The sequence below is a fragment of the Coenobita brevimanus genome, chromosome 69 (assembly GCF_032717465.1).
Source record: "Coenobita brevimanus isolate Jiangsu-jjx chromosome 69, ASM3271746v2, whole genome shotgun sequence".
NCBI classification, from domain to species: domain Eukaryota; kingdom Metazoa; phylum Arthropoda; class Malacostraca; order Decapoda; family Coenobitidae; genus Coenobita; species Coenobita brevimanus.
The window spans coordinates 5,160,646-5,232,734 of NC_137022.1; the positions used below are offsets into that span (position 1 = coordinate 5,160,646).

A 72,089-nucleotide genomic window follows, 5' to 3' on the forward strand; every position below is an offset into this window, starting at 1 on the left:
TGCCCATGTATGGCACACCATCTTGCCCCCTTTGGCATAGGTGCCATAGATGCAGGTATCTGCCACAAAGAAGGAGGGTTAGTCTGACTTTGCACGCCCATGTTGTTAGTCATGCCCCAGGTATTTGGATAAGGGCCCTGGATTTGCATGCCAATATTAGTATTCATGCCCCATTGATTATGATTCTGGGTTTGCATGCCAATACCATCTGTGTTTATACCCCATGCATTTGAATAAGAAACAGAAAATAAATTCTGTCCAAAACCTTGTGGTGTACTGAAAACATCTGAAGTATAAACAGGTATGTGAGTGGTTGTAGTACTATCAGTAATGACTGGATTTTGCATATCCTGAGTGACCAAAGGTACTGCTGTAGTCTCTACTTCCACAGTCTCCTCACTAGGAATACCCTCATTAGCAAGACTAGTGGCCATTTTCAATCTAACTGATTGCCTGGGACTGTTGAATAAGTATGATCAGAACGCAAATGCAAAGCGTTCAAATCCTCATCCAGTCTTTCAGAAATATCCTCATCACCTTGATCCTCAATGTCCTTCACTCGTTTTAAATGTCTGAGCACTTTTATTTGATGTTTCAACCCACTCATAAAATTCCGAGTCTAGTGGGGTTGACTGATCTCTATTTCCCTTAATTCTACGTCCCCACTTTTTCACTGTATCCATCCAACCTTGTCAGTAATATTCCCCCTCCCAGTAACAGGAAGATAAACTGACATAAAAAAAAGGATAGTTACGGTAGGTGACAGAGAACGGGACACATATAAAATACACAGAAAGTATATTTATTTCAAGGGAATTCTAAGAAACCTTTATTTCCACACATTCACTAACTAACGTTTGTTGATTCAAGTGTGTGTGTGTGTGTGTGTGTGGATTACTAATGTATGGACACTATCTAGATATGAAAGTCCAGGATGATGTTCCACATTCCACGTTCCACACTCCACCAGACTCCTCCAACCATACACGGCAGCCCGCTCGCTGTGGGAGTTAGCAGCACGCCAGGCAGTGACGCCACACGACGCACCACACACGATCGTGGCACCACACAGCCCGCGCTCACTCCCCCTCGGCTCGCCTCGGCCGTCCACACCTCTGGAGTTGCTAGAAGTCTCTGGTTGACCCACTCCTCACCGCACTGGCTTGATCCCTCCTTATCTCGCCTCTCACACACGAGATTGAGATTCTTGCCAGTTTCCGTTTGAAGATGGAGATATCTCGCACACCACAGGGCGAGATAACTGCCAGTTTGTGCTTAAAATAGGAATCTCGCACTGGCAGAATAATGGGAGGAATTAATATTCACCACTCCAGTTTATCTGCTCCACTTAACTCACTGGTAATTAGTCCCCTTACAACAGTAGAGTAAAAGTTTCTGTTTCACCTTCAGGAACGAGCGATTGCAAGGGTTACTGGTTCACAGCATAAATCCCTTTTTAGCACTTGTATCGTATCCCAGCACTGAGCACCAAATTTATGTATCGTGCCACTGCTAGACACCAAATTTAAGTGTCAATTTAGCTGCTAATTCCACTGGTTTATGTACCCGTTATATGGAATAGCACAGCTGACTACATATTATGTGTTCTGCTGTTATAGTATAACTAGACCACCGTGTTGGAGATCGACGACACTGTCTGTAGTACACGTCAGCTACTCGCCGTCACTGCCCGACACTTTCCACCAAAGGTCCTCTGCCACTAGAAGGTGGAAGCTGGTCTATTATATTAAGTGGTAGCGTAAGGTGACAGAAATGAGCAGATTAAATCTCTCTTTATTGGGCACAGAATAATACAACTGCAACCCGAGAGATATGTAAGAGCGATACCACCTCCCTTGATAACTATATGACTTCTTCTGACGCTGTACGCTCACCGTGCCGAGGTGGGCGAGGTGCTGAGGTCAGCTAAATGTGAGGTGCCAAGCATTTACATATACTCTGGGCTTATGCAAAAAGTAGAGATAAATGACAACTCTACTAGCACATTATACACCTCTATAGAATGGTATTAAGTACATTCACATATACCAACATATTAAATGGTTCCCCGGGACTTTACACTTACGCACAATTCAGATATCCTTTCACTTCTCCTAACCTTCATTTTATAATTGAAACAAGGTGGCACTTGTGGTCTGCCATCCACCTTCTTCCTATACCACAGCTAACAGCGAAATGATATTTGGTTGTTCATCATTCACACTTCATTACACACTGTTAATTATGACTAAACAGCTTTAAAATTATGTAAAATGTGTGATACTACAACTTCTTATGGAAAAAGATGTTGACACCAGAACATGTGTTCTCTGTCAAATCTGCGGTAATTTTCCATACAATATCTGGTCCCCGAACCTTCATAGACTTTGATATTAATAAATGGGACTAGAGCCACGCCAACCCTGCAAAAATAACACATAGGCATGGGACTTCTGCCGTGTGTGTGTGTGTGCGTGTGTGTGTGTGTGTAAATGTCCTTAAAATATCGAATATTCTAGAAAGACTTTTTTTCTGCCTATCGACCATTGGGCCGAAGCCCCTGGTCATAAAGGCAAATATACATGTGTTTATACATAGACACACACACACACACACACACACACACACACACACACACACATATATATATATATAGAGAGAGAGAGAGAGAGAGAGAGAGAGAGAGAGATCCCATTGGATCCCGGGGGTGCTGGGCGAGGCATTGCACTGGGAGGGCACTTAGCGTACCGCCCTCCACCTATCGCTCATGGTCGCGAAGCTCATAGGTCCCTACCCGGGGTTCCCTACTTTATAAGGACTTGAAAAACCCCAGTTCTGTCCAGTACTCTTGGGCACTGGGCTCCAATAGGTTAAATATATAATTTTTATTGTTTTGAAATTTTCATTCATATCTTAATCGTTCTTGAACATTACATGTTTCTAAAAACCCTGAAACTAATAATCTTAACAGACAAATCCCTAACCTGTACTAAAGCCTAAAGATACAATAGTTAAACCTTTACTAATGGTAAAAAGACATCGATGAAAAGAACACGATCGACTACAGTTTCGTAATGCCTTTGTACAGCTCCGGACAGATGAAACGGCTACACCCCATCCACCAGCGACTTGGTTTGGGTCTCAGTGGTTCTGGTAACAGTTGCAGGTGGAGGGAAGGGGGATGTGGGAGGGTGAGGAGGGGAGAAATGTGGGCGGAGTTATATAGGGGGTAGTGTGGGAGGGTGAAGAAGCAGCACAGTCTGGCTGGTGGGAGGGGGAGACGAATGGTTGGGTAGCGGAGACGAGAGTCTGCTGGAGGGTAAGACAGGTGAGTGTGATTAGATGAAAAGAAATTACAAAAACTGAATTAGTATAATATCTGCTGCATATATTGCATTTTATCTACTAAATAAAAACACTGTCTATTATTCACCACCGTATTTGGGTATCCTACTCATTATTATTATCCTTTGGATATTAGGCAATAAATAAAGATATTGGACGGTCTTTCGGACCCGAACCAATTTTTTCATAACTTTTTTCTTCAGCTATTTCCGTATTCCTATTATCCCTCGTGCTTGAAGTCCCCCTTTTTATCACTTTCTCCTACGCCCTACATTTTTTTTTTTTAGGCATAAGGCAATTTAACTTTCTCTTTAAATAACCATATTTGTCAACAAATATTCCTTTCATTAATCTATTTAATTACCTGTTTTTTTTCAATATGCATTTGTCTAATAATGGGTGTTACACCTTAATTGGCGCCGCTATTTGACGTTTTGAATAAATTTGGTCTAAATTTACGCATATATTGCAGTCTCTCTCAAGTAGGCTGGCAACCTCACACATCCTCCCCCCTGCTTTCTCCTTCTCTCGCTACCCGTTCCCTCCTTTCTTTTTGTAGTACTGTTTATCTATTCTTTCTCATATTTTTAACCTCATTCCTTCTTACAAACTTTTAGTGCCATAGGAATTTCTCACTTATCACCTACAGTCCTACAACATGAAAGTGGAAAAAACTGCCATCGGGAAAAGAATAACTGGAAATTTATGGCGAAGGTTACGATATTAGTTATTTAGAATGAAAGTGTTGGCAGATACGCATTCTTGACGTGATTATCACAGCCACAGCATTTCGCCTTCATAAAACAGAAGGACTATAGGTTTCATGCATTACCTCCTTACGTCCAGCATTACTGTGCAGAACGCCATGTATAACACATTAAGGACCACAAGGACAGTACTGGTAGTCATCGTGATTCTCATGAATGTCTCAATAGGCTATTGAAAACAGTGCTTTATGCTCAACTTCAGAATTATGTTCTCATCATGGCAATGATAGGCAAAGATAATAAAAACAATGTATACAACCAAATTATCATTTATTATACAACAAAGCTCAAACTGCCTCCGTGCTGCAGTCTCAAGGGTGTAACCAGCTCACACAATCACATGTAACCTGAAGAAATGAAATACATGATCCTATATATATATATATATATATATATATATATATATATATATATATATATATATATATATATATATATATATATTAATAACCATGAACAACACTGTTTGATCTAAAATTTATTGTGTTGGGTAAAGCAGAGGACACTAACTAGCATGGCAACCTACCACACGGAAACCACCATGTTGCACTACACGCCACAGAAACCGATGCACAGACCATGATATCAGCGAAAAGACTATGAGAAGCGTTTTGCACGAAGCAGGGTTGCATCACAGGACCCTAGCAAACGTTATGTTGACAAGCCAGAGGATTTTTGGAAGTGTGTCACTGAAGGCGCAACTGCTGGAGAAGGAATAATACTCGGTGAGTATTATTTCTGAGGTTTTCGCTTGTATAAACTAAACTATTCAGTCATACATGACCATAAAAATACTATATTAATAATTACTGCAGGGGGACAACCAGTTTCGTTACAATGTCAGTCCATGCAGAGGAAATTACTTTGGGCATATAGGGTTACTCGATGTTAAATTTCATAAGTGTAGAGCCTGTCTCAGTTGACGGAGAGGATCTACCTGATTCGGTTAGAATCATTCATCTCAGTATATACTGACAAAACATGGAACTGGTGGTCTGCCCTGAGTAACGGTGTTTATTGCAGTCCATAGAAAATACAAGTGAACCACAGTCGTTTCTCGTTGATGTATAAATATCCATGTGTTTGTGGTGTATTAGTCACTATGGCGTTATTCTCACCCCGGTACTCCATGTCTGAGTTTCAGGAAGTGGGTGAAGAGGTGGCCAGTTACGAGGATACTATCTGTTTGATAAATTTGAGCTCTATGCATCCTCCACACTATGCCACGAACCGGATCCCTCATAAGAAACACCAAGGTCACCTGCTTCCTGCATACAGTCTAGAGTATTCATCGAGCTTAAATTTACGAAGAAGAAACACTTCTGATACAGTCTGTGGTATAAATTAGTTCGCTTTACAAATACCCTTCCGTCACAGCAAGATTTACTCTATCAGGACAGATTATCATTACTATATCATACTTATCACATAATATAGACGATAAGGATATCTCTCTACCCATTTATCAATTTATATCAGTTATAATATCATCTATCGAAATGTTCCGAGACGCAATAACGGCGACATGCAGTTCTATAAAAATTATTGTCAATAAACGGGGTCTCGAATTATTACTGTCCATTAGAATTTACTTCAGGTAGAGAAAACTTTCCTTTCATCTCGTTCCGTTGCGACAATTATCACCGTCGTCATCCCTGTTATTCCCTTAAGCGCTACGACATGGCATCATCCATATATATATATATATATATATATATATATATATATATATATATATATATATATATATATATATATATATATATATGATCAGGTATTTAATTTTTTTCAGGTAGCACGGAGGCAGTTTGAGCTTTGTTGTATAATAAATGATAATTTGGTTGTATACATTGTTTTTATTATCTTTGCCTATCATTGCCATGATGAGAACATAATTCTGAAGTTGAGCATAAAGCACTGTTTTCAATAGCCTATTGAGACATTCATGAGAATCACGATGACTACCAGTACTGTCCTTGTGGTCCTTAATGTGTTATACATGGCGTTCTGCACAGTAATGCTGGACGTAAGGAGGTAATGCATGAAACCTATAGTCCTTCTGTTTTATGAAGGCGAAATGCTGTGGCTGTGATAATCACGTCAAGAATGCGTATCTGCCAACACTTTCATTCTAAATAACTAATATCGTAACCTTCGCCATAAATTTCCAGTTATTCTTTTCCCGATGGCAGTTTTTTCCACTTTCATGTAGTAGGACTGTAGGTGATAAGTGAGAAATTCCCATGGCACTAAAAGTTTGTAAGAAGGAATGAGGTTAAAAATATGAGAAAGAATAGATAAACAGTACTACAAAAGGAAAGGAGGGAACGGGTAGCGAGAGAAGGAGAAAGCAGGGGGGAGGATGTGTGAGGTTGCCAGCCTACTTGAGAGAGACTGCAATATATGCGTAAATTTAGACCAAATTTATTCAAAACGTCAAATAGCGGCGCCAATTAAGGTGTAACACCCATTATTAGACAAATGCATATTGAAAAAAAAACAGGTAATTAAATAGATTAAAGAAAGAAATATTTGTTGACAAATATGGTTATTTAAAGAGAAAGTTAAACTGCCTTATGCCTAAAAAAAAAAAATGTAGGGCGTAGGAGAAAGTGATAAAAAGGGGGACTTCAAGCACGAGGGATAATAGGAATACGGAAATAGCTGAAGAAAAAAGTTATGAAAAAATTGGTTCGGGTCCGAAAGACCGTCCAATATCTTTATTTATTGCCTAATATTCAAAGGATAATAATAATGAGTAGGATACCCAAATACGGTGGTGAATAATAGACAGTGTTTTTATGTAGTAGATAAAATGCAATATATGCAGCAGATATTATAATAATTCATTTTTTGTAATTTCTTTTCATCTAATCACACTCACCTGTCTTACCCTCCAGCAGACTCTCGTCTCCGCTACCCAACCATTCGTCTTCCCCTCCCACCAGCCAGACTGTGCTGCTTCTTCACCCTCCCACACTATCCCCTATATAACTCCGCCCACATTTCTCCCCTCCTCACCCTCCCACATCACCCCTCCCTCCACCTGTAACTGTTACCAGAACTATTGAGACCCAAACCAAGTCGCTGGTGGATGGGGTGTAACCGTTTCATCTGTCCGGAGCTGTACATTGCATACCAGCACTCATTACCTGGTGACTGTCAGTCGAGACACAAACTACTGTAATAGGGGACATCAGTATATGAAAGAGAACCAGACGAGTCAGGAACATTTCCATATACGTCAGCTGTCGGCACTAATTAGGACAACTTAAACAAGATGGTATAAAGTGCTTACATAATATGTACAAAATGTGAAGTACCCCGCCCAGCAGACCACCAAGAGCGACTGGAAAAACGAGACGGAGGGGGAAGGAGGGAGGGGGATAGAGGGGGAGGGAGAATTTAAGGATGGGAGGAGAGAATCGGAGAGTGCAGGTAAGGAGAGAAGAAGACGGGGATGGAGGGGTTGGGAGGAGGTATGAAGGGGAGGAGGAAGGATGGGGGATGGAGGGGGAATGAAGGAAGAGTGTTTTTCAAGGAGGAGGAAGAGGTGGAGGGAGACGAGAGGTGGAAGGAGAATGAGGGGAAAAGAAAGAAAGGAAACTAAGGGAAAGGAAAGGAAAAGGAGAGAGGGAGGGGGTGGAGGAAAGGAGGAGTGGAGGAAGAAAGGGTGTGAAGGGAGGGAGGTGATGGAAAAAGGCAAGTTGGTGAAGGGTGGGGGTATAGAGGGTTATTTGGTCCCCCCTCAGATTAGTGTCTCCTGTGGAGGGTGGGGGAGGATGAAGTAGGGGAGGGATGGAGGGAGGGAGGCGGAATTCGCCGTCTCGTGGTCAGTCTGGCTTGAGCTACTTTGACGTGAGGAGGTTGTCCATGATTTAGTAAGATATTTTATTTCCATTTTCTTCCCATTGAGTGCTTTAATGTAGATAATATTGATCATAATTTGTATTAGAAATATTTTCAAGTAGTTTTAAAGCCTACTCAGACAACTGAAATCGTAATAGCTGACAATAGAAGGGCAACTGATCTGTGTGTGGAGTTTGGGGTGGCGTCTGTGTGTGTGAAGATTGAGGTCGGCGTGAGGTTTTGGGTGTGGAATTTGTTTTTGATATATTTATGGATATTTTAGTGTTGATTTTTTTAATGGGTTTTGGGTATGATGGCTTCCCGGCCGTACTGGCATATCGCCCTATACGTGCCTCATTCGTGTTTGCGAGGCGTGAGGAGGATGTAGACGCCATGCTTAGGCCTCAGCATGAATGGTGAGCTTTCCATCTTGATGTCTTCGTGACCTGGCGGTATCCTGAGGTCAGCTGCCAGGATCAGCTTGGCCAGGGCAACCTTGGTCTCCATCAGGGCGAACCGCATGGCTGGAGAAGAAATATGGTGTAATTAACAATTGAAGTGGGTCTGTAAAGGAACTTCAGGGACTTGGATGTTATCTGCTCCATTTTACTGGTCGAAGTCGATACTTCTCCCTCTACAGTGCCTTTTCTTTCCTTGCTCTCTGGACCCTACCTCGTCCCTTCCTTATTTAGGAAAAAAGTTCAGGATGATAATCATAATAATAATAAAAAAATAATAATAATAATAATATGCCGCTTATGTCAATAATGCAGTGCAAAGTAAAAAGGATATAAGTACCATAAAAAACAATGGTAAGCTGTAGTAAGAAAACTAAATCGCCAAGGAAGATGTGCTAGGGAATCTCAGCTTAGGAGAAGACGGAGGTGGAAATCTTGAGCGTATTTACGATTCCCTTTCCTTCTTTCAAAACAGCTCAAGAATATTTTTTTTCTTAAATGGTACATAATTTTTACATCAACGTAAGAGACTCCAGATCATTCTCCATTCTCCCTTGCATCATTATAATTTGTTCTTGGTTTGTGGGTGGGGGTAAAATTTAATGTTAGAAGATTGTTTTGAAGTGTATTGTTCTGGTGTTGTCTATTTGTGTATCTATCTGTCAGTCAGTCAGTCAGTCAGTCAGTCAGTCAATCAGTCAGTCAACCTTGTCCTTCACGTGAAAACAAATTACAGATACGATATATACTTGCTCGTAAGATTCCTATAATCCTTGCACGTAAACTTGGCCCAGATTTTTGTTCTTTTACTGGTTAAGTCTGGTCCTTGGTTCCTTCTTTTTTGCATTAAAAAAAAAGTATTCTTGATATAGCACTTCGGCCGGTATTCCTGTCTGGTGAGGAGGCTCCCTAACCCCTCTTCCTTAGCGATTTGCTTTCCAAACTCCTCATCAATATTCGATGGGCTGCTTCTTATGTCTTTTCTGTATCGACATAGAGTGCATGAATAACAGAGAATAATATAGTACTGGAGCAGAATCAGAAATAAATCGGTAAGGAAAAGATGTTAGTAAGCTTCCTGAAAAACACACAAGAATATAGTAAAGGATTTGAATCAGAAATAAATCGGTAATGAAGAGGTGTTAGTAAGCTCCCTAACCTTACTAGAACACCGCCCTTCCTCGTGATTAATATAAGACTCTAGGTGTGAGCTGGGGGGAGGGCAGCGAAATGGCGAGTGACAGGGCGACATGGAGGCGATATGTTTGTGGCCACCCCTTACGTGATTAAGACGTCTGGCAATAGATGGATATATAAATTAAATATCTTGCCAAAATTCAATATTCAAGATAAAGAGATGGCAATTTTAAGTCAAGTTGGAGTGAAAGGAGTATAGTGTTGAAGCTAAGTTAGAGTAAAAAAGGACACAGGGAAGCCATATCCGTAGCAATTGTCTCATTCTGACCCCATGTCCTATTGACCCCATGTCCTATTCTGACCCCATGTCCTGTTCTGTCCCCATGTCCTATTCTGACCCCACATGTCCTATTCTGACCCCACATGTCCTAATCTGACCCCATGTCCTATTCTGACCCCACATGATCTCACCTAAACAGTTCCGTGGCCCCATTCCAAAGGGCATGTAGGTGAAACTCTTGATGTTGACCTTGTTCTCGGGCAGGAAGCGGTCAGGCCGGAACTGCTCAGGGTCTGGCCAGTAGCAGGGGTCGTGGTGAAGACTCCACACAGGGAACTGCACCAGGTCCCCCTCCTTCAGGTGCAGATTAGTTCCGGGGATGCTGGAGGAAAGGTGAGTGTAAATGTCTTGAATACACCTGTGATTGTCTTGGAGATTTAATTAGTTATCTATAAGTCTGCCTATCAGTCTATCTTTCCGTCTCTCTAGTCATCTACATGTATATCAACCATCTATGTATGTCTGTTAACTACTACTACTACTGCTACTACTACTACTATACTACTTCTACTACGACTAACACTACAACTACCACTACAACTGCACACCATGATCTTACATATATATGGTTCTTACATGTTCATCATTAAGTGTTCCTCAGGTGTTCATCAAGTGTTCATCTTCATAGGTTCATCTCTAAGCGGTCTTACGTGTTCACCTTTAATTGTTCACTGTTCCGTGTACTTTGTGTGCTCCTATTTACGTGTTTATATTATTTATTTCTTGCACATCTTGTTTTAAAATGGTCTCCTTTTCTCATCCCACACACTTCAATATCTACACCTCTTGTTCACCATTTACATCTCTTGTTCACCATACACATCTCTTGTTCACCATACACACCTCTTGTTAACCATCTACACCTCTTGTTCATCATGTACACCTGTCTTCACCTGTAATCCTTGGTACACATCCGGTCCATAAACAGCGCTGGCGGGTATATTCTCAGGGACTCTGTAAAGGGAAGAGAAAAAACATTGTAAAATGCCATGACTGCCTTGGTATTCTCTCTATTTATTTGTCTACCTATCTTAGCAGTCAACAGCTCAGCACAAGTAATATCTATACTCCCTGAGGTTTTGGTTTAGATAAAACTGAATATTCCTTTCGCCAATCAAATCAGACATTGCCCTTTTCACTCGAGACAGGCGTAAATTTCAAACAAACTCGGTTTCACTCTTCATTCAACTACTCCCATTGGAAAGACTCCCTGAATTATAAGGAATCAATTTGGACACACACATGACCTCTCCTGGGTCTAGGAGTTACGTCAAAGGCATCTTGTAAACTCGATATCTTGAAGGCACCAACAGACACACACTTCTTTCAGCTGATTTGCAAGAGGGAGAGGTGCTGTAACTCGACCCAACCCTGCCTGAGATAGGGTTAAGCAAGATAATGATTCACATGTTGATGATAGAGAGGAAGATGAAATAATATGACAATCTGTGAGTCAGGGGTCGAAAAAATGCAGCAAAAATTTAATACACGAGAAAATGCATCACAAATTTAGTACAGGAGAAAATACAGCACAAACATAATACATAAGAAAATACATCACATTTAATACACACCCGTAATGCAGGCATCCAGGAACTTGGCCTCCATGACTCCCTGGTAGGTCAGCTCCCCCTCCTCCTTCACCAGTTCCTCAAGTTCCTGACGAAGGCGCTGCTGGGGCTCTGGGTTCTTGGCAAGGAGGTGTGAGGAGAAGGCCACAGCGGAGGCACTTGTGTCGTAGCCAGCCACCAGGAACAGAATGCACTGCGCCACCATCACTTTGTCGGTGAGGACTGGCAGTGGACGAGATCAAAATATAAACCAATTTTGAATGAATTACTTTATATAATATTAGAATCAATCTTGAAGGATGAAATTTAGCAAGAAATTATTCGGAATCTTGCTCATATTTATCCCGAAACTGACTTCAAGATTATCCTAAGATCAAAATAGTTTAGCTGGTATTTTTTCTGGTATATCTGTAAACCCAAAGGTATTATTTCAGAGTTATGAACGTCCTTCAGCATAAGATGGCAGGTGTCTGAGGTAAGGTATACATGCTTTGTTATGCTGCTGTTCCTCCTCACAATAACGTAATTTTTCCCATTCTTCTCCTGCTTTCACGTTCCTGCCTCGGTCCCATCTCCCGCTGCGTCCACTCAACCAAACTTAAAACAGTTCACTTCTTCATCATCCCCATCAGTGCTTACTCAGGATCGTTTTGCTCTCTCTCTCTCTCTCTCTCTCTCGATTTTCTCACATTCACTCTTCATTTTCGTCTGTCACAAACTCTTCCTTACTCACACACTGTCTGCTAACTGTTACCTTATTCAAACAACACCTGGTTAAATTTCAGTCTTCCCCTTTCTTTGCTTTTCTAAGCTTTCCCACCTACCAATACACTTACACCCTTCCCTCACACTTACACCCTCCCCTCACACTTACATCCTCCTCTCACACTTACACCCTCCTCTCACACTTACACCCGTCTCTCACACACCCTCTCACACTTACACCCTCCACTCTTACCCCCCTATGCATGAACAGAGTGAATTCCTGTGGAGATATTTAAGTGAACCTAATCTGCCCTGGATGGATTTAGGTGGATATGAATGACCAAACTGACCCCAGACTACCTTAAATGAACCTAAAATTGCTGAAGTGAACGTGTCAGAACCTATATGAACTTAAAATTGCTGAAGTGAACGTGATTAGAACCTTTTACATCCAGTGTGGCTCAGATAGTCCCAAACCAACCTGCATGGGCGTAAATAGATATAACAGTACCTGACCTCACATGACCACACACACACACACGACCTGACATTGACCTGGCGCAGTATGAATTGATGTCAAGTGAATATGAAGGTAAACTGGCTTGCAGGGATCATCTGGGCTAATTTTCTGCTAATTAGGTACTTATCACACACAAGAGTAACTGATTATGTTGACTGCTGTATTTCTGGTGGTGGTGCTAGCTGATGGTGACTGAGGCTGTCCTGACTAACTGAGAGTTTTTTGTTGACAAATGTGACTTAAATCAGCACTTGTTAACACCTCTAAGAACTTTCTAAAATTTACCATTGCTCTAAGCACTTAAGAAGACAGAGATGAAGGAAATGCAGTTGTCTTCCATAAGGTGACAGACAAGATGGACAATATTGCCACTGGAAAGCAATTAAGGACCTAATCAGAAGCTTCTTATTAACACCTGATGTATTTTGTTCCCCAGGGTGGAAAATTAACCTTTAAAAATCCCTTTCCACAGTCATTTTGTGCTGGAATATTTGATATGGTAAAAGGCCATGTGGGGAGGATGGAGAGCTAGGGACTAATGAGGAGAGTGTGTGTGAGTGAGGTGGAGGGGGGGAGAGGGAGGGGACTGCCGAGGACGGCGCCATAGAGTAGGAAAAATGTGGCCAACTCCGGTTCAGACTACACCTCGCGCGGTCTCCTGTAATTGACCGAGAACCGGTCACGTGACATATGGGCGCCATATTGCATCCTCACCTCACCTCCTCTCTTCCCTGACTGCCATAAGAAAGCACAGAGATCAAGGGGGACTCACACTTTCTATGGCCATATCACCTGCTGTATACCTATATTTGACCACGAGATGGTATACTGTGCAGCCTGGCGATGTTCCAAACGCACAGGTATGGGTAAAATACTACACAGGTTTCCTAGAGATCCCACAAGTAGAAAAAAATGGAAAATTAAGGTCCGTCGGAAACACTGGACACCACACAACAATTCCTATTTGTGTTCTTTGAGTATATCTGTTCTCATTCGTTCTAATCTTTTTGTTCATCAGCCTATGTATCTGTCTCTTAAGATTCCTATCTGTTCTAACTAATGCTGTAGATTGAGACGTACTTAACTTATTAGACAGTTTGGCTGATAAAGTTACTTATTTTTTCATTTCAGTTAGATGTAAACTAAGGAATATATATATATATATATATATATATATATATATATATATATATATATATATAAATATAATATATATATATATATATATATATATATATATATATATATATATATGACATTAGGAAAAAACTGCAGAGGAGATTCCTCACTGAAGGGCTTCATATCTACGCCAAAAAACAAAATATTCGCAAGTATGAGGCTGTAGGTCACAGTATTTCCTAAATGTAAATATTTTTACTCTGTACATAGATAAATGTATTCATGAAGTTGAATAAATGAAAACATTCAAGGACCTAGCAGCTTTTGTACAGGATTTTCAAGCTAAAACAATGTTATTCATACTAGCTGCTAAACGGTTTAGGGAACGCCTTTGTTGGGTTTTCATTTTTTTTCCTCCTGTTACTATACATTAAAAACGTACTTTCATAATCATCAGCTATATATGTATGTGTATATGCATATCCATCCATCCATCATCCCATGAGGCTAGGTAACTGACAAGAGATCGAGCTGGCTGGATGAATGTTCTGAGGAAAAGTGCATGATCAGGGATCTTGGCACCCCTTGTTAGCATGGCAGCGTCAGGAATGACTCAATCGGATACGTTTGTGTGAAGCTGCAGAATGTGGTGAATGTTTTTGGCGTATCCGGTAGAGCCATGATTCCGTGAGCTTGAATGATGAGTGAATGGAAGAGTGGCCTTTTTGGATCGGGGAAGTTTGTGTTGTCTGGACATTGCTACTCCTCACCCTGCCCTTGGGTGGGAAAGGAGGTCCGGATGATGATGATGATTATATATATATATATATATATATATAAGACCTGTAACAAATTAAAAGGCTAGGGCGTTGAAATCTGTACTTTTAGTATTGTTTTCATACGCCCGGTCGGTGACATTTAGATGCAAGATGGCGCCCAGCACAGCAGTTGGCCAAACTCTTCCTACTCCATGGCGCTGGCCGAGAATGAGATGGAGGGATAGAGAGGAGAGGTATATGAGAGTTGAGGGTGTGAGCTGGGGGGAGGGCATCGAAATGTCGGGGGAAAGGGCGACCTGGAGGCGATTTGTTAGTGGCTACCCCTTACGGGATTAAGGAGTCTGGCAATAGATAGATAGAAAATAGAGAGGTGTGCAAAATGGACATGACAGAGAGAAAGAGAGATAGAGAGAGAACCATCAACGATTTTGGGAAAGATAAAGATGTGCAAAAACTTAGGAATTCAGAGTTTGTCTTGGGCGAGTTACTGTGAATAGGAAGGATTAATGACTAATAGCAACTGAAGGGCCAATAAGACAGTCATTCAGGTTCATCAAGTCCCAGTTTTCCCCAGGCTATGAAACACAATCGTCAAATTTACCACCCAGGTCCCTATGTGGTCCCTATTTCAGCTCTTAAGTAGAAATAGGACAAGATAAAATAGACATTGCCCAAAGATCACAAAATTGGCCTGGGAATCGAACCTGGGCCTCACTTTCACGGTCCTACTGTACTCCCGATTACATCTCTTGCACCGCGGATGAAACTTTTACAGATATGGAACACCAAAAAGACCTATGAAGAGATAGTGTAGTAATAAAAGGCAAAGGACAATCACCATGCTTAGCGGAGGAAGTGGTGGTGTCAAAGTCTTCAGCCTGTGCCTCCAGTAAAAGGTCAAGGAAGTCCCCCTTCTTTTCACCGGCTTGGCGGGCCCTGATGGTCTCCTCTGCTACACTTCGGAAGAACCCCACCTCCTCTGAGTCCTCCTTCAGGCCCAAAGCGTTGAACAGTTGTGGCCAGTTCCTCATCACAAGAATCCTCAGTACCATTATTGGTGCTGCAGCAAAAAAGGAATCTGCTTTTTGGGCAAAGAGAGGGGTTTCCTGCGTGAGAGAGTTACACTCGATGCCAAAAGCACAAGATGCGATAGTGTCTATGACGAACTGTCCAGCTTTGTCCTTCATGTTAACAGACGGATTCTTTTCTGCATCTTTAAGGCAGGAAGATACAAATGTGTCAGCAATATCGCACATAAGCGGGAACATCCTTCGCATCTTCCCGGTGGTGAATATTGGGGAGACGATAGCACGCAAGTCCTTCCACTCCTGATCCCTTTTACTTCCCAGCATGTTACTCCTGTAGCTGTCAGGTTGGTTTGCACGAAAGGGCCGCCTGTTCACGAAATGATCAAAGTCCTTTACGAGTATGTTCTTGAGTAGTTCCGGATTACACACCATCAGCACTGGACTGAAGCCATCATACAGGCCAAAGTAGGGACTGTTCTTGTAGGCGTGGTACATCTGAAACGAAGGAAAATAAAATAGTTTCAGCCCCAGTAAAGTATGATTGTTACTTAAGCTCACAAAAGTATTTATATAACATACGATGCACCAGACCCTGGTATGAGAAAAAATCTTGATCAATCTCTCTGGAAATAAGCAACTGTGATTAATAACTTCCTTTTTAGCTAAGAAAATCCCCTGTAACTTATCACTTTTAAATACATTTTCTTAATATAGGCACCATAAAACATGCATTCTGAAACAGGATGATGGAGATACTACAAGGACCTGACAGGACAGAGGTGGTGTCACTGAAAGCAGGCAGGATATAGAAGAGATATTAAGGAATGTGGTAACCATAAATCAGAGCTGGGGACCTCCACAATCACTTCCACAATCCACGATTTCCACAATAGCGGACCGCATGACTTCAGTTGTGGAATTGCAATTGCAGAAAACTCGTTCAAAACTTGCGGTATTGCATTGAGGAAGAACTTCCGCAATCGTAATCCAGTCCACAATCTCCCACATGACGGTCAGTGTTGGTTAGTACAGGCTACAGCATGACTTATGAATATCAAGTTGAACAGGATTCCCGTCCACCAGCGGTGGCAGGTGAGGTATCGCTGCGTTTGTTGCAGTAGTGATGGGCAATACCAGGAGAAATTATTTGATACGATACGATACGATATATACAATAAGCCAGTGTGGCAGTAAATTTTATGGCACGCATAGCTAACCGTGCACAGTAGTTCCACAATTTGACAGATGACGATTTTAAGGGCTAATGTAATGGTGATCACTAACTATAATTTTTTAAATGTATTGCCGAGTTATTATCTGGAAGAGTAAGCACATTTCTATGAATTATCTATTTGAGTTCTATGGACTGCATTCTGCTGCTGGTCAGATTGATTTTCCCGAGTGGCTGAACGGCTATTTCTCTTCCTTATAACATTATTTTTGTAATAAAGGATATGATTATATTATTATAATACTAGTAGTGTAAGATTTTCATGGTATGTCCTAACTCTGATAGAAAACAAAAAGTGATAGATATACACCCGAAGATATATCAGTACCTTACAAAATTGCGGTTCTGAGGAAGATAATTGTAATGGGTAAGTTTTCAGTAAATACGATAAAGTATCTGCGACAATTTTAAAATATATTAATGTCATAAATAGATTATAAATACAATAATTCACTACATTACCAATCGATTTACCCCCTGTTTGTCTACTTTGTATTGAAAATTGTGAAACTGGATTGCAGTTGCGGTATTGAGGTAGTGGAACAGCACATTCCAAGTTTATTGCGAAACTGTGGTAGCAATAGGTAAGGGTCAGAGGTTGCGGAATTGCAATTGTCCCGGTAGTTGAATTTTACATTGCGGTGCCCAGCTCTGCCATAAATACATTTTGTAAACCCTGTCTTACACACTTTTCTCAACTCTGAAGAGGTAGTCAGCTGGTAAATTTAAGAAGTTTGGTGATTCAGGTAGTTCTGTGAAAGACCAGTAAGTTGTTGGCACGGGTAAAGGTCAGCTCAACCAAACACTAAGTCATGGATTCAGTCCTCATTCTTACCCCTCTTAACTCCTGTATTGCCAGAAACCGGATGACATTTCGAAAATCCAAGCTAGAAAACACAAAGACAGAGAAAAGGAAGGAAGAAAGAAAAATAGGCATTAATATGTCATAACTCAATATGTAATACAGTAGTTACGGGCATATAATAGGTATAGGCATATATGTCACAGCACAATATGTAACACTAGCATACTACTGTACAGTATGTAATGTCTGGTTCAGGAAGAGACGTACACATCCCCTAGCCCAGAATGCATGCACACAATATATAACAAACACATACCAGATGATCAAGAAATTTGTGATGTATCAAAGACATTGGGTAACTGATGAAAACCAGTTAGTTCGCGTGATGGAAATGTACCAGACATTACACACATACATACGGTCGTGGTCAAACATAGTCACCTATACTCCTGTATCCTGTGTCCCAGGGTTGCTCCTTTATGCGTGGCAAGTCACACTGGTGTGAGAGGGGCTGAGTGGGAGGGGCCAGATGGAGAAGGAAAAGTGGGTGGAGGGACGAATGATAGTGCTAGGGTGGAGTGATGGAGGGGAGGGAGGGGAGGTAGGGGAAGAAGAATGAAATCCAAAGTGGTGGCCACATAATTTGTCTATTTCCCTTCATCCAGAGCATGATATAAAGAAGTTAATATTCGGTAGATAATGCTGCATTACTCCCTGTATAGTGGCGTCTGATAAGTTTTAGATAGGCGGTGATATAAAGGGCTGGCTCGTGTGAGAGAAATACTGACATGACAGATCAAATATTAGTGCAGAGGCTACGAGACTGTGTAGGCCCAGAGTGTCAACGCGTGGAAGCCAGAGAACAAGTGGACACAGGTCCGCCTCCTCCAGCACACCAAGGAAGAATGGGAGCTGTTCAGACGAAACCAGCAAACCACCAACAACATTGTTTGCTCGGTCCCCCGACAATTGAAAGAGGTTATTGAGGCAGGAAGCCACTGGACTGCTTACTAAGGCTTCCTGGTTGCTTTGGTTTGAACAATTTTGGTAAACAATGACACAGATATATTTTTGGAGTTTGGGTAGGATTTGTTTCATTTTCCTTCTAAGAGATTATGAGGGATACCGTTGTTATATCTATCCAGGCGCACAGACATTAAATTTATTTACCTTTTATGCACAGTTATTGTAAATAGCCATTTTATAATTACAGAGTTGCCATAAAATAGTTGACATGATGGTGACTGTATTGAGGGTGTGTATACCGAGAGGATGATCATATATACTGTGAATACAGCCATGTATTGTGTTAACTCCAAACATTAATTGCATATAACAGTAGAGGACATTTCTTACACAAACATTACGGAAGTCAAAGCCATCCAGATTCCATTCTGCATCCGAAGTCAAAATACATGGATAAACACAAATATCTGGCTCCGCACTAATGTTTGATCTGTCACGTCAGTATATCTCTCTCACGAGCCAGCCCCTGACATCAGCACTTTCAAGCTTGTTATCTGACGCAGCTATGCAAGGTGTAATGTAGCATTATCTACAGCATTTAACTCCTTTATATCATGCCCTGAATAGTCACCACCATTTCGCATTTCATTCCCCTTCCCCTAACAACCCTCCCTCCCCTCCCATACCCCACCCCAGCACCATCACTCGTTCCCACACCCACATTTCCTTCCTTCTCTGGCCCCTCCCTCTCAGCCCCTCTCTCTCAACCCCTCTTACTCCAGTGTGTTTTGCCACGCATAAAGGAGCCAGCTTGAGGCAAGGGGTGCGGGAGGATATGTGATTATTTATGACCACGACTGTACATACACACACCCACACGTCACCCAGCTGGAAGCCAGCCTGTCATATATTCCGAGAAATCTGAGGTGAGAGTCAGAGAGCCAGAGAGAACCAGAGAAGGCAGAAGGGGATTGGACAGACGAGAAAAGGAAGCTTAGGAGATAGGGTAGAGTAGGAGGTTTACCGTCACGCTGACAATACGTGGGTCACATCACTCTTTCCATCACATAACTGCATCTCAATAAAAACATCTTAACCCCAGAGTGTCGATACCTCACCTTCACTTACGATACAAGATAGATGGAGGGTCAAGGAAGACAGAGAAAAATCTACCTCAAGACAAAACCCACGAGCTATTCAACACCTTATGACTTCATATACGTAGCAGCCCACATTACTGGTGACAGAGGTGCCTCGCCAGTCTAGCACTACAGTCCCAGTGGAGACACCCCCACCTAGGACAGAGCCACGGCCCCACCCTCACCCCAGAAGGAGAGCACAGAGGGGTAGGTAGAGAGCGCGCCGGGTCCGAGCAATACGGTCACATGTGCACCACGGCCCTACGCCCCTCTTCCCCTCAACACAGCCAACGACAACTAAACAGGCCTGGTCAACTTCAGCTCAGCCGGGCCAGCCCTCGCCAGGATCGGGGTGGGACTTGTCTACAGGCAGTCCCAAGCAGCACCGCAGTATCGGTCACTGTCCATACCACAGAAGGATCAGCCACTGGAAGACCTTCAGCTGTTGCCCCCTGCAGCACCGCGGTGTCGGCCACTGTCCATACTGGGGAAGGAGCGGCCACGGTACGCCCTTCTGCTGCAGCCACACCTGGAACCAGCCCCGCGGTGGCAGCCATTGTATGCCCCGGGTTGGACGTGACTGCCACTGTACACACGTTGGCTGGCAAGCCAGGGAAAGGCAGAACCATGACGTCAGCCACTGTCCACGTCGGGGAAGAAGCGGCCACTGTACACCCTTCATCCACCTCCACCTCTTCCAGGGGCGGCACCGTGGTATCAACCACTGTCCATACCGGGGAAGGAGTGGCCATTGCATGCCCTTCTGCTGCTGCCCTCAGGGTCTGTGGAACCGCGACGTTGGCCACTGTCCATGCTGGGGAAGGGTCGGCCACTGTATGTCCTTCATCTGTGGTCCCTAGGGCTTCCCCCATTGGAGGAAGTCCCTGGCGCAGCCCACATATCACCCGGAGGCCTCACGGAATGCCCTTCTTGCTCTCCCCACAGGTGTCGTCCCCAAGAGGAGCTGCCATGTGAGGAGTGGTGGCTGGGCCCAATCCCTGGAGAGGGAGTCCATGCCCTACAAGTTGCCCCTGGATGATGCCCAGTCTTGATGGACACCACCCGGAAGGGACACTGCAGGCCACTCCTGACGGCGGTCCAGCCCAGTTGTAACTGCAGCCCCCAGCCTCCCAGGGATGCACCCGGGACCCAGGGGCGGGACCTCCCGAGCCCGTCCCTCCAACGACCCTCCGCCAGGAACAGACAGCAGCAGGCGCAACTCCTGGCCTTGTTTGGCCCCAGTCCTGAGGGCCACCTGTCAGGTCGAGGCCCCACTAAGGAAGGGCCTCCCTGCACCCTGGTCCGTGACCACACCAAGGGTACCTCACTTCCCGCAATAGTCCCGTGTCCCCTACAGGAGGGCATGCCCGAGGCCCAGCCCCCTACACCCAGGCACCACTTCTGATTAAGCCCAGGTTTCAGCAGCCCAAGAAGCCCCCCTAGTGTAATAACAGTGACTCCCTACAGAACAAGGACTAACAGTGTCTGTATTATATGGCTTGTTCATATCAGTGGTACAGTGAAGTCTGACAGTGTTCATACCTATCACAGTGACAACTCTAATGTACAATGAGAATTAGCTAAGTCTGAAAGTAACGAGTGATACACTACGACTACGGGAAGAACTATTTAGACTATACCTATAACTCCTGTGTACTATTAGTGAATATTATTGACTGATGGTGATTACCCTTGTATGTATTGTGTGTAGAAATTATGGTATACCAAAAACCTGACATTGTCCATATAGCCTACAATGAATATATTTGTTGTACAGGTAAGACCTTAATTCACGCGAGGGTTAGGTTCCCAGACACTTTGCGTATGTGGTAAATTCGCGTATATGTTCTGCCCTTGTGTGCACATAATTACGCATGTCTATACGTATATTACATCTGAATAATACTGTTTATGCACTACATACACCTTATAAACTAGCATAAAGTATTAAAAACAAAAATGTAACAAATTTAAAACTGAAACCTGACAAGTACAGGCGTAGGTGGAGATACTTCAGCAGTCTGGTGCACTAGCCCTCACTGCCTCCCGTATGCTACATTCTGCCTTCTTTATTGTATGAACAGTTGACTCATTCACCCCAAACATGCGGTTACAAGACAATTCACAGGCGTAGGTGGAGACACTTTAGCAGTCTGCTGCACTAGCCCTCACTGTCTCCCGTATGCTACGTTCTCCTTCTTTATTGTATGAACAGTTGACTCTCCCCAAACATACGGTTCTGAGACAATTCACCATCAAGTCAATTCACCTTCAAAACATGGACAATTCCCCGTCATTCTATTAATATACTTATTATTGATTAATTAATACTCTAATAACTAATTTTCAGGGGGATTTTATAACTCATATAAGTAAAAAACTAGTGTACTGTACTTGCTAAATAAACTGGTATGAAAATAAATGACGGGGAATCGTCCTGACAGAGAATTGTCGCCGACGTTCCTCCCTGAAGTTTGTCCAACACTTTAATTTTCTCTGTCAGCAACATCACTTTACAAGTCAGTTTTGGTGTGTTACCACATGCATCACTAGCACTACGCTTATGCCCCATGTTGACAGACAAGGCAAGCAATTACTGGAAGGCAGAAAAATAAGCCTCAAATAACGATTTGCAAGTCATGTATGGTTCGACCTATCGGCTCCCACACACACATAAACACACACACATACATATATGTGTGCACACGGGCAGCAGGTAGGCATTTTTTATACTTTATTATTAATATACTTATTACTGATTAATTAATACTTTAATAACTAATTTTCAGGGGGATTTTGTAACTCATATAAGTAAAAAACTAGTGTATTGTACTTGCTAAATAAACTGGTATGTAAATAAATGACGAGGAATCGTCCTGACAGAGAATTGTCGCCGACATTCCTCCCTGAAGTTTGTCCAACACTTTAACTTTCTCTGTCAGCAACATCACTTTACAAGTCAGTTTTCGTGTGTTACCACATGCATCACTAGCACTACGCTTATGCCCCATGTTGACAGACGAGGCAAGCAATTACTGGAAGGCAGAAAAATAAGGCACAAATAACGATTTGCAAGTCATGAATGGTTCGACCGTTCGGCTCCCACACACACATAAACACACACACACATACATATATGTGTGCACACGGGCAGCAGGTAGGCATTTTTTATACTTTATTTATTTCTCTTGTATATTGAAATTACTTATTTGAATACTATAATTTTGTTTTAATTATTGTACGAAAAATTCGTGGATAACCGAAATCGCGTGAAAAAAGTTAGCATGAATTAAAGGATAACCTGTATATTGTAAGGGAATCAGAATTAAGGCAATATATGATAAGGTTGGTCTGTCGAGCTTTATGCCCTGTTCCTCTTGTTGCGTGTTCTAGTTCTGGTCTCGAAGGAGGGCCCCACTCAGTAGCTACTGTTCTTAGGATGAGAAGTTGACCTAAAAACACCTAGCATAAAACTTGTGGCCAGTGGTGGTTCTTGACCCAATCAGAATGCAGAGGGGAGCAAAAAACAGGGAAATCTAGCACAATGGCAACCAAACCCCACATCGAACTGCCGAAATTTGATGCCAAACAGAATAACATTGATGTATACCTGGCTGTGGTTAAACCCATACTGGACATAGGCTTCGAAAACGACAGGGAAAAAATAGCTGTTACTCTGCCACCCCTGGGCAAGGCAGTATCAAGCATAGCCTCAAAAATTATCCCAGAACTAAAATGGAAACAGTTCGTATAAATCATGAAACAGGCGATCACGTCATCCCTGGGCAAAGTTGTAGCCCTATCACAACTAGATGCCCTAACATACGACAGAAACCAGGACAATACACTCATCCAGGCCAGGCAACTCATCACTGCCGCCTACCTGGAGACTGACACAGTCATCCGGAAACAACACATATTTAACACCCTGTTGAGGATCCTCCCTAGCACCATTTGAGAACACTTCAACATCTATGACCCCTCAGGAGACCTCGACCGGGACATACAACTTGTGCAGTGCCTCCTAGCTGCTCGCCCCATCCCCCAGCCAATCAGTGCAGTAGGCAAATTCCCTACCCACAGGATGGCTCAACGACAACAATTACCACTCCTTTCCCAATCTAACCATGAACCAACACCGTCTGTACCGAGAACACACCCTTCAAAGAGACGCCCCAATCCCAAGGAAAACCCAGATTTAATATCCGTCAACCCTTGGGAGTTCACTGCCCGCAGCCATAGCTGCCCCCTCCATGATATACGCGAACAACTGAAGGCTGCATGGCGCAGGCCCACCCAGAGGCACTGAAAGGTCTCATCACTAGAAGACGACGGCCCCGAAGATGATGCTACACCCACCACCTACACCGATCCCTGGGAAATGGAGCCTGGAGAGGAGGACGCAACACAGCAAATGGATTTTTAGGTCGCCCCAGCACCTCCCCACGGTGGCGGGGGCTATCTCGCTGAAATACCGCCCCCCCAGTCTACAACAAAATGAGGCTGAATGGAATAAAGGTGAGGCTGCTGGTCGACACAGGAGCAGCCAGATCTTTCCTCTATATGAATTTCTACTCCCGCCACACCTCCGCCTTCAGCCCACTCTTCCTCACCTCGGCCCACCTCATAGATACTAGGGATGGCCCCCTGCCAATACGTGGGAGACCCGGGCCCTACGGACCAACTCACACCAACAAGTCTCCACCAAGCACAAATTCATCGTGTTTGACTCTACCTGCCTTGCCTATGATGGCTATCTGGGGTTGGATCTCTTACAGAAACTCCATGCAAACACTGATTGCCACAAGCAGCGCCTCCAATTTCTAAGATATCCAGCCACTCCTGCCTAGTCACTCTGCACGTGCACACCACCCCCCTTACCCCCCCACCCTGCCCTCCACCCTACCTCCCACCCCTGCCACTGCCCAGCCACTCTGCACGTGCACACCACCACCCTTACCCCCCCACCCCGTCCTCTCCCCTATCCTTCATCCCTACCCCCTCAACACAAGGCCTGGCTACCTCTGAACAGATTCAGTGGCACCTCTGTCCTTTTCTCCCCCAATCTACCACTGGGGGCCTTCTCCTCCTGCTTACTACCACCCACCTCTTTCCCCCCCCCCACTTTCAAGCAGTGTGAATCGCAAATCTTGCCACCACACCACTCACCCTCCCTCAAGGACTAATAGTGGGAGATATGGAGGATGCTGAGCCTTGTGACACTCCCCTCCTTCACCTGCCATCCTACCCCACTACCTGAACACCTCTCACCTCACCAAACTAACAGCCTTCGACAACTTCTCCAGGACTTTCAAGACTATTTTCGTCAAGCCCAGCAGACATCGGGCACACCACGTACAGTCTCCAGCAAAAATAGAGCTACCGGCTCGACGAGCAGGTTGGTGTACGCGTATGTGGCACCGCCGCACCCCCAGTTTCAACCCCTCCCCTCCCCCTCCCTCGGTCCCATTCATTTGTCTATCCTCAACCCTCCCCACAATCAACAGCAAGAGAGTAAGCCTACTCACATTGTTTCAACCACTCTTCCATCATCCATCTGTCTTGGGAAATAATGATTTTATGATAACGAATAAAAAGATATTACACAGTGTTTTACCCCATAATACAGTTATACACCACAATCTGAACATAGGGTGATATAAAATAGTAATATATTCATATGACAGTGAGGTCTGTAATCATATAGTTTATCATTTTGACGGTTGTATCCAATCAGTGTGTAACATTAGTCAGAAGCGATAAGTAGATGTTTGTAATGGTCAGTGGTGTGCTCGTTTCTTTACTCGATGTAATCACTATTACTTTACAAACTCTCTTATAGGTCTTTACCATTAGTTACTATGAATACCCCATGTATGATAATACCAAAGTGTTGCTGATAAGTAAAACACATGATCAGTATTATCTTGGTTATTGATGTCTTAATACACGATTTCGGATAACGTTGGGCAACAGGGACCGGATAACAGCTTGTCTGGTGGTTAAACCGCCTAAGCTGGTCAAGCCGAGGCCATGGCGTGGTTACTGGCATTACCAAAGGTCAGTCAATATTTAGACGCCATTCACTGCTGCTGAGAGTAGTGTAAGTATCAAGGTCATTTTCATACACAGGACAGCCAACAGTAGAGTTAGCCACGTGGTGTGCTGACCCCGCGCACACCATTCAGCCAGGGCCAGATTACCAGGTATAGGCAAAGTGGGTAACTGCCTACCAAGCCATTGCCTGTCACAGGCTATCCAGACTTCCAGAGCGGAGTAAATATACGCTTTGGGCGTCCAAATAAGTGTCATCACCCATCAGGCCATCAAAAAAGGCCATTATAGGTCATGCCAAAATTTCGTTGGAAATAACGGATAAAAGAGATCTATAGGTTGCAGGCCAACAGTCTGCATTGCCTACCAAGCCACAGCATGGTTAATCCGGCGCTGCATACAGCCACCCCCTCCACCGCTTGCCTCAGCCACTAATCGCCACTCACCCCAGCAAGAGACCCGCCACTACCTGATAACTGTATCAGGAATATAACCTTGCCTTATAAAGTTTTAACTGCAATAGGGTGTAGTTTGCAGTTCATGCGTTTATAACACGACGTATTTCGAAAAAGTTAACCAATAACTAAATTGACCGAATGGGTGATCTGCATAGTAATCAAACTTGTCTCGATTGCAACTTACGCTAATCAACATAACCTTGTCATACAACATAATTCAGTTTATTCGTTTTCAACGAGAACGTTTACAGCAGAGGTTTGACGAGTTACAGTTCACGCTGGTCAGTGTTACTTATAGCAATGTAACGGACGTATCGGTCAGGTTAACCTTATGATTATTTGCTCTCCAATTTGTGTCTCATGTCTGTTACTACTTTCCTCTATCTCTGTGTGGCCATGGTTTTTCCCATTAGCTATCGTCAGCCGAAACATCAATTGCCTCAGAGAGGGAAGGATGTTATAATGGGCAAACGGTTTTGGTTACACAAATATTTAATAAGGAAGATTAATTGACTATCGTTATTTAAGAACACATTTTAAAACAATATGAAACAATGGGGTCAGACTCAGGTTTTATATGATACTGGAATGTTGTGGGTAACTGGGGGAGTGATAAGGTAACCCTGTCAACACCGAGTAGGACCACCCACCACCTTTGCTATCGCCCTGTTCCAGTTGCCCTACAATAACATGTGATATAGTGACAACTGTGAATATTTTACCAGAAATCTGGTGTTTTAGCCTCACTTTCCTTGCAGAGATAAAGGCTATGTTCAGACTAATGTATTATAATCTGCTATTGCACTGCATATCTGATTAAATATCATTTAGAAAATGCGGTCTAACTAGTCCTGATCATTAAATGCTTATTTGCCATATCATTAAACTATAAATATCACTATTATATGGCGCAGTGGACAATATTGCAATGCATACTTCATGGTGATAATAAAGACGTGTTTATGAGCACTGATGGAAACACACACACATACACACACACACACTAGTATAGAAGAGGAAGAAGTAAAAAACAAGAGCACAAGAGACAAAAAGGAAATGGCAAATGTAATGAGCTTACTGAAAGAAGTATCAGAGGAAATCTGTAGTAAAGATATAGAGGAAAACAAAAGGTTAGGGAAATACGAGAAAAGCAAGACAAGACCTCTAAAGGTAACTTTCCAGAGTGTAAACACTGTGGAGGAGATACTAAAAAATGCAAAGAATCTTATGGAAAAAGAGGAGTTCAAAAATGTATGGATAAAAAGATGCCTAACACAAGAGGAACTGGAATTACTGAAAGAGGAGAGGGAGGAGGCAAAAAAAAAAAAAAAATGAGGGAAGATCAGAAGAGGAGAAAAACACATTTTTTTACAAAGTAATAGGATTGCAGGTACGAAAGTGGTACACAAACAGGAGGGAATAAAAAGGAGGAAGGTAGTAGAACCATGTCATGACAAGTATATAAACAAGATGATAAAGTTGATGTACTCAAATGTGGATGGAATGGTATCTAAATTACTAGAGATGAATGATTATGTCAGAGAAAATGAACCACAAATAATATGCCTAACTGAAACAAAATTAACACCAAGGATATCCAATGACATCCTAAACTTAGAGGAATACAATATATGGAGAAGAGACAGAAACTTAAAAAAAAAAGAGGAATTATAATATTAATTAAGAAAAATCTAAAAGTCAATGAAATAAAACTAGATATACCATCACAAGTAGAACTGATTGCAGTAGAGATCAACACATCTGAAGGGAAAGTAATTGTAGCCAATTTGTACATGCCACCCAGATCAAACACATGGGAAAGAGACGAATATGAGGACCTGGCAGAGAGTACAATTCAGAGTTTAAGATCATTACTACATAAAATGGAAGAGAAATCGAAAAGAATTATACTAACTGGAGATTTTAATACAAATATAAATTGGAATACTCTAGATATAATTAGCAAAGAAAGCTGTTGGGACCAAAAGCTCCTGGATCTCGTGCAAGAGTTTTTCCAAACGCAACATGTGAGGGAAACCACCAGAAAAAGAGGACTCGATGTACCTTCAATGCTAGATCTAATATTTACTAGGCAAGGAAATGATATTGACAGTTTAATATATCACCCTCCACTCGGCAAAAGCGATCATGCAGTACTAAATTACAACTTCAGGATAGCATATGACAGTTAACAGCAATGAAAGTTACAAAAAGAGCTAAACTATAAAAAGGGAAATTATCAAGACCTAAAGAAGTATTTCTTAGAAGTTGATTGGGAAAATGAGCTTAGAGGACAAGATTTAAATGCTGTATATAAAAAATTCTGTGAATTTTATGAAATAGGAGTCTAGAAGTACATCTCACAGCACAAAGAAGCAGATAAGAAAATACAGAAATGGTTCAATACAGAATTTAAAAAATCAAAAGAAAGAAGAGATTTGTTGTGGAATAGATACAGAAGACACAATAGTGAAAGGGCATATAATAATTACAAACAGGCAAGAAATGATTATAGAAGAATAAGGAGGGAAGCCCACAAACAGTTTGAGGAGGATATAATAAATAAAAGTAGTGATCGACCAAAGCTATTACACAGCCACATTAGAAGCAAAACCAAAGTAAAAGATATAATACAATCCATTACGGACGAGGGAATCACCTATACACAAGAGAAAGATATTTGTGAAGCGCAAAATAAGAATTTCCAATTAGTTTTTACAGAAAAATTTTTTTTTGAGAGGGACTATGTGGAACATGCATGTCCACACATACTACCAGATATGCAAACATCAGAAAAAGAAATACAGGAGGAGTTAAGTAAATTAGACAGAGGAAAAGCAAGTGGTCCTGATGAAATTTCATGTTGGGCACTACGAGAATGTGCAAAGGAGTTAAGTAAACCATTATTTTTAATTTTCAAGAAATCCTTGAGTCAAGGTAAATTACCTGATATTTGGAAGAAAGCAAATATTGTCCCCTTATTCAAGAAAGTGAATAGACAAAATCCACTCAACGACCAACCAGTATCACTGACCTATGTTGTAAGCATGGTATTAGAAAAGATTATAAGAAAAGCTTGGGTAAATCATCTAGAAGAACACAGTATGTTAACAGAAAGACAGTTTTGTTTCAGAAAAGGAAAATCATGTGTTACTAATCTGTTGAGCTACTATGACAGAGTAACAGACACAATACAGGAAAGAGAAGGATGGGTGGACAGTATCTATTTAGATTTCAAGAAAGCAGTTAACACAGTACCACACCAAAGACTTTTATGGAAACTGTACCATCAAGGAGGAATTCGAGGCAAACTGTTTTGTTGGATGCAAGATTTTCTCATAAAAAGAGAAATGAGAACAATACTAAGGGGAAACTACTCATCACTGAAAGAAGTGACTAATGGAGTACCACAGGGTTCAGTGCTGGCACCAATCATGTTTTTAGTGAATATAAATGATATAAACAATAACACTGGAAATGAAAGCTATTTGAATATGTTTGCAGATGATGCAAAAATACAAAGGAAAATTACTTACACAGACTCTTATAAAGAGCTACAAGAAGAATTAAATAAACTTCATGAATGGAGTAATACATGGCAAACGGAATTCAATATGGACAAGTGTCATGTAACCAAGTTTGGTAAAAGTGGAAAAAGACCTGATTGGGATTATACGTTAGGAAATAAAACCCTACACACATCAGAAAGAGAGAAGGACCTAGGTGTGATTATCAAAAAGAAGACTATCTCCGGCTAACCACATCAGCGAGAAGGTACGAAACATGTATACACTGCTTGCAAATATGAGAATACCATTCACATACATAAATGAAGACATGCTAAGAAGGATAATAACATCATTCATTAAACCAACCCTGGAGTATGCATCAGTAGTCTGGAGTCCTCATCTCAAAAAACACATAGACAAGATTGAAAAAGTTCAAAGGGCCGCTACAAGATGGATACCAAGCTTAAGGGACCTAAGGCACGAAGAAAGACTAAATAAACTGAATCTACTAACACTACAGGAGAGAAGGAAAAGAGGTGACATGATAATGCTATATAAATGTATATCACGGAAAGAGAAAATAGACATAAATGATTACTTAACATATGGGGATGCATCAGCAAGAGGACATTGCAAAAAAACTGCATAAGAAGTGAGGTGATAAAGACGTAAGGAAATTCAGTTTCACAAACAGAGCAATTGAAATAGTGTGTGCCAAAACAATTCACAAGTTTAAGGATATGTACGATAAATATGGTTTAAGACACGGGACAGTACGAGCTTGACTCATTCCTGTAAAGATACAATTAGGTAAGAACACACACACACACACACACACACACACACACACACACACACACACACACACACACACACATCATTCATCAGACCAACCCTGGAGTACGCATCAGTAGTCTGGAGTCCTCATCTCAAAAAACACATAGACAAGATTGAAAAAGTTCAAAGGGCCACTACAAAATGGATACCAAGCTTAATGGATCGAAGCTACGAAGAAAGCTTAAATAAACTGAATCTACCAACACTACATGATAGAAGAAAAGGAGGTGACATGATAATGCTATATAAATGCATATCAAGGAAGGAGAAAATAGACATAAATGATTACTTAACATATGGGGAAGCATCAGCAAGAGGACACTGCAAAAAACTGCATAAGAAGAGAGGTGATAAAGACGTAAGGAAATTCAGTTTCACAAACAGAGCAATTGATTAATGGAATGCACTAGCGAATGAAATAGTGTGTGTCAAAACAATTCACAAATTTAAGGATATATACGATAAATATGGTTTAAGACACGGGACAGTACGAGCTTGACTCATTCCTGTAAAGATACAATTAGGTAAGAATTAGGTAAGAACTATCCATCCCCGGCAGAGCCTTCGACCCCGGGCCCGTCTCCCCATCCTCATTCCCCCACCACAACGTGTGACGGCCAGCTACCCCCCCCCCCTTCCTCACCACCGACTACTACAAACATCCACTTATAGCTTCCGACTATTTAATGTTACACACTGACTGGATAATACCGTCAAAATGATAAACTGTGTGATTACAGACCTCACTGTCATATGAATATATTACTATTTTATATCACCCTGCGTTCAGATCGTGGTGTATAAATAACTGTATTATGGAGTAAAACACTATGTAATATCTTTTTATTCGTTATCATAACAAAATCATTATTTCCCAAGACAGATGGATGATGGAAGAGTGGTTGAAACAATGTGAGTAGGCTTACTCTCTTGCAGTTGATTGTGGGGAGGGTGGAGGATAGACAAATGAATGGGACCGAGGGAGGGGGGGAGGCGAGGGGTTGAAACTGGGGGTACGGCGGTGCCACATATACCAACCTGCTCGTCGAGCCGGTCGGTCTATTTTTGCTGGAGACTGTACCTCCACACAAGATCCATACCACAGGACCACCCATCCGACAACCATCATGGAGAAAGAACCCTAAACAATGGGAGGAGGAGGACCTGCAGGTCCAGGACATGCTAGATGCCTGCATCATCTCCCCCTCTACTAGCCCGTGGTCCTCCCCTGTCGTCCTCATCAAGAAAAAGGATGGCACCATGCGTTTCTGTGTGGACTACAGAAGACTTGATGATGTGACCATGAAGGACGCTACCCCCTTACCCAGGATAGATGACTCTCTTAACTCCTTGCACAGATCGTCATGGTTCTCCACCCAGGATCTGGTATTGGCAAGTCCCCATCCATCCTGAGGACAAAGAAAAAAAAGCTTTCTCCACCAGCAACGGCAAACATTACAAATTTAATGTCCTCCCTTTCGGACTCTGAAATGCCCCCCTACATTCTCCTGACTGATGGAGTCAGTTCTCAGCAGCCTTACCTGGGAAACCTGCCTGGCGTACCTAGACCACACGATCGTGTTTAGCTGAACTTGGGCCAACCACCTCCAGTGCCTCAAGCAGGTCTTCACATGCATATGCCAAGCAGGACTCAAGCTCAAGCCCTCTAAGTGCATCCTGGCTCAGCGATCCGTTTCCTTCCTGGGTCACATAATCTCGGCAGAGGGCATTTCTCCTGACCCCGACAAACTGCGCGCCATCGCAGACCTCCCCCTACCCAAAGACATTTACGACGTGCGCGCTTTCCTCGGACTTACATCCTACTATCGGCGTTTTGTGAAGGGTTTCGCTGACATCGCTAAACCCCTCCGCGATTTAACTAAGGAACACGAGCCATTCCTCAGGACTGAGGCCCGAATCACTGCCTTCAACACACTGAAGTTCAAGCTCATCACCGTCCCAATTGTCGCTTTTCCAGACTACATCCTACCTATCCGTCCGTACACAGACGTATCCCTAGCCACCATAGGTGCCGTACTAGCCCAAGTACAGGATGGGTGAGAACATATCATCGCCTGTGCCAGCCGCACCATAGGTGCCGTACTAGCCCAAGCACAGGATGGGTGAGAACATATCGTTGCCTGTGCCAGCCGCACTCTCAACCAAGCTGAAGAAAACTAAACAGCTACAAAACGTGAATGCCTGGATATTTTATGGGCCTTAGAACATTTCTGAGCATATATTTTGGACACCCACATTACAGTCATCACCAATCATTAATCCTCTCAGTGGCTACGCCAGTCTGACACAAACAATGCCCAATTAATCAGATGGAGAGAGGCACTGGAGGAATTTGACTTCAAAATCACCTACCGACCCGGGAAACTGCACACCAACACCGACGCCTTGTCACAACTCCCCATCAACTCCATCCTCGCTACCCCCGACCTTATTCAGCAATGGCAGAAGGAGGAGTGACCACCCTGGATACCACCCCAGGCATTTGCCAAACTCTACCGGCATGGCGACCACCTCACCCGAGACGGACACATAGTCCTGGACCCCGACACCGCCCGTGGCGGCATGGCCCACCTCCACTCCCACAATGGCATCCACCTCGGCACGAAAAAACTCCTCCAAGTTTTTAACGACATCTATTGGACAACCAGCCCCTCCAACCATGCAAAGAAAGTCATTCAAGCCTGCCGAGCCCGCTCCCTGGGAAAAGACACCTCCCGCACACCAGGGCCATCGGGAAAAATCACCACCTACAAACCATGGCAACTGCTATCTGTCAATGTAGTTGGGCCCTTGCCACCCAAAGCTGGCTACAAAGACATCATTACTTTCGTCAACATCTATGTAAAATTCCTCATCGCCTACCCCGCCAAGGAACACCACACCATGGCTGTAGCTGAAGCACTAGTCCGCCACATCTTCCCCTACTTTAGGATTCCTCAGGCCCTACACTGAGACAATGCCCCAGAATTTACCGGAAAAGTCTGGAGAGAACTAGCCACCCTGTTCAGCTACCAGATCTCTCACTCCTCCCCCTACTGGCCCCAAGGGAAGGTTGTATGCAAGAGGAGCTATCGTACCCTTCTCAACCAGGTGTGAACACGGACACAAGAAATGGGCAACGAAGACTGGCTGGCACATATCAAAATAATGCAATGGGGCATGAACATCTGCCCAAGAGATGACGGGATCACCCCACATGAACGGGTGTTCAGAGAAGCTCCCCTCCTCCTACACCTATGACACCACTGCCAGCCCCCTGCCCCAAACCTCCAACCCTCTCCATCACTTCATGTGATGATTACGCCACCTACAACAGCAACAGGATCTCCACCCAGACACCGTAACGCCCAACCCCTACAAGCCTGGAGATTCAGTAGTGGTAGTAAGTCTGCCGGTCCCAATAAAATATCACCATGGTTTGAGGAACCCTACACAGTAGTCAAAGTTCCCAACCCCTACCAAGTCACTATACAACACCTTGGCAACACCCGCACATATTGCAACCGTCACATGCGACCCTTCCACACAACACCCCACAACACTCCCCCAGGCCGCACACACTCCACTTCCCGCCCCATCACCCCGCCGTCTCCCGCTTTCCAAGAACCATCCTATGAATCATACCACTACTATTTCACACCCTCCTCCTCCGCCTCACCTTCCACAACCCACTCACCCACCTTGCCATCCCCGAACCCCCCGCCACTCCCACAGGACCCCGATGCTCGATCAACAACCTCGCCAGACACCTCAACTTGCACCGCCACCCCTCCACTCACCAACACACCCATAAATGCCCCAGAACCATCCCACTCCCCCAGCCACACTACACCACCTCCAAGCACTACTCCCACACCTACCCATATACCTACCACCCCTACAGCAACCACCACACCACACCCGAGCACGTCACACCGCAGCCTCGCCACCCCCACCTGCTCTCCACCAAAGACACCACCAAACCTTCACCCACGTGCATCCCCCACTACCATCCACACACCCTCGTGCCCACACCACGTCCCCACCGAGTGCGACAGCCCCCCCAACGCACACCTACCACACACACACCCCACCCCAATACCCCACCACGCACAGCCGACCCTCAAAACCACCACGTGACTCCACAACCTCACCACCAACACCCCTCCTCACCACCACAACAACCAGATCCGGACGCCTCTCTCGCCCACCAGCCAGATACATTGCTACACCCTCACCCACACCCCCAACATCACCCCAACCAACGGCAACTACCCCCAACACCCAACCACACACACCTCCAACATGACCCCCATCAGGCTGAGGCTACACCAAGTGCAGTGGAAACTTCCAGCTGCCCCATTCTCCATGGAGAAAACCCACACTTACCCCAGACACCCTCATAAACCTCACCTGCCTCACCTCTACCCAGCATACAGCCAGAAGCCTGTCACCGCTCACAACCACCAGAGATGAGGATCTGCTGCACTGTCTGGTACCCTGCACAAGGGCCCAGCCAAAGGATACAGGGGACTCACCACCTACTCCGCCACCTTCACTACACACCACACACCTCCACCCTCCACGTCATGTATGTACCACACCAAGAACCCAATCAGATCACACACCACTGGATCACCCTCCTTCGTCACCTCACACCGACACATCAGACCTTCATATCCTACACATACCACCTCCAGCCATGAGGACGTGGCTTTTTTCCCACCGACAGTGGTGAAATACATCCCCCCATGGAGACACCCCCCCTAGGATGGAGCCACAGCCCCACCTTACCCCAGAAGGAGACCATGGAGGGGCAGGTAGAGAGCGCGCCAGGTCCAAGCAATACGGACCCATGTCCAGCACGGCTCTATGCCCCTCTTCCCCTCAACACGGCCAACAACAACTAAACAGTCCCAGTCAACTAGGGCTCAGCTGGGCCAGCCCTCACCAGGATCGGGGTGGGACTTGTCTACAGGAAGTCTCAAGCAGCACCACGGTATCGGCCACTGTCCATACCGGGGAAGGATAGGCCACTGTACGACCTTCAGCTGTTGCCCCCTGCAGCACTGCGGTATCTGCCACTGTCCATACCAGGGAAGGATCGGCCACTGTACGACTTTCTGCTGCAGCCACACCTGGAACCAGACCCAAGGTGGCGACCACTGTACGCCCCGGGTTGGACGTGACAGCCACTGTACACATGTCGGCTGGCAACCCAGAAAGGCAGAACCGTAATGTCAGCCGCTGTCCACGTCAGAGAAGGAGCAGCCACTGTACGGCGTTCATCTACCTCCACCTCCTCCAGGAGCGGCACTGTGGTATCAGACACTGTCCATACCAGGGTCAGCCACTGTACACCCTTCTTTCGCAGTCCCTAGGGCTTCCCCCATCGGAGGAAGTCCCTGTTGTGGCCCACCTACCACCCTGAGGCTGCACAGGATGCCCTTCTCGCTCTTCCCACAGGTGTGGTCCCCAGGAGGAGCTGCCCTTTAAGGAGTGGTGGCAGGGCCCAATCCTGGAAGGGGGAGCCCACACCCTACAAGTCGCCCCTGGACAACGCCCGGCCCTGATGGACGCCACCCGGAAGGGATGCCACAGGCCACTCCTAATGGCGGTCCAGCCCAGTGGTGACCGCAGTCCCCAGCCACCCAGGGACGCACCCAGGACCCTGGGGCGGAACCTCCCATGCCTGTCCCGTCAATGACCCTCTTCCAGAAGCAGACAGCGGTAAGTGCGACTCCTGGCCTTGTTTGGCCCCAGTCCTGAGGGCCACCTGTCAGGTTGAGGCCCCACTAAGGAAGGGCCTCCCTGCACCCCGGACTGTGACAACACCCAGGCTACCCCACCTCCCCACAGTAGCCCCGTGTCCCCTGCGAGACTACTGCGCCTTATGCCTGGGCGCCACCTCTGATTAAGCACAGGTTTTAGCATCCCAAGAAGCCCCCCCTAGTGTAATAACAGTGACTCCCTATAGAACAAGGACTAACAGTGTCTGTATTATGTGGCTTGTTCACATCAGTGGTACAGTGAAGTCTGACAGTGTTCATACCTATCACAGTGACACCTCTAACATTCAGTGAGAATTACCCAAGTCTGAAAGTGACAAGTGGTACACTACGACTGTATGGGAAGAACTATATAGACCGTGCCTATAACTCCTGTGTACTATTAGTGAATATTATTGACTTATGGTGATTACCCTTGTATGTATTGTGTGTAGTAATTATTGTGTACCAAAAACCTGACAATGTCCATATAACCTACATTGTATATACTTGCTAGGTATTGTAAGGGAACTGGAATTAAGGCAAAATATGTGTAAGGTTGGTCTGCCGAGTTTTATGCCCTGTTCCTCTTGTGTGTTATAGTTCCGGTCTCGAAGGAGGACCCCACCCTGGCTAATGTTCTTAGGATAAGATGTCGACCTAAAAACACTTAGCATAACAATTATTATCTACACACACACACACACACACACACACCAGTGGATTTGAGCTGTGAACCCTTTATACTGCCATGTCTTTGTCTCTGTGTCTTAATACTGGGACACTCAAGTGTTGTGTGGTAGTATATGGTATTTAACCCGCCCCGTCCTGGAGACGTGAATTTACGTCCTCACATGATGTGCACTCATATCCCTGAGACGTAAATTATTGCGGCAATATTGGAAGCTCGTTGCAAGGTCCCTAATTTGCACAATTTTCAATTTTTGTGAGTGATTTTTGGCACGTATACACGGGACACCTTCCTCTACAAGATGCCAGGCAGGGACAATGCCTTACCCAGCATGACCTCCTCACCCCCCTGCATGACCTTTTCTCAGCAATTCACCTGTTATCAGTGACCTGGCCAGTAAAGCCATGTCATGCCACGGTATGAAATTCAGGGCCAGAGTGATTCCCCAATCGATGACAATGAGGAGGACAAACGTTAGAGGAAGAAACAGTCAGAAATAATGATCAGGTAATGTGGCAAAAAAAGGTCAGGAATGGTGATGAGTTAGTGAGTGAAACAATGCTTATAATGCCTATATTACCATTTGAAAACCAATGTACTCTCATACTACATATAAATTCGTACCAAATAAATAAATAAATACCGTTTATGAGTGGTGTAAAATAGTTATCCTCCCACAGAACTCGTTTTCTTTGCAGCCAGCCTGATAGAAAACCCTGTAAGGTAAGGAGGTACTCCTACCTGGATTGAGGATTTTAAACCTCAGGTGAGCGATTTGTCTTTGAATTTTCGATGTTGCTCACCAAAAGCGGATGTTTGAGCCAAAAAAAAAAAAAGGTCCAAAAATGTCTGGACTGGGGCATACCACTGCCCAGAAAACGTCGGGATGGGGCGGGTTAAGGCAAAGAGGCTGTTGAGACATGGTGGCAACTATCGTCCACTCACTTGATGTGGTGCTGCCTCCTTCTTCCTTCAACTTTATCATTCTTTTCTGTGTATGCTCTTCTCTCCTCTTATTCTTCTTTCACTCCTGTCACATTTTATTACTCTTCCTTCCACTCCAGGTGGCTCTACACTGAGTGACAAACCTAATCATTTCCTGTAACCTAGGAAACTATTTACAGTGTTGTGTGATAACCATATAACCACATAACAGAATGTGGAGTCTCCTGTGGTGCCTTTGTTAACTGGATAGAGTAATGCAAATGAGACATCCATCCAAGAACTAGACCTCCACACTTTTCCCCATGCCTTGCTGTGGTGAGAAGCTGTCTGCTGCAGGAGAAGATCAGTTCACTACACAGGATGGCTCTGTAAAGGTGGTTGCTTGTCTGTGGTTGATGGGTTTGCTCAGCTAGACAGTTTGGGGTTACTTATCAGTGGTTTATGAGAGGTTTAAGCCAAAATAACCCCATCTGAGAAGAGATACCAAGTGCTTCTAGTTGATGTCTCACTTTGTCGAGGGCCAACCAGCGATTTTTAAAGGGTGACATGGTCTGGTGGAGGTGGCCGATGAAGGGGAGAGCGGGTGGGGATGGAACGCCTCTGCTGGCCCAGTAACTGTGACGCCATCTTGAGTATAACCATGCCGTCACCACCAGCAGCACCAGCGATACCCACATCACAAGCATCCTGATCCTTTTACCTGGCAAGAAGAAGAACAAGAATGCTTGAATTAAATGGCTGTCGAATACGTGATGGTCATTTAAAACAGAGTGTCAGCATTTACAAAGTCCTGTCTGTCCCTAGTTTCTGACACACACACACACACACACACACACACACACACACACACACACACACACACACACACACACACACAAAATCTCGGTCTTCAAATGGTTATACATAAGAAGTATCTTTATATGAGTCAAGCTTAGTACTTGGTCCAACTAAATAGTGTTCTTATATTAACCCCTAACAGGTGGGCAACGTTACGTAACGTCCCGTGCGTGAGGAGGTGGGTGACGTTACGTAACATCCAGCCATTTTTTGTCCTAATTTATTGGTGAAATTGGGTGATGGGACATCCTTGTCACCTATTGTCCTGCCCTCTACTCTCCCAAGCCTTGAAACAAGTAAAATAGAATATATATATATATATATATATATATATATATATATATATATATATATATATATATATATAAGTTGCAGTGTTATAGTTGTTCAAGTGAAATAGTATATACGTATGTAAGTTATATTCTTATAAGTGTTCGAGTAAAATAGAAAACACATACATAAGATTTTGAAGACAATGAGTAGTGTAAAGACAGCATAAATGATAAACATAGTGTTCAGTGGTGAAGAAAAAGCAAATGAGTGAATAGTTTGCTAGCCTCGCCCCAGGCGTGCCTGGTAATAAGCTGCCTGCCTGCTCTCCTCCCTCACTCCTCCCCACCTCCTCCCACAGCCAGCAGAGACGTATTACCACTCATGTAAAACCTCTTGCCTTCCTTTTTCATCCATTTTCATCGATTTATGCATGTTAGGCTTCTTCCTTGATACTTTATTTTTCCGAAAATATGCCGCCCCACACGGTGGTATAATTGATAAGTTGCCCTCCCGTAAGGAGTTAAAGTGAAAGTTTAGGTAAAAGTGCTTTTCCATATAACACAATACAACGAAGTAGGCAGCCGTTCCGAACAAGCAGATCAAGTGTTTCAGTGTTGACTGTTTAGTCTGTGATGTAGAGGAATGCAAAACTGTAAGTAGAAGCTTTCTGTTATTATCCAGAAGATGACCACCATCTTTAGCAAATCAACTTTGGATGAAGTTAGGAAAGGGGACAAAGGTAGAAAGCACGATGATGATTTCTACCAGGAACTGGTGGAAGTGGAGATGCATAATAAGCTAGTAGAACGAGTGTACAGATTAGAGAAGGCATTTCAGAGTGAAATAGATGAAATTAAAAAGCAGTTGGACATGCAGAAGGAAAAAAATGAAAATTTAGTAAAGGAGATTATTAAGAAAGTCACAACAATAGATCAATTATCAGTTGAGGTGGGTACACTTAGAAGGAAGTTTAGTGAAATGGCAAGCACAGTTGTCAACCATAAGAGTATTATGGAAGAGTTCAGAAATGATACAGAGACAATAAGGCAGGCAAGCACTCTGATAGTTCATGGCAGTGACACTGAAGAGAAGATAACCCAGGTAAATGAAGCGATGCAAAGCTACAAAAATGATGTGGAAACCACATATGCTGAAAGGGTGAAAGTAAAGAAAGACTTAGAAACAAGAGTTGAAGAAAACAGCATTGAAAAGGAAATAAAGAAAATAATACAAAACAATCGAAAATCGGTCAAAGATTTAGCAGACATCAACAAATCTGTAGTAATCATTGGTATAGAGGAGGAAGAAATAAAAAACAAGATTTCACGAGAGAAAAAGGAGATGGCAAATGTAATAAACAGATTGAAGGAAGCGTCAGAGGAAATCTGTATTAAAGACATAGAGGAACACAAAAGGCTACTGAAATATGAGGGAAATAAATCAAGGCCTCTGAAAGTAACCTTCCAGAGTGTAAACACTGTGGAGAAAATACTGAAAAATGCAAACAAACTTATGGAAAAAGAGGACTTCAAAAATGTATGGATTAAAAGATGCCTAACTCAAGAGGAACTGGGATTACTAAAAGAACAAAGAATGAGGGACGATCAGAGGAAGAGGAGAACACATTTTTTTTTTTTTTCCAAGTAATTGGATTGCAGGTCCGAAAGTGGTACATAAACAGGAAGGAATGAAAGATAGTAGACCCAAGTCATGAGAAGTATGTAAACAAGATGATTAAGATGATGTACTCTAATGTACATGGAATGGTATCTAAATTACTAGAGAAGAATGATTATATCAAAGAAAAGAAACCAGATATTGTTTGCCTAACTGAAACAAAATTAACACCAAGGATATCAAACGATACACTAAACCTAGAGGAATACAATATATAGAGAAGAGATAGGAACTTAAAAAAAAAAAGAAGGAATTATAATATTTAACAAAGGAAAATCTGCAAGTCAAGGAAATATAAGTAGATGTACCCCCACAGGTAGAACTGATCGAAGTAGAGATTAGTACGTCTGAAGGGAATGAAACATTTGGGAAAAAGGCAAATATGAAGACTTGGCAGAGAAAGCAAGTCAAAGTTCAAGAGCATTACTATATAGAATAGATGAGAAATTTGAAAGAATTATAGTAACTGGAGATTTCATTAGAAATATAAATTGGAATACTCTAGATATAAAAAGCCAGGAAAGCTGTTGGGACCAAAAGCTCCTGTACCTTTTGCAGGAGTTTTTCCTAAAAAAACATGTAAAAAAAAGCACTAGAAAAAGAGGACTTGACATACCATCAGTAATAGATCTTATATTTACTAGGCAAGAAAATGATATTGATAATATTATGTATCACCCTCATTTCGGCAAAAGTGACCACGAGGTATTAAAATACAACTTCACGATTGCATATGACATAGTTAATAGTAATGAAAGTTACAAAAAGAGCCTTAACTACAAAAAAGGCAACTATCATGACCTAAATAAGTACTCCTCAGAAACAGATTGGGAAAAAGAGCTTAGAGGACAAGATTTTAATGTTATTTATAGAAAATTCTATGAACTTTATGAAATAGGAGTCCAGAAGTACATCCCACAGCACAAAGAAGCAGAAAAGAAAATAAAGAAATGGTTTAATACAGATTGTAAAAAATCTAAAGAAAAAAAGAGATTTGCTGTGGAACAGATACAGAAGACACAATAGTGAAAGGACATATAACTATAAACAGGCAATTAATGATTATAGAAGAATAAGGAGGGAAGCCCAAAAACAGTTTGAGCAGGACATCGTAATTAAAAGTAGTGATCAACCGAAGCTATTTAACAGCTACATCCGAAGCAAAACCAAGTAAAAGATGAAATACAATCCATTACAGGTGAGGGGATCACCTACGCACAAGAGAAGGATATTTGTGAAGCACTAAAGAAGATATTCCAATCAGTTTTTACAGAAGAAAATAATTTTGAGAGGGATTATGTGGAACATGCATGCCCACACATAGTATCAGATATACAAATATTAGAAAAAGAGGAGTTAAGTAAATTAGACAAAGGAAAAGCAAATGGTCCTGATGAAATTTCATGTTGGGTGCTACATTAATGTGCAAAGGAGTTAAGTAAACCATTATCTTTAATTTTCAAGGAATCGTTGGGACAAGGTAAACTCCCTGATATTTGGAAGAAAGCAAACATTGTCCTCTTATTCAAGATAGGGAATAGACAAAATTTATTCAACTACCGACCAGTATCACTAACCAGTGTTGTAAGCAACGTAATGGAAAAGCTGATAAGAAAAGTTTCGGTAAATCATCTAGAAGAACACAATATGATAACAGAGAGACAGTTTGGTTTCAGAAAGGGAAAATCATGAGTTACTAATTGGTTGAGCTACTATGATAAAGTAACAGAAACATTACAGAACAGATAAGGATGGGTGGACAGTATCTATTTAGATTTCAAGAAAGCATTTGACGGAGTACCGCACCAAAGAATTTTATGGAAACTCTACCATCAAGGAGGAGTCCGAGGCAAACTGTATAGTTGGATGCAAGAATTTATAAAAAAAAAAAAAAAAAAAAAAAAAAAGAGAAATGAGAACAGTACTAAGGGGAAATTACTCATCATGGAGGGAAGTGACTAGTGGAGTTCCACAGGGCTCAGTGCTGGCACCAGTTATGTTTTTAGTGTGTATAAATGATACAGACAGTAACATTGGAAATGAAACTATCTAAGTATGTTTGTTGATAATGCAAAAATATAAAGGAGAATTACTAACACAGACTCTTGTAAAGAGCTACAAGAAGAATTAAATAAACTTCATGAATGGAGCAATACATGGCAAATGGAATTCAATGTGGAGAAGTGTAATCAAGTCTGGCAAAAGTGGAAAAAGGTCTGATTGGGACTATAAGGTAGGAAGTAAAACCCTACACACATCAGAAAAAGAGAAGGACCTAGGTGTGATTATCAATAACAGACTATCTCCAGCTGACCACATCAGTGACAAGGTACGGAACATATATGCACTGCTTGCAAATATGAGAATAGCATTCACATACATAAATGAAGACATGTTAAGAAAGATAATAACATCATTCATCAGACCAACCCTGGAGTATGCGTCAGTAGTCTGGAGTCTTCATCTCAAAAAACACATAGGTAAGACTGAAAAAGTTCAAAGGGCCGCTACAAGATGGGTACCAAGCATAAGGGATCTAAGCTACGAAGAAAGACTAGAAAAACTGAATCTACCTACACTACAGGAGAGAAGGAAAAGAGGAGACATGATTAGGCTATATAAATGCATGTCAGGGAAGGCCAAAACAGATATAAATGATTACATAACCTATGGGGATTCATCAGCGAGAGGACGCTGGAAAAAAACTGCATAAAAGAGAGGCGATAAAGACGTAAGGAAGTTTAGTTCCCAAATAGGGCAATTGATCAGTGGAATGCACTACCGAATGAACTAGTTTGTGCCAAAACAATTCATAAACTTAAGGATAAGTACGATAAAAATGGTTTAAGACACGGGACAGTGTGAGTTTGACTCATTCCTGTAAAGATACAATTACGTAAGAACAATTAGGTAAGAACACACACACACACACACACACACACACACACACACACACACACACACACAGAGCCAGTGAATTTACATGCCACAAAGTGAAGAAAATTAGAAGGCAGCAGCTTGTATTGATGGGTAGCGAGTACACGAGGACAATCATTGAAATTCCAATCCTCTCTTATACAGTAAGAGAGCCCATTGTTTAAATTACGCTCCACATCTCTGCTTAATTTATTCGCCACAGCTCTGTTTAAATTACGCGCCACATCTCTCATTAAATTACGCCACACGTCTCTCATTCAGGTAAAGAAGAAGATAAAAGGAAAAACGTGCAGGTTTCGCATAGCACTCACACGAAGGTCATTAAGGTAACGGATTTTTAGTTTACACAATCATGAAATCACCACATTGTCACCACCACCGCTCCCGACACTGCCCAAGCCCCAGCACTGTGAGGTGCTTACGTGCTAGAGAGCAGAGAGAGACGTGCATTTGTAGAGACTTGCATTCACACACTCACAACACCAATAAAGGTGAGGTAAAACAGTAACAAGGCCTCAGGAAAGAAAGTACTTTATTTGTACTGAAAGAAATCGATGGCCAGCTAGGAAATTTAGTAATGACAGGAAAAGTACAGTCTTAACTAGGTGTTTGATATGATAAAGCTCTGGAGTAAACTATAAAAGGTTCCATTCCACAACACTGGTATTAAAAACAATAATTTTAGACTGATTTCTTTAATATGGGGAGGAGAAAATTATACACTTGGGTGATTTTCCTATGTGGAGAGAGAGAGAGAGAGAGAGAGAGAGAGAGAGAGAGAGAGAGAGAGGTGGAGGGGGGGAGTGGAAGAGGGAGGCCTAGGATGTGATGGAAGGATGGAGTGGAGAGTAGGGGGGTGTGAGGGAGCGGGAGGGCAGCGAAATGGCAGAGCGACGTGGAGGCCAGTTGTTTGGGGCCACCTCTTACGGGATTAAGGCGTCTGGTTATAGACAGATAAATAAATAGTAATGGGTACAAAATCGCCAGTTAATTACGCAAAACATTTCTTCAGGGGTATTATGATCAGGGAACTAATTACCAAGGAATATGGGAGACTACGATACAGTAATAACATTTAAAAGTGCCTTCGTCATGTGTTCGCCTTCTCCTCCTCAACTGGCTATCACAAAAGCTAAGTATTTTCCTTCCATTCAGGTCGGGGACAACACAGCCAAGAGCACAGCATCATTATGAGATTAGTGTCACACCTTTATATCAGTGTCATACCTTTATATTGGCGGTACACCATTGTATCAGTGTCATACCTTTATAACAATGTCACACCTTTATATCAGTGTCACACCATTATATCAGTGTCACACCTTTATATTAGCGTTACATCTTTATATCAGTATCACACCTTTATATCAGTTTCATACCTTTATATCAGTGTCATACTTTTATATCAGTGTCATACCTTTATATCAGTGTCACACCTTTATATTGGCATTACAACTTTATGTCAGTTTCACGCCTTTATATCAGTCACACCTTTATATCAGTGTCACACCTTTATATTAGTGTCACACCTTTATTTTAGTGTCACACCTTTATATCAGTGTCACACCTTTATATTAAGTGTCACACCTTTATATCTGTGTCACACCTTTATATCAGTGTCACACCTTTATATCAGTGTCACACCTTTATATCTGTGTCACACCTTTATATCTGTGTCACACCTTTATATCAGTGTCACACCTTTATATCTGTGTCACACCTTTATATCAGTGTCACACCTTTATATTAAGTGTCACACCTTTATATCTGTGTCACACCTTTATATCTGTGTCACACCTTTATATCAGTGTCACACCTTTATATCTGTGTCACACCTTTATATCAGTGTCATACCTTTATGTCAGTGTCACCAGTGTCATACCTTTATATCAGTGGCTCACCTCTATATCAGTGTCACTCCTTTAAATCAGCATCACACCTTTATATCAGTGTCACACTTTTTTATTACTGTCACACCCTTATATCAGTGTCACAGCTTTATATTAGTGTCACACCTTTACATAGCTCTCCATCTTGTGATATTTACCTGAGAATTTACAATGTTTCGCGGTCACCATTTTACTTTGTCTTTCCAATCTCGGATGGAAGGACTGGTGGGTGAGGGAACATTCTTAATTTCATCTTCAACTCGTAAAGAAGACACCACAGCTGTAGTTTTCTGCCATAAATGGACGCGGAAAAACAAGTAGGATGTCGCTGTTTGCTCTCCTTTGTGTCCCATTTCACAAAGAGACTCTCACGGGGTTTTGTACTGACAATAAATATGGATGTGCGGCCCGTAATTACTAATCACTCTGTTGATAGTTCCACCTTTGTACTTTCCCGTTAATGTTTCTGAGTCCCTTCCCTCCATGTAGGGGGGTTGGGGCTTAAGATGATGCTGTAGTCATGATGAAGGAGACATAATTGGTGTTGCTAAGTCATGGCGGTTCAGCAGTCATTCACGAGCGATCACGACATCGTATTAGATTAAAAGTTATATGCACATCCACTTCGGTATCATTCAGGAGTCATCCATACATTCCTCCCTAACGGTGATGTGGGTTTGTAAGTATCCCTGTTAGTAATACTCGAGGTTGTACTTACGCTGAGAGCCAGAGGGGGAGGTGGACACTGTTGCTGGGAGACCAAGAGAAGCACTGATGTGACACAAGAGGTTGGTACTGAGGGTGACTTTGCCTGGCAACATGGTGATGTGGAGTGCCAGGGGGAGAGGTAAGGGGGGGGGGAGATACAGTTTAGGGCAAAGGGTCAAGGCTTGGCTGTGGAGGTGTGTGTGTGTGTAATGTGGAGGATGGAAGGGGATGGAGGGGTGGGATGGAGGAGTGGATGGTAAGGGAGGTGGATATAGTGAGGGTGGAAGAGATATAGTTGTAGGGATGAGGAGGCGGGTGAACAGGAGGGAGGAGGGGAAAGGAGGAAGAAGAAAGGGTACATGGGGAGGGGGAAGGGGGGAGAGGGAGTGGGGAGTGCAAAAGGGTTAAAGTGGGAGGTTGTAGTAGATAAGGATAGGAAGGGGAGGGGGAGGGGGAGGTAATGACAGTGAAAGAAGAAAAAAATGAGGTTGGAGAGAGTTAGTGGAGGGGTTGCAGGGGAAGAATGGGGTTTGGAACAGATGATGGGTTGGATGTACAGGGTGGGGGGATGGTGGAGGGGGCTGGGTAGGGGAAGTGCGGGGGACAGTGGAGGGGAAATAGTGGATGACGCTTGAGGGGGATGGAGAGAAGATGAGAGTGGGGAAGGGGTTGCGGATGAGAGATGAGGCGCGAGGGGGGAGAGTGGAGAGTAAGGGAGAAAATGGGAGTGGATGGGGAGGGCGAGAGAATGAGAGTGGATGGGGGACAAGGAGGGGAGAGAATGATGGTGGTGGGGAGGAAAAATGGATGAGCCTGGAGGGAAGGGATAGTGTTGGGGAGGAGGTAGGAGTGCAGATTACAGAGTTCTTCTCACAGTGACTCTTGTATATAATTATCACGCCTCATATCTATACATTGAAATTATCATCTCATCCTTTCAGTTGAAAGTTACAAGATATTTTGGTTTTTTTATTACAAGTGAAGAAAAACAACTTGTAATAATAATAAAAACAATTTGTAATAATAATAATAATAATAATAATAATAATAATAATAATAATAACAACAATAATAAGAAGAACACCACCAAGACCACCACCACCACCAACAACAACAACATGAACTACAACAAGAACAACAATTTAATAATAATAATATTAGTAATAATAATCAGGTAAATTCGTCCGCCCTAAAGGTCGGAACGTGGAATTTGGCGCCGCTCTCAAAACACGCTATTTAAAGACCCCAACCTCTTTTATTCAACAGCGCTGTGACCTTGACCTCTATTTACCTACATGGAAAATTTCAGAAATAAAGGTCAACTGTAAACAAATTTTTTGAACTAAAAAAGTGCAAAAAACTGTACTCTTCCTCAAAAAAACTGCCAAAAATTGTATTCTACCTCAAAAAGTGCTAAAAATTTTATTCTAGCTCAAAAAGTGATAAAAGTGTTAAAAATTTTATTTTGGCTCAAAAACTGCCGAAAATTTTTTTCTGCCTCAAAATGTGCTAAAAATTGAACTCTACCTCAAAAAGTCCTAAAGATTGTACGCTACCTCAAAAAGTGCTAAAAATTGTACTTTTCCTCAACAGTGCTGAAAATTGTACTCTACCTCTGAAGTGCTAAAAATGCTAAAAGTGTTAATAGTTCGTGGTAGGTGGTGGCGACCATCATCCACTCACTTGATGTAGTGTTGCCTACTTCTTCCTTAGCCTTTATAAAGCTTTTTCTGTGCCTGCCCTCCTCTCTTCCTATTTCTCCCAGCTTTCCTGTCACTTCTCATTGCTTTTCTTTCCTTTACAGGTGGCTTTACGTTGAGTGACAAGCAAAATGGTTTCCTGTAAGGCAAGAAACCATTTACAACGTTGGGTGGTAACCATATAACCAAACCATACGTGCTCCCTACTAGGTCATCAGGCGTCCGTTTGGTTATATGGTCACCACCCAGCGTAACAAATGGCTTCCTGACAGTAAGCCATTTAGTTTGCCAGTACAGGCACCTGAAGCTTGCGCTACATCAGGTGAGTTGATGGTGGATGCCCTCACCTACCACACCAGTAAGAGCGGCACTGCATCAAGTGATTGGTTGATGTATATCCTCGCCTACCACAGGAACAGCAGCACATCAGATAAGTGGATAGTGTATACCCTAGCTCACCAGAGCAACAGCAACACATCACATGAGTGGATGGTGTATAAACTCGCCCACCAGAGCAACAGCAGCACACCATATGAGTGGATGGTGCATACCTTCACCTACCACATCAGTAACAGCTACGCTACATCATGTGAGTGGATCGCGGGTGCCCTCGCACACCACTTCAGTAAGGGCAGTGCTACATCAGACGAATGGATGGTGGGTGCCCTCACCTACCACATCAGTAAGAGCAGCGCTACATCAGGTGAATGGATGGTGGGTGCCCTCGTGTATTACATATAGTAAGAGCAGCTCTACATGAAGTGAGTGGGTGGTGGGTGCTCTCGCCTACTACATATAGTAAGAGCAGCGCTACATCAAGTGAGTGAACAGTGGGTGCCCTCACCTACTACAAATAGTAAGAGCAGCACTACATCAGGTGATTGGATGTTGGGTGCCCTCACGTACCACATATAGTAAGAGTACCGCTACATCAGATGAATGGATGGTGGGTGCCCTTGCCCATTACATTTAGTACGAGCAGCTCTACATGAAGTGAGTAGACCTTCACTAATGGTAAAAATACGTCGATCAAGAGAACACCATCGACTGCAGATATGTAATGCCTTTCTACATTACATACCTGCACTCATCATCTGTCTCTCAGTCAAGGCACAAACTAATATAGCGGACATCAGTATATGAAATAGAACGAGACGAGTCAGGAACATTTCCATATACTTCAGCTGTCGGCAATGATTAGGACAACTTAAACAAGATGGTATAAAGTACTGACATAATATGTACAAAATGTGAAGTACCCCACCCAGCAGACCACCAAGAGAGACTGGAAGAACGAGGGGAGGGGGGGAAAGGAGGGAGGGGGATAGAAGGGGAGGGAGAATGTAAGAAGGGGAAGAGAGAATCGGAGGGTGCAGGTAAGGAGGGAAGGAGAGGGGGATGGAGGGGTTGGAAGGAGGTAAGGGAGAAGGAGGAGGAAGGGGGGATGTAGGGGGAATGAGGGAAGCGTGTGTTTCAGGGAGGAGGAAGGGGTGGAAGGAGACGAGAGGTGGAAGGAGAATGAGGGGAAAGGAAAGAAAGGAAACTAAGGATAACGAGAGAGAGAGAGAGAGAGAGAGAGAGAGAGAGAGAGAGAGAGAGAGAGAGAGAGAGAGAGAGAGAGAGAGAGAGAGAGAGACAGAGAGACAGAGACAGAGAGGGGGGGAGGAGGAAGAAGGGGTGTGAAGGGAGGGAGGTGGTGGAAAAAGGCAAGTTGGTGACAAAGGGTGGGAGTGGATTAACTAGTGGATGGAGGGAGGGAGGCGGAATTCGCAGGCTCGTGGTCAATCTGGCTTGAGCTTTTGACGTCGGAAGCTTGTCTATGATTTTGATAAGATATTTTATTTCCAGTTTCTTCCCAGTGAGTGCTTTTATGTAGATAATATTGATCATGATTTGTATTGTAAACACTTCTAAGTAGTTTTAAAGCTTACTCAGACAACTGAAATTGTAATAGCTGACAATAGAAGGGCAACTGATCTGTGTGTGGAGTTTGGGGTGGCGTCTGTGTGTGTGAAGATTGAGGTCGGCGTAAGGTTTTGGGTGTGGAATTTGTTTTTGATATATTTATGGATATTTTAGTTTTGATGATTTTTATGGGTTTTGGGTATGATGGCTTCCCGGCCGTACTGGCATACCGCCCTATACGTGCCTCATTCGTGTTTGCGAGGCATGAGCAGGATGTAGACGCCATGCTTAGGCCTCTGCAGGAAGGGTGAGTTTCCATCTTGATGTCTTCTTGACCTGGCGGTATCCTGAGGTCAGCTGCCAGGATCAGCTTGGCCAGGGCAACCTTGGTCTCCATCAAGGCGTACCGCATGGCTGGAAAAGAAATATCGTGTAACTAACAACTGAAATGCGTCTGTAAAGGAACTTCAGGTACATGGATGATGAGTGAGTGTCTGCTTCATTTCACTGGTCGGAGTCAATACTTCTCCCTGTATAGTGCCTCTTCATTCCTTGCTCTCTGGACCCTACCTTGTCTCTTCCTTATGTAGGAAAGAAGTTCAAGATGGTTATAATAATGTTAAGAAGCGGGATTTGCCAGTTAGGTGCTCGACAAGCATCTCGATGTTTCCAATGTTTACGGTTGCTAGCTCCGGTATGCGTTAGAGTTGCCAGTTTGCCTGCTGTTTGTGAGCATAGTTATTTGATAAGTTATGCATTAATTTTTATGCTCTTTTTCTCAATAATGTTTTATTTTCGTGATTGTTTGTTAAATTATGTAATTGAAATTAAGTTTGTAAGGTAAATAATTTACATTGTTATGTAGTGTAAGAAAACTCTTGCATGTTTTGCTTGCCTCTGAGTTGGTAACTGTGCTCTCTCTCTTTAGAATATACCAAAACTGGGGAGAAGCAGATCATTTTCGAACAATGCAAGCTTATATAAGGATGGATAACAGACTAGAACAAGTTCAGTTGGTTTTCAGTTCCTAGTTCTGTGTCAGTGCAGTGCTTGTGGAAATAGTGAAGTGTTGTTGGCAAGCATTAAGTTTCACTGCAGTACAGTTTGTATATTTTAGGTACTTGTGAAAACAGTGAAGCATTAAGTGTAATTGCAGTTATTAAAGTTTGTATAGCTCCAGTGTTTGCAAGAATAGTGAGGTGAAGCTGGAAAGCATTACATGGAATTATTTGGAAAATAAAGACAGTGAACTTAAGAAGTCAGTGTTTATCTTCGCCTCAGCTGATCTCGTGTGCTGTACACCGAAAGGGTGACCATAGGAAGAACAGCTCACTGAGTAATGTCCTTCCCATACCGTACTATTGCTGTTGGAGCCCGTGGCAGTGTGGGGTGGGAACATAACACTGGTGTCAGGAGTGGGATAATATAAGTGCTGCAGTGATTCTAACTTTCGACATGGAAGCAGGAGGTATGCAAACAAGGTCTCGAGCTGGGCAGGAGGAGGAAATGTCACTGGCAACAATTGTGAAGTTATTACAGGCACAAAGTGTCCAACTAGAGGCACAGAGTGAAGAACAAAAATAACAATTACAAGCACAAAATAAAGAACTCAAAGAACAGGTACAAGCACAAAGTGTCCAGTTACAAGCCCAAAGTGTCCAACTACAAGCACAGAGTGAAGGACAAAAAGAACTCCAAGAACAATTACAGGCCCAAAGTGAAGAACAAAAAGAGCTCAGGAACGAAATCAAACAAGAATTGGAGGCACAGAATGAAGAACAAAAGAATGATATGATCAACTTCAAGAGGCATTACAGGAGCAACAGAGGGAATTACAGCTGAGGATGCAAGGACAGCTACTGTAGATGCTTTCATGTGGGAAATAAAGGAAGAACAGGAACAATTGAAGAAGGAGATGTACGCTGAACTACGGCAACAGAACTATGAGGTAAGCAATAATGTGACCGAGTGCAAACAACATGTAGACGACTAGTTGAACACAATTAGTGAGAAGATAGTGATGGAATGCAGACAGCATGTAGATAACCAGTTGACGCATGTAGTCGACCATGTGAAGGTAATTAGTGAGAAAATGGAGGCTGTAGAGAAATAGTGTATTGCTGAGCCTCAGGTTAGTGTTCAGGGAGCATATGAAAGGACTGGAAAGCGTATGGTGAATCTTGACAGATTCCAAGCATCTAAAGGTAGCATTACAGAGTTCAATAATCAGAATGCAGAAGCTTTAAGTCCTGAACTTAATTATGATGCCCAATTTTTAGGCCCCAAAGCAGTGAAGTGCTTGGCTATAATGGGGGTCTGATTAAAAAGAAACTCAGGAATTTGACGGTAAAGTATCTTGGGAAGCTTATCGTGCACAGTTTGAGTTACTTGCAGATCAGAATGGTTAGGTTGATAGGCAGAGGGCAATGCAGCTTGTTACTAACCTTAAGGGTGCCGCCCTCTAAATTCTGGGCCACACGTCAGTGATGGCGAGGAACAGTTATCACTCCCTAGCAGAAGTGCTGGAGTGCAGATATGGAACCATGTACCAGCCTGAGGTTTACAGAGCAAAATTCCAGAGCCGTTTACAGGCTCGAGGAGAATCCCTGCAGCAGGTTGCTCATGACCTGGAGAATATGGCATACAAGGCATACCCTGGAGCAGCACCTAACCTGTTGGCTATTCTACTGAGGGACCAGTTTGTCGATGTTCTTGATAGTGCAGAGTTGAAAGTGTAAGTGAAGCAGGTACAATCAAGAAGCATGCAAGAAGCACTAGCGAGGGCTCTAGACTTTGAGTCCTATATTAGGTCCAGTACATCCACTTTTCAGACAGGTCTTAGTGCAGGATTCAAGGCAAGAAAGGAGCAGGTACGAGAAGTGGAAAACTGTGAAGGAAGGTGCTGGTACTGTGAAATGCCAGGACATAGGAAAGTGGATTGCAAGAAGTGGAAGAAAGAACAAGAAACGATCAGAGGAGGTTGCTGGTTCTGCAGGAAGCTGGGACACAAGAGGGTAGATTGTTATGAGTGGTAAAAGGAGCAAGAATGGAAAGGTGCAAGGAAATCCCAGCTTGCAAAAAACAGATGTTGGACATGTGGTGAGGTGGGACACTTCAGCTATGAGTGTCCAGATTAGAGGGATGAGGGTAAATTAGTGAAGCCTGGTAATGAGAGGCAACAACCAACCAGTTTTTCCCAAGAAGCCCCATCACTGAGGAAATGTTGGAGAACCTTGATGAATAGTGTGCAAGAAGATGGAAGAATAGGCAGCAAGGAGTGTGGTAGGAATGGGAATTTTGACAAGATATGCCATTTTACTATTGTGACAGGGCCAACATCGGATGAAGACCTGAGGAGGATGCAGATAAAGGATGCAGATTTATAATCAGTGCTAGAGTGGCTGCAGTGGAGTACAGTGCGACCATCTTGGGAAGAAGTTTCCAGGATAAGCCCTCTGATCAAGAGCTACTGGAGTCAGTGGGACCTTCTTCGTTTGAGCAACGGACTACTGGAGCGTCAGTGGGAGACACCCGATGGCCTCAGCAAGTACTGGCAACTAGTGGTTCTGAAGAAGATGAGGTCCAAGTTCTTGGATGAATCCCATAACCAGATCACTTGTGGGCACCTGAGAGTGAAGAAAACTCTAAGCCAGCTGTGACAGAGGTTCTAATGGATTGGCTTGCGCCAGGATGTTGAAGAGTGGTGTCGTGCCTGTGATGTGTGTAATGCCAAGAAGGGACCCAAGAAAAGTGGTTGTGCCCCTCTTCTGCTGTACCAAGTGGGTGCACCAATAGAAAGAGTCGCAGTAGATATTGCTGGACCTTTACCACTCACTGAAAGAGGAAACTGGTATATATGTGTTGTCATGGGCTACTTCACAAAGTGGCCAGATGCCTTTGCTATCTCCAATCTAGAGGCTGCGACTGTTGCTCAGGTGTGGTGTTGGTTGACAAGTTTTTCAGTCGTTTCCCGATGCCACACGAGCTACATTCAGACCAGGGTAGAAACTTCGAGTCTGCTGTATTCCATGAATGCTGCAAGTTAATGGGGGTTAAGAAGGCCAGGACGACCCCTCTAAGGCCACAGTCAGATGGGATGGTGGAAAAATTCAACTGGACCCTGGGACAAGAACTGGCCAAGTACTGCGTAGATGGACAAACTGCAGAACCCAAACTTTCAGGACTGTTTTGTTATCGGTTCAGCTTAACGTAGAGAAAAATAAAAAAGTGACTGAAAATGAAGAAATAAGAGAAAGTGGAAGTAGGCTATATGGGAAGGATGAGAGAAGACAGTGACTGTTTATGGACCGCCAGTATAGGCTGAAATAATTCTGACCACCACACATAGAAAATAACTTGTACAGACCTTCGCTTATTGGAGCCAGAACTCTATGTATGTATGTATGAATATATGTAAGTTTTACTGACATATACTAGTCCAATAAGCTTCTGTCTATCTATCTGTATCTATCGACTTTGCCACGTGTGACCTACAGTGCAGTTGCCTCATCCGACCGTTTGTCCCAAATTCAGTACAGGCGGGGCCAATATTAGTCTTCTCTCACCTTTCCTTCTCCCCCACTCTCTTGCGCTCCTCTCCTCTTTCACTCACGCCTTCCCTCACCTCTTCCGTATCTTCGCTCTCTACCTGGTGTATCATCTTTCCTTCCTTTCCCTCCCCACACTCTTTCTTAATTTTTCTCGTCATTTCCAATTTCTTCCCTTTGCCCTTTTTCTGTTCTGCGTTCTCGTTTATTCTATTCTTTTCTCTTACTCTCATCTTATTCTCTTTTGTCTTTCTTACGTTCCGTCTTTACCTGTTATGTTTTCCGCTGATTTCCCTTGCCATTTTCTATTCTTTACCTGACATGTTTCCATTTTTCCTTCCCTTGCCTCGATTGCCATCTACTGTGTTTTCTAGATCTTGTTCGTCATATTCTTGATCTGATTCTTCTCCTTCTCTCGCTGTGTTACAGTTTCTTTCTCTTATATTCCCATTATTTACTCTAAACTTTTATGTGCCTCTGGTTGCCTTCCGTCTTCCCGACCGGCTAACTCTTTTCTCTCACTTCATTGTCATCACTGTCATTCTCTCTCTCTCTCTCTCTCTCTCTCTCTCCATTTTTCTCATTTCCCCACACCTCGCTAATGCTACCTTTCTCTCTGCATTCTGCCTCTATATTTTCATTCTGTATTTCTCATCTCTCCAAGCTATTCTTGATATATGGTTTTCCCTTCACTGTGTGTATGTGTGTGTTTTTTTTTTTTTTCCCCTCGATGTCATAGTTTTGTTCTTTTATGCTTCCCTCGGCTCACTCTCAGCTTCAGTGTTGTCGGTATGGAATCTACAAAGGCAGGCCATTTGTGCCTTCCTGCGTGGCTCTGTGTATGAGACTTTGATGCCTTGATACCGGCCGGTATCAGCCAGGTAGTAGACCTAACCACAAAGATAATGATATCAGCAGAATCGTCAATATATGCACTCTTGCATAGAATTACGTGATACGTCTCCATTGTTCTTCCCTGGATCCGCCATCTTCCTCTTATGACTTACCCTGAATATCAACCAAATGAACAAAACAAAACAAAGCTTCTTTTGTTGCGAGACTTATGCTCACACACGAATCACCCGAAGAAAATTTGGACGAAAATGTTTAGTGCTAACTGTTACATGTCGAGGTCTAGTTTCTAAAATTTTTCAAATACTGACATACGAGCATAGCAATATCCCATCGCATACAAAATCTTTAAACCGCAAGATTATTAATCTCCCAACTGCCTTTCCAAAATGAGGATACATTATTATAAGCATTTTTTTTTGTTCTAACTGCAAGTGCAATCCACTTGTTGATTTGCTGTGTCTTACAATAACTGATGATACAGTCAGACCACTCTTGTTTATGTATCTCTTCGACTAATGAAGAAAATGACCTAGGAATGTATTAGTGGAAATTTTGTAGTTTGTATGATGTAAAGCTGTGTAAAAATACTTATATCCGATATAAATGGAAAAGAATGAAACAATACAAAGAAAATGTCAAAGAGGACAGATTAAGTAGCTTCTGATGCTCATTTTTCACTATATTTAGCAGCCTCCTCTTTTTCTTCTTGCTTTCAGCACTAAAATCCTACAAATTTCATTAACAAATATCATGTTCCTGTTAACAAATTCACCTATTGATGCAATAATATATATATATATATATATATATATATATATATATATATATATATATATATATATATATATATATATATATATATATATATATATAATATATATATATTGCTCTTCCTATGGCCTGACCATTTTACTTAGCTTATAGATACCCCCACCCCCATACCGAGACCTAGATGCATTCTCCATTTATCTATTCAAAATAATGACGGAAATCTTATTTTATGTAGCCACGACTAGACTATTTTTTTTTATAGCAGAAAAGGAGGCCCCTCTTAGTGAGGTGACTAGAAAAAGTTTCCTATAAACACTCCAGTAATTTCTCCTTTCACTTCTGGTTCCATCAGAGTTTTGTTTTACCTCGCCCGGACGGAGTCCGACGAGGTATTGTTTTTTACTGTTTCTGGTCGTTTGTTTGTTTGTTTCTTTGTTAGCACCATTAGGGAAAAACGGCTGAGTGAAATTACATGAAACTTTCACGATATGTTTGCACTCGTCTCTAAAGAAAGCAATTAAATTTTGGAGGTAATCGAGTGACCCTGAAGGGTCAAAATCAAAGTCACGGATTTTCAGAGGGCAATAACTTGAAAACGGTTGAAGATAGAGATATGTACTATTAGGAACATACAGGAACTCCTAATATGGACTTTCATTTGGCACCAAGACCTTTGGCCTTGAATGACCTTGAAAGGTGAATCTCAAGGTCATGGATATTCATGGGGCTATAACTCGAAATTGGTTCAAGATAGATATTTACAATTATCAGAATATAGGAAATCCCATACGGGTTTTTAATTGGTACCTTGACCTTTAACTGTAAGTGAACTTGAAAGGTCAAACTCAAGGTCACAGATATTCAGGGAGCTATAAGTCGAAACTCGTTGAAGAAAGAGATATTTACAATTACCAAGATATAAGAAGTCTCACATGGGCTTTCATTTGGCAGTATGACCTTTGACTATGAGTGACCTTGAAAAGTCAAAAGCAAGGTCACTGATTTTCAGAGGGAGTAACTTGAAAACATTTACGCCATTAGCCTAGACTTTCATTGTGCACTGACACTAAATGGTAGAAACGAGTCAGCATTTAACAACAATAAAATAATTGCTGTCAGGCGAGGTTTGTTGTGCCTGGCACCACTTTTTTTTTTTTTTTTTTTTTTTGGTGGGGGGAGAGGGTTGAGAGGTATTTTTCATGCTGAAGATTCTATCCAGATTATATGTAACACGGTAATAAATATTTTGACAGGATACTGAGATTGGGCCCGTGTTTTCGAGGTTTCGAAGGATTACTAGTACTTCTCGCTTACCAAATATTGTGCTATTGAACATTTAGTATTCTCCATTGTGATTCTATTTTCTCCTGTCGATATACTCTGCACAAATAACACACAAAGGTATATAATGATTGTGCTGTGGAGGTTCTTGTACCCATAACGATACGAGCCGTGCTCCTTAATGACAAAAAGCACTGGTAAGAATATGATATTATTCAAATGAGGTATTGTAGTACGAGGAGAACGTGAAGTGGCAAAGATATTGTGTTGGGGTACGAATGACGAAGGTGGGTAAAGATATTGCCAGAGGTTGTGGGGAACGAGAGGATTGTGGTGTTGTGAGAGTCAGATGATGTTATGAAGTCTTTTGAGAGATGTAATGTGTTAATTCCTTTCTCTACGATGACGACTTTCTTGGTTTATTAATAGTACTTCCAGGTGACTTTAATTCTTCTTTGAAGAATGTGTTGCAATAGCCTATTTTACTCTCCTAATCTCCCAAAAACTAGACTAGTTTATGCAGCTCATATGAGGTACAGGTACACAGATGATAAATCTGGAAGCTTACATGGCAATGACAGAGCTCGAAATATTAAGCAAAAGCTAAAATTTTTGAATGTGATGTGGTGTTGTGTTGTGAAAGTGAGGTAATGTTAAGTGATGTTACTTTGTGAAAGCAGTACAAAGGGAAGTTTAAGTATCATGATTTTGCCAGAGTATACATGTTGTGAGATATCACTATTACACCAAGTTAAAAGCACCACCCCACCACCACCACTACCCACACCAGCCAGTGTCGGCTGGCTGCTGGACGAGAGTCTACAGTAAGCCACATTGTTCATGGATGAACTGGAATCCCCTTGAGGTGTAGCCCAACATCACTCATATTAGCAGCATTTTTAGCGCAGAGAACCGTCTGATATTATATACTTCTATATGTATAAAATTTACGTCAGATAAATCTATGCAGGTAATTCCTATCCTTGAGTCTCACTACACCAAGGTGGATATTAAAGAAGAGTTATCTGTTCTAACGAAACAAATTTTCTACCTGCTTCCTGGTACAGCTGGAAATGATGCACAGTCCCTTTTTTTTAACAGCTTAACGACGACCTCAGTGTACAAGAATATATGGCAAAAGAAACTCATTTGAATGTATTTTGATGAGACGATATATAACGATAAAAACTTCGAGCAGGAAGGTATGAGTATAATATCAGCGTAGAAATCAGAGAGAAAGAGAGAGAGAGAGAGAGAGAGAGAGAGAGAGAGAGAGAGAGAGAGAGAGAGAGAGAGAGAGAGAGAGAGAGAGAGAGAGAGACGGGTATAGTTATGAGAAAAAAAAAAAAAGAACATAATGAAAGGCGGCTTAGAGTATCATTAAAACAGGTGACCAAGGACATTGGAGGTATTTTTGTCATGGCTACTCCTGACAAAATGTGGAGTTAAACATGTGACAGTAGACAGAGTTAGCGTACACGAACAGGTATTGTGCATATAAATTAAAATAGGAGGTACTAAATGGCAACAAAAGAGCTGAAAGATAAAGTCGAATGAAAACAACAGTGTGAAAATCGAGGAACAATGAAAACTAGTCGAAAGAGATAAGAGATTTGTAATAAGGGACATGAACAAAGGAAACAAATTAATGTGGGAAAAGGAGGGATGGAATGATCGGGGGGGTGGGGGTACATGGATGGATAGAGGGAAGGAAGACAGGGGATGAGGTGAGAGGTAAGGCAAGCAAGGGACGATGCAAGAGGGAGAAGAAACGAAGTGAAGAGAAATTATGACAACTTCAATAATAACCACAAGCGAAAAAAATAAAAATGGCAGGAATGAGGAAGGATAAGAGTATAATGTAAATATTTTAAAGTATAGCCACAGTACTGTAGTTGCATTCATTTTTTCCCCCGATATTCAGTTACACGTGGACTCCTCACATTACGTTATCAATTCTACATTTACTTTTCATTTACTTACTTCCTTGTTGACAGTATACTCTTATTAATGCCATCTACTGCTCATACTATTATATTATTATTATTATTATTTTTATAATCCACTTACATCATCAATATGATACTAGTATTTATATCATGTTTTCCTATTTTCTTCTGTCCATTTCATATCGGGAGACATATTGTCTACCCGGGGGAAAACTAGGCTATTATATAATCTTAAATTATTGCTATTTGTATGATGTAGTTATAGGAATGCACCACGTAGCTGTTGAGAAATCTGTTGCGGCCAGATCAGAGTATTTACAAGTTTAGTGAACCATTAGCAAAACGTGACAAGTTGGTGATCACTCCGTGATGCTGCCTCAGTCTCAGGGTGGCAGCAGTAGCAGAGACATCTTCATTCAACACAGACGACTGTAGCTCCTAGTTCACTACATCAATAAACCATCGTGACGGAGTTTCGGAACCGCATCTGCTGTATTTATCTACTTCTGTTACATAGTTCCTGTCACGTCACAGCTACCTGTCATGAATCAGTTACAAAAGACTGGGGCGGTAGGATGATGAGGATGGAGTTATAGGAAAGGACCGAGGAGCAGGGAGGGAGAAAGGGTGGCAGGAATGTTATGGAAAGGTAAGGGTAGGGATGAGGAGGTTTGGAAGACGGATAAAAGGTGGGGAGCGGGGAAAGAAAGGTTACGGTATAGAGAGTTGAGGGGATAATAAATGGTGAGAAGGGTGGATGGGTAATTGGTGGCTTGAAATTATTATCTTGTAAATGGCTGGAACTTATTATCTTGTTGAGTACCCAGCCTTACACCCGATGGTTGTTCTGCATGTCATAACGATTTTCACATAGTCTGAGTTAGGTGGTGGGAACATCGTTCGCTCACTTGTAATGATGCCTACTTCTTTTGGGGGCGACTTTGCACTGAATGACAAGTCTAATGGTTTCCTATAACTCAGGAAGTTCTTTACAATGCTGAATGGTAACCATATAAGAAAATAACAGGATGACGTGGAACCTTCCATAGTGCCCCTGTTAAATGGGTGGAAATATGCAAATACAGCATCCATCCAGGAACCATACCTCTTCACTCTTCCCCACGCCCTGCTGTGGCAAAGCGTTGTCCACTAAAAGAGAACATTGGTTCACTGCACGGACTGGCCCAGCATAGGCATTACTTTTCTTGCAGATGAACAGAGGAAGGAAAAACAAACTAAATAAAAAAATCCATATGATTGACGATGTCCTCCGCTCATGTAAAATCTGTAACAGTTGGATTTTACTGCTGTAGGTTGATGTTTGGGGGAAAACTAATCTAGGTAAGCGAGTTCCAAAGAAAAGCAGTTCTGGAAATTAATTTATTCTGATAGGGAGAAGTTCGTGCAATATGACAGTTTGGCAGTCATGTCATGAGCGCTGCCAGGTGCCTGTGTAGCACGGCGGAAGGCGTGGAAAGGCGACACAATGGATGCAACTTCGTCTGCGCATTAACCATAAAAGTATCTGTAAAATAATGCAAAGGAGGCACCATTCCTTTTTAGTTGTAGGAAAGGCAGTTCATTTCCAATTGCTGGGCTATTAATTATTCTTACAGCTTTGTTCTGAATTTTGTCATTTGTCGTAGTGCAACGTCTCCATTTCCACTCCATAAGGGTGTGCAGCACGCTAGGTGAGAGCACATGACTTGCAAATTATAGTTAACTGCTCGTCAGTGAAGAAGAGACGGCTTCTGTACAATAATCCAGATTTCTTTGAGGCGGTTTTAGCTAGTGATCTAATATGAGAGGGCCAAGTGAAGGTATTGTTAAGCGAAACACGGAGGATTTCAATATTTTTAGAGAGAGAAATATTGATTGCACTGAAGGTAATATAGGAATCAGACAGTTACTGCATTTTAGTAAATTGGATATATCTGGTTTTCCTTGCATAAAAGGGGACAATGCTATTTTGTCCCCATTCAGTGATCTTACATAAGTACTGATTTACAGAGCTTGCTGTACTGACTTGGGAGTTAGAGATATCACAGTTTGTGAAAGGGTGTTTATAGTGTGAAGAAACTGTGAAGCGTTGAGTCATCTGCATATGCAGGGCCGGATTTACCTACTTGTGGGCCCCAGGCCAAACTCATCTGTGGGCCCCCGAATTTATAGAAATGTTTACATGTTTCAAAATCAGTAATAAATAATCAAGGTACTGACTGGCTGAGCGAGTTGTCAGCAAACCAACGGTAACCGTGACAGGTACTGAACATGAGACGATCCTGTCCTACACACGTCAAGGCGCTGAAAATTTATTGAACTTTATTCTCTCTCTCTCTCTCTCTCTCTCTCTCCAGTATGTACGGTATGTACAGATAGATAGATAAATAGATAGATTGATGGTGGGACTCGGACATATAATATATTTATATATATATAATTTTATCTTATTTTCTTCATTTTACTATAGGGCCTAGTCCGTGGCCCGCCTGAGAACCATCCCATGTCCCACTGGTTGAAGACCGCTGTGGGCCTATACTTATTTTACATGGGTCCTTATGGTTGTGAATATATTTTATAATGAAGTAATTGGTGTACAGTTGAAACAAGGTTATATGCTGGCACACTGCGTGACAAATTAGTTTCAGTGGGCCCCAAGATACCAGTGGGCCCTAGGTCAGTGGCCTACTTGGCCTACTGGTAAATCCGGCCCTGTGCATATAACTGGATGGGATTATGGGTGATAGACGTGAGGTCATAAATAATGAATGAGGAACTGTATTGGAGCCAGGACTGATCCTTGTGGCATGCCAGAATTAATTGAGTGGAAATTGGAATACACACCATCTACATTTACTCTTATCTTTTTGTTGCTGATGTATGAGGAAATCAGTGGGACAAGAGATGATAGCCCGTAGCAAAGGAGTCTGGATATCAGGGAACGGTCCCACACTTTGTCAAGATCTTTAGTAATATCAAGGGCTACTGCATCATATGATGGGTGATATACCCGGTAAGCAATTATATAAATAAGAACAAGAGTGTATCTTTCATGGCGAAAAACCATACTGTCTTCGCTAATTGGAGCTCCCACAATCTGGAAAAAGAAGCCACTGCTCGCCAGATAACTTAATGTAAAATGCAAAAGTGTGGAAAACTTGAATTACCCACTGTTATACATTTTTTGTGTTACTTTACTGAAAATAGGATATTTATTGATTTATCTACATATAATACTGGTGAAAAAATGGCTTATTTATCAAATTATAATAGAAATGGAGGTTGTCATTTGCGCTTACCTCAGTTTAGCGATAGTCTACATTCAGTTATTAATATGTTGCCTTAGTATTGATCACTGTCATGTTTTTAGGTGTTGGATGTACATCAGTAAGGAGGAAAATGGTAGATGGGTATAACGAAATTGTATCTTACATAACAAATGAAGGAAATATGATACTTATACAGTCGAAGATGCTATAAACCCACTGAGGTCATGTGGAGGGGCTTTCTCATGGGTAGCACCATGTAGTTTGTGTGCCCGCCGCCAGGGGCCCAGGGCAACGCTGATACACCACACCTGATGCCCACGCCCTTTGAAATTAGCTGATGCATCTGAAAAATACAGCCATGGTCCACTGCGCAGCTAAAATATAAGTGAAAAAATGGACTGCAGGAGAAATGAGACGTTTCCTCAAAGCAAGAGGAATACCTTCCCTTAAAAAATTTGGGTCGCTGATCTAGGCCCGGTGTGATTTCGGCCTAGCAGTTCTTAATATTATTTAGTGTATAATGGTTAGAATCACGTCAGGATTTGCCAAATGACAGATTACGATCTTTGGAAACTGTATGATAAGTTTTTCCAACAACAGAGATTCATAACACTTGGTTAAAAAGTGCTGAATGCAAACACACACAATAAGCTTTCATGGCTTTTGGTAAACTCTATGAAGAACTTTTCAACATATATATCTCATTTAGTGCATCAATAAAGTATCTGAGATTAATATAATACTGGTATAATACTTAATGCATAATTAATAATCCCGAAAGGAATTTCTTAAAAGGAAGATATACCAATTCTGATCGGGTAGTGACCCCACGCTATTTAGTGATCCAGCTAACACTGGCAAGTTTCAGGAGTCTGTGGAGGCTCTAATTACTTTGTTGGATTCAAGATGTTTAATAATTTGCTTATTACTGACAATGTCAAAATAAGTTACAGCTATCGCTCTGTAATCACAGGGATGAGAGGAACTTCCTTTATTTGGAATTGGGTAGATGTCGGCTTCTTTCCAGGAATTAGGGAATGAAAAATACGTATGCAGGCTAAAATAATTTAGATACAGTAAGAGAACATTTCTTTTTCCAAAATTAATGTGGGAATTCCATCTGGACCTGGAGCTTTGAAGGTTGGTAAACATTGCTTAGGATATACTTTACGTATCTAGTCTGTATTGTTAGTGAAGCAATTTCGGGAGAGTCAATGTCTAGTACAGGAATGCTCTGACTGATTTCCTCTACGGCAGAACTTCTGCCAAATGTATTGGCAAGAATGTTAACATTTCCATGTAGTTCATTTACAGTGTTTCTGTATGAAGATTTTAGTAGCAGAATGGGTGATGAATTGTTAAAGTTAATATCGAAAGAACCGTGAGATGATCAGAACAATTTATTGTCATTTGGAGTATTTAATTGTTTGGACGCTTGTTTGTGAAGAAAGTTTGATTTGCTGAGGTACCTTACTGCTTTTCCATGGCTCCTAACAATTTTAAAATGATTGAAGAATTCTGTACTTTTTGACTTTAATCATTAGCTCCCAGAGTTCCTGTGTGAGGGATTTTGCTAGAAAGATACTAAACGTACTGTCCTCTGCCTCTCAGCTCATAGTCCCGAAGCTCATAGGTACCTACTTCGGGATTCCCTTCTTTATCAAATTTAGAAAATGCTCAATTCTGTCCTATTTTGAGGACCCTGGGAGCAAATGGGTTAAGCAAGAATTTTATCCTAAAGACGTTTGGGCCCCTGCTTTGGCACAATTGTTGTCGAATCATTTTGAGGGGTCTGTTCTCTTGGTATTTTGTTGGTTGGGTATGAACAGTTCCACACCAACTTGTATTTAGCCATTAATTTGGGTCAGGGTAGAATTGGTGTCAGTGGAGAAGAAATGTTGCCATGGAATATCTACTGGGTATTTCCTGAAGTCATACCCGTCAGCCCTATCTAAGTACCATCTAGTCACCCTGACTGGTTCAGAATGGAAGGGTTTGGGGCAACTGACGAATGAGGCTTTGATAAGATTGTGGTCAGAGGATTCAAGTGGTGATGGTGCCTCTATCCTGCACTGGTCTGGGTTATCTGTCAAGAACAGTTCCATGAAATAGGCATTGGGGTCAGGATTATCTGGTATTCTGGCTGGTTGTTTTATCAGTTGCTTGATGTTAGACGAGTCTGCAAACAGTTCGCATTCCAGACCAGAAACCAATAACCGTAGTACATTATGGACAGTAACATCACCCAACATGGTAATTTCAGAAGTAAGGATGGTGATATGGTTGGTCAATTGTGTGGATATAGTCAAATACGCTAGGATCTGGTGAAACAATGGGAGAACAATAAACGATACAGATATACTTGGTTATGTTAAGGTAATTTAGTTTGTATCATGAGTAATCAAACTTAGTAGAAGTGAAGTTGATGACTGTGTCAACTGTGTTTTCTGTTATAATGTAGCCTAGCAACAAGTGCCACCTTATTTTCGAAAGTTTGTGAGGTGATGGTAATCAGAAAAACTGTATTGGAATGGGTCAGTAGATGGAAAGATTGGGGTTTCTGTGAGTAACAGGGCTAGAGGGGATTATTCATTCAAGGCAGAAGCAAAAAAAAATCAGAATGGCATTATAGAGATATTTTAACCCCTAGGCACTGGTCCATGTCATATGACGTGTTGGTAGAGGCCTACAGTCCATGTCATATGACGTTTTAATTATTCGTGGGCATGTTTGGCATTCGTAGCGCGCCATATTGACTCAGAACAATGTCCCGGCATTGCTGGGGCGTGGGGTCACGCTGGGTGGTCTGAGGAGGGGGCGGGGGTGGGAAGGCAACCCAGCAGTAAGGAGGGCTGTGGTGGAGGGTGGTGGGAGGCCGGCACAGGAAGAATGTGATCTTGGAACCTGCTGATACAGGTTCAGGGTAGCGGTAGGGGTTGGGAGGGGTGGGGTTGGGTGGGGTGGTGGGGACGGATACTAGGGGGCCATGAGGGGTGTGAGGGAGAGTGTATGAATGTTTGAGTACACTTGCACTGACCATAGCCTAGCCAGCCTTTAGGAAGTATCACATTGTCAAGAAGTATTATAAACAGTGAAATAATGTGTAAATAGTGTGTAAATAATTGTGAATACTTAAATAGACATAAGCTTGTTAGAAAATAAATATCATGGATAACATAAAACAAGCCGATCTTAATTATAGGCTAGTGGTGTGAGGTCTTAGACTGCCCCACCCAAACTACCTTCATAAAATAGAATGACTATAGTTATTTTCTTGTGTTTCTTTGCTATTTTAGTTGTAATATTTCATATTGCATTGTGAATTAGCGAGAGAAACAAAGACACGCTCAACAGTTATATTGGCGTGAGATAATCATCCCCCCTTCCCTCCGCCACCACCGCCAACACACCACCACGACTGTTGTGGATTTCGGGTTTGAATATTCCCGCCCACGAGAGCGCATCACTTGTAAATAAATTATTGTGTTGCATAGTTTGGGTAAGATATTATTTATCACTAGAGATAAATCTGGTCATGGAGAAAGCAACGTATTTTGGTTGTATAATTGTTCAGTGATGTTGGGTTTCATTTGATTTACTTTGTGCACGAAGCTGCTCGAAGCTGACAAGTTCTCTCTCTGCTGCCAGAGAGTTCAGTTCTCAACTTGCCACTAAACAGTAAACATACGTGCCTCAAACTCTCTACAACGATCAGCCATCTCTCTGCTATCAATACTGTCAACACCACAGCTAAGTACTCAGCATATTGATTAGGCCTAGAATATTTATACTGAGTACTGATCAAAACGCCATATTAACATACCATATATTATAATGATGAGTTGTTTTCCTTTATGTTGGTTAATAATTGACCCCCTACAGTGATAATAACTAACATAAGTTGTTGCTGTGACCAGGATTATATCTAGTGATAGATAATAGGGGGTTGCGGGTGTGAGAGCGGGAACACCATTTGAGCTGTGTCTGCGATCAACCATATGTTGCGTGGGGCATTCGTATCCCCAGAGATTCCAGCTAGATCGTCCGGTGAAGTTTCCAGATTGTGCTCCAGCCTTTTATGTCCGCAAGTTTGGCGTGCCTGGATGCACCAGGCATCAAAAGGGTGTTGGATGGCCTTCTGAAAAGAGCGTGTTGCTTTCTTGGGCAACAAGCTCCTTGTGAGGGAGTTTAGGGTTTGATCTCCTGGACTGCCTAACATACTACCCTCACAGGAGCTTGACAAAATTATTTGTCAAAATTTTAATATTGAAATTTGGCTTAATTTTAATTCATTTTATTTTTATTTGGATTCTGCCTGAGAAAGACTACATTTAACTTAAAATCTGCACTTGCTGTCATCTTCTTTCACTTAATTGCCTATATAAGAAAAATGGATAAAATAAAATCATTAAAGAGGCTTAGAGCTGCCAAAAAGAGAGCCATTACTAAACTGACTGCTAACTTAACAGAATTTATAGAAAAAGCGGCAACCATTCATGACATCAAAAGTATGAAGGTAACGGTTGAGAAAATCCTCGCTGAGATCGAGTCTTACAATCAGGAGTTGTATGAATTATATCCTGATGAAGACCTAGAAGAAGAAGTGGTCAGTGATATGGAATATGTTAATAAGGTCAACAGACACTTGATAGAATTAGAGAGTGCTCTAGAATTACCTGCCGAGGACTTGGTAGGAAAAGAACAGGCAGAGAGTCGGAAAGCAACGGGAATTAAATTACCGTCTCTGAAACTGCCGATATTTTATGGTGATCCGATTCAGTGGCTGGGTTTTGGGGAGCTATTTGACTGTAGTGTGCACTCCCGAACAGATCTGACAGACATCCAGAAATTTACATATCTTAAGGGACAATTAAGTGGTGAAGCGCTCCAAATTATTAGTGGATTCAGTTTGGTAGCAGCTAGTTATGAATCAGCAGTCACAGTTTTAAAGAATACCTACGGTCAAGAAGACCGCATTAAGGCTGCGCACATTGCAAAATTATGTAATTTACCTCCTCCAGCTTATGAAGTGAACGAACTAAAAGACTTTTCTGCATCATTTGAATGTGCGTTAGAATCACTACTGCAATGGGAGTGACCGTGAGCGAAATTTGTGCTGTTTTGCTCCATAATAAACTCCCTAGTACACTTTCAGAAATGATCAAACATGAACTAAAAGAGAAGTGGTTGGATGTAGATGATTACGTCGTGTGCTAAAGACGGAAATATCGAAAGTAGACAGAATCCCATGGAATATTTGGGTGCAACCGCTATAGCAGCATATGCAGTGAAACAAGTGAGACACGCTGAACCTATGTAGAGGAATGGATGTAAATTGTGTTTTAAACCAGAACATTTTTGGGATAAGTGTGCGAAGTATAAACAAAGAAGGTAAAATTAAAGAAAGCAAAGCAATTGAAGCTGTTGTGTCGGATGTTTGTCGGCAGATCATGGTAGTCAGGGTTGTACAAATCCCAAAGTAAGGCCATGTCGATATTGCCAGCAGAAACACTACAACTATTTATGTCCGACTGCTCGTTCTGAACCCCATGAACAAACAGTAACCCAAGAACCAACAGTGACAATGGCTATGGCTTTGAGTCGTAATGCAGTGTTGTTACCAACGATTCAGATCCCATTGGTTACTCAAACGGGCCAGCAAGGTAAGGTTAGGGCTCTATTAGATCAATGCTCACAACGTACCTTTGTTCTAAGATCAAGTTTAGCGAACTTGAAAGTTAACAAGATTAGAAAGGAACGTTTACAACTGCAAGAATTTACTGGCTCTATGGGTAGTGATGAGTATGAGGTAGTGGAGTTGTTTTACCGCCATCGTAGAAAAGTGCGCAAGTTAAGGGCTGTGATTGTAGACGAATTACCTAACTATAAGCCAGGGAAGGGGCTGCAACATAATGTGCGGGCTCTGAAGACTCTGGGCTACAAGTTAGCAGATCCAAGTGTCACCAGTGGGAATATGGTCGAATTGCTGATTGGGGCAGACTTTTATTATCACTTTGTACATGCTGGCTATATAAGGGAAGAAGGCATAATTCTGTTACCCACAGTTTATGGATATACAATGAGTGGCACTTATCGGTCAGAAGAAGAAGGTACCGTACTTATGTAGATCTGGTAACTGTTCTGAAACTGGCAGTAGATCCGATATTGGAGTTAGCAAATATTGGTGGCAGGAATACTACTACAGAAATCAAGGATCTGACAGCTCTATGGGACTTAGATCACATAGGTATTAGTCCCAATTAAACCGATAAGAAAGGAGAGAAGGTATTAGGTAACTTCTATGAAACGGTGCAATATTCCAAAGAACAGGGACAATATGTTGTGGAATTACCGTGGAAAGAAAACGTTGATAAGTTGCCTGATAATTTTAAGTTAGCCTTGGGCAGATTAAGAAGTTTGCAGTGTAAATTCATAACGGATCCAAGCTATTGCAAACAGTATAGTAAAGTCATCAAAGATCAGCTAGAAAGAGCATTCATAGAAAAGGTGGAGGACAAGAGTCTGGTAGGACATCCTGTACACTGTCTAGCTCATCATGGTTTCACTAAAGATAGCTTAACAACACCAATTAGAGTAGTGTTTGATTGTTCAGCTAGAGAGCATGAGAAGGCATATAGTCTGAATGACTGCCTACACGTAGGCCCATCTTTGTTTAATGACCTCACACAGATATTGTTGCGCTTTCAGTGTCATCGTTTTGCCTGGATGAGTGATATCGAGAAGGCATCTCTTATGGTGGCATCCCTATCCTGAAAAGGATAGGGATGCCAATATATTTCTTTGGCCTGTTGAACCTTTAAATCTAAATAACCCTTATATGATATAGTGGTTCAAGGCAGTGTTGTTTGGAGCCACTTGTTCCCAATTCCTCTTGAATGCCACCATACAAAAACATTTATCAGTGGTTCAGGAGGATAAAGCCTTGATTGATAAATTAAGGAAAGGGTTTTATATTGACAATTTGCAAGGAACCAAGGAAGATGAGGATGCTTTATAACAATTGTGTCGGGATGCCCTGAGAGTATTTTCAAGTGCCAATTTGTCCTTAAGAGAGTGGATAACAAACAGTGTGAACTTGTGGAAACTACACCACCTAAAACGTTTGGCTCCTGGTGTTCAGGACAAGGTAAAAGTACTTGGCATTCATTGGCTAACTGATATGGATATGTTACAGGTGAAGGGACACGAAAGTAGACCCACAGTATTGACGAAACGTGAGGTGTTGAGCATAACTGCAGGTGTGTTTGACCCTCTGGGAGTATTATTGCCGGTGACCATCCGTGCAAGAAAATTTGTGCAAGATCTATGGCGCATTGAATGTGGGTGGGATGTTCCCATACCGGAAGATAAGGAGGCTGAATGGCAGGGGATATATGAGGATATGATTAACAGTACCAGTATTGTATTTCGCCGCCAAGTCACTGATAGTAAAAAGGTTACACTGCATCTATTTAGTGACGCAAGCACCACTGCTTATGGTGTAGCAGTCTACTTAGTTAGTGAGGGAAGTAGTAGACTAGCTATGGCAAAGGCCAAAGTAGCACCCATTAAACCCCTCACTATACCAAAATTAGAACTGACTGCTGTCATGCTAGCAGCTCGTCTCGCCAAGTATATTTATGAGGCCTATGCGGACGAGTTAAGCATAGAAAAAATATACCTCTGGACGGATAGCCAGATAACCCTATACTGGTTGTCTAGTAAAAAACTGTTGCCAGTATATGTTCAGAACAGAATTGACGAAACAAAGGCATTAGTCCCTGATGCTGAATTTCGTTATGTGTCTACAAAGGACAACCCCAGTGATATGGTTTCCAGAGGGAAGTCACATGCGTCCTTAATAAGTTCTTCTTTGTGGTGGGGAGGGCCCACATGGCTACCTCACCAAAAAATGTGGCTTGAAAATGGTCCATTTGAGGAAGTTGAGGATGCCACCACGGGTTGTCTCCTCGAAGAGACCCTGTCATTGCCAGTATTGGTAACCCTTCCTGCCATATTGAATTGGGACCAATATGGTTCTTATGTGAAGACAAGGCATGTGATGGCATGGGTAGTGAGATTTGTCAAGACACTGAAAGATAGGAGGTAAGGAACACATGAGACAAATGCCGGCTTATTTGGCAGTGCAGGAATTAAGGACAGCAGAATCAGTAATGATTAAGTTAACTCAAATGGAAGAGTATCCTGAGGATTACCATTATTTATCCACTGAAAAGGGCACATCAAGTAATGTGGTGAAGCAGTTAGGCCTCTATATGGAAGGTGGGCTGTTACATTGTAAGGGTAGGTTACAGTTGTCAGACTTAAAGGAGGAGGCTAAGTACCCTATCCTAATACCTAGTAAACATAGGTTAGCAGCTCTCCTTTCCGAGTACTGCCACAAGGTGTGTTGTCATAGTGGAGTAAGTTATGTTGTAAGTTACATAAGACAAAGATTTTGGATTCCTAGGATCAAATAAGTTGTAAAGAAGGCTTTAAGGAAATGTATAACTTGTAAAAGGTTACAAGGTGCCTCATATAGTGCTGTACAGGCTCCGCCATTACCCTACTTTAGGATTCAGGAAGTGAACCCATTTCAAGTAACAGGAGTAGACTACACAGGTGCTCTACCCATTAAGGAAAAGGGTTCCTTAGGAAAATTATATGTAGTCCTGTTTGTCTGTGCAGTTACTAGGGCTATACACATTGAGACGGTGTCAAACCTCTCCTGTGAGTCCTTCATTCATGCCTTCCATTGGTTCTGTAGCACGAGAGGCTTCCCTGAACTCATAATTAGTGATAACGCCACTACATTTATAAGTGGAGCCAGTGTGTTGAGGGAGTTAAAAAATGATCCAAGGTTACAGAGTGAATTGGTAAAGGTAAATTGTGAGTGGCAGTTCATACCGGCCAGGGCGCCATGGTTCGGTGCCATCTGGGAAAGAGTGATAGGTATCCTAAAGGCTGGGGTGAGAAAGGTATTGGTTCGAGCTTTAGTAACCTGTGAAGAACTGGATACTGTATTAGTGGAACTTGAGGCCACAGTCAATGACCGTCCACTTGGATATGCATACAGTGATCTTAAAGAGCCACTCCCTATCACTCCTTCACAACTTATTAATGGGAGGCATCTTAGACAGTTCCCGAAACAGGTAGTCAGGGATGATGATCTTACGGACATCACCTGGTGGACTAATTCGGGAATAAACTGACGTCTTCTATACGTGACAAAGATTTCACGAGATCTTTGGAGGAGATGGACCACTGAGTACCTAATATCTCTCAGGGAGCAATACCGTCAAATTACATACAAGAAGGGGAAGGCAGCATCTCAAGTTGGGGATGTCTAGCTGATACACGACGATGGGCCTCGACTTCTCTGGCGACTAGGTTGGGTTGCCAAATTGTTACATGGTCCCGATCAAGAATGTAGGGTAGTACAGCTAAGGACAAGCGCCGGTTTGACCACT

The 72,089-nt window shown here is 42.5% G+C and overlaps 1 protein-coding gene across 1 annotated transcript; it reads right to left on the minus strand.

The window, feature by feature from the left end:
- Positions 1-8,315: 8,315 nt before the first annotated feature.
- LOC145406064 (cytochrome P450 9e2-like) lies at positions 8,316-20,388 on the minus strand. Its single transcript, XM_080277249.1, has 7 exons — positions 20,268-20,388; positions 19,137-19,183; positions 15,429-16,113; positions 11,471-11,689; positions 10,790-10,850; positions 10,028-10,218; positions 8,316-8,485 (listed from the first exon to the last, which is right to left on the minus strand). The coding sequence occupies exons 1-7, from the start codon at positions 20,386-20,388 to the stop codon at positions 8,316-8,318; spliced, it is 1,494 nt and encodes a 497-aa protein (XP_080133375.1).
- Positions 20,389-72,089: the final 51,701 nt, after the last annotated feature.

What these genes read in the sequence shown, in the direction of transcription:
- LOC145406064 (XM_080277249.1), bottom strand. Translation starts at nt 20,388, where the DNA reads ATGGTTCTGCCTTTCCCTGGCTTGCCAGCCAACGTGTGTACAGTGGCA. An exon ending in CTGATGTCAGGGGCTGGCTC is followed by an intron (nt 16,114 to 19,136) that starts GTGAGAGAGATA and finishes CCTTCGTTTCAG; the next exon opens with ATGTACCACGCCTACAAGAA. An exon ending in ATGTGTACCAAGGATTACAG is followed by an intron (nt 10,219 to 10,789) that starts GTGAAGACAGGT and finishes CCTTTCCTCCAG; the next exon opens with CATCCCCGGAACTAATCTGC.